The sequence below is a fragment of the Diplotaxodon limnothrissa genome, linkage group LG13 (genome assembly GCF_057381915.1).
Source record: "Diplotaxodon limnothrissa isolate DT_005_m linkage group LG13, D_limnothrissa_male_GT1.1, whole genome shotgun sequence".
In the NCBI taxonomy this organism is placed as follows: domain Eukaryota; kingdom Metazoa; phylum Chordata; class Actinopteri; order Cichliformes; family Cichlidae; genus Diplotaxodon; species Diplotaxodon limnothrissa.
In genome coordinates this window covers 3,029,327-3,100,046 of record NC_140608.1, presented here as the reverse complement: position 1 = coordinate 3,100,046, position 70,720 = coordinate 3,029,327, and the positions used below count along the sequence as shown (strand labels likewise).

The 70,720-nt window shown below is 37.4% G+C and overlaps 3 protein-coding genes across 6 annotated transcripts; 1 reads left to right on the top strand and 2 right to left on the bottom strand.

Annotated features, from left to right (window-relative positions):
- Positions 1-17,253: 17,253 nt before the first annotated feature.
- On the bottom strand, positions 17,254-19,361 carry LOC146619674 (homeobox protein Hox-D9b-like). The gene is made up of 2 exons (XM_085369189.1): positions 18,680-19,361; positions 17,254-17,498 (listed from the first exon to the last, which is right to left on the bottom strand). The coding sequence occupies exons 1-2, from the start codon at positions 19,359-19,361 to the stop codon at positions 17,254-17,256; spliced, it is 927 nt and encodes a 308-aa protein (XP_085225315.1).
- A 13,230-nt stretch (positions 19,362-32,591) lies between these two features.
- On the top strand, positions 32,592-45,535 carry lnpk (lunapark, ER junction formation factor). 3 transcript variants are annotated; one of them, XM_085369636.1, is made up of 16 exons: positions 32,592-32,711; positions 33,680-33,750; positions 35,197-35,238; positions 35,434-35,484; positions 35,577-35,713; positions 35,928-35,986; positions 36,541-36,581; positions 37,692-37,775; positions 37,869-37,920; positions 38,084-38,200; positions 38,445-38,549; positions 38,830-38,935; positions 39,588-39,658; positions 39,981-40,151; positions 41,326-41,406; positions 42,696-45,535. In XM_085369636.1, exons 2-16 carry the CDS (start codon positions 33,724-33,726, stop codon positions 42,893-42,895), a joined length of 1,344 nt encoding a protein of 447 aa, XP_085225762.1. In that variant the 5' UTR covers positions 32,592-32,711; positions 33,680-33,723; the 3' UTR covers positions 42,896-45,535. The 3 variants fall into 3 exon arrangements, with proteins under 3 accessions (XP_085225762.1, XP_085225764.1, XP_085225763.1); XM_085369638.1 differs by lacking the exon at positions 41,326-41,406 and having other exon boundaries at positions 38,463-38,549; XM_085369637.1 differs by lacking the exon at positions 41,326-41,406.
- Positions 45,536-45,801: 266 nt separating this feature from the next.
- On the bottom strand, positions 45,802-67,270 carry LOC146619672 (acetylcholine receptor subunit alpha). 2 transcript variants are annotated; one of them, XM_085369634.1, is made up of 12 exons: positions 67,026-67,270; positions 58,902-59,042; positions 58,220-58,351; positions 55,599-55,735; positions 50,060-50,104; positions 49,585-49,694; positions 49,245-49,440; positions 48,909-49,146; positions 48,582-48,805; positions 48,362-48,476; positions 48,136-48,260; positions 45,804-47,489 (listed from the first exon to the last, which is right to left on the bottom strand). In XM_085369634.1, the coding sequence occupies exons 1-12, from the start codon at positions 67,078-67,080 to the stop codon at positions 47,361-47,363; spliced, it is 1,647 nt and encodes a 548-aa protein (XP_085225760.1). In that variant the 5' UTR covers positions 67,081-67,270; the 3' UTR covers positions 45,804-47,360. The 2 variants fall into 2 exon arrangements, with proteins under 2 accessions (XP_085225761.1, XP_085225760.1); XM_085369635.1 differs by lacking the exon at positions 58,902-59,042 and having other exon boundaries at positions 45,802-47,489.
- Between the last annotated feature and the right edge of the window lie 3,450 nt (positions 67,271-70,720).

Here is a 70,720-nt window from a genome sequence, read left to right as displayed (position 1 = left end):
ATCCAGCGGCATGATCACAATTCATGCCGTGAAACTCAGTATGAGCAAACCATCCTGCCCGATTTGCCAATCCATTTGTATGCAGCAAAGCACAGCATCACTTCACGGACACTTTTCTGTGCTTGACACCGCACAAATGTCAAACAATCCTTCTAATCTATGAAAGTGTGGAACTGTAGGGCTGAAGAAGGACACGTTCCTTTAGCAAAGCTAGAGCACAGTAAAGAGTCATCCCTTTTTCCTCCCCTGTCGTGGATTTTGATGGATGGTTAGTCATCGCCCATAGACTCCCCAAGAACCCAATCTGTGACTGAGGCAGCTCCACACACATTCGGTTCTACAGGGTATATATAGGCGAAGGTTCACTTCATGGCTGGCTGCTGATGACTTCTTTTTGTTGTTGACAGAGATTTACACTCCTGTGCCCTCATTCTGACTTTTTTCATAGAGGCCATTGTGTTGACTAATGCTCTGCGTAAGAGTAATTACAATGCCCAAAATCACTATTCAGCCAGTCCCTTCTTTGTAAAGATGTGCGTGTACCTGTTGTTAAGTGTCATTGTATAATTTATTGAAACCATTAATGGTGCTTCAGCATGTACCTTCTGACATCAATAATTCGTTATAAGGCATAACACATTAATTCTGATACATGTGTGCAATTACTGTAAACTGGTGAGGCCATCATCCAGAAGACTAGCAAGCTCAACAAGAACATCCTGAGACTTCAGACTTCTCCTCGGGTTAAATAATCATAATGCTCTCCACATAGGCATGAATTGATTCCCTGGATCCAGAAGGTTATCTGGAACTGGATTAGTTTATGATATTTTCTTGAAAACTGCAAGGCAGTGTCTTCTAATTATTCGTATATCATTTTAATGTGTACATTTTAAAGATATGCTGCAAAATGTTTCATTTTGTCCTACCTAATATTGGTAAATGTCCTTGAAGTTAATTACTTCTAAATTGGCTCTACAGTTTAACATAAAACCATAAATTCTAGGCAGGTCAGCAATAATTCGCACAAGGTGAATTTCAGGTTTATGAAATTGGTCTTGCTGCATGAAAAATAGCTCACCTTCCACTGGAAAGAGGGCAAACAGTTGCCCATAAGATAACTGCAGCAGAGTATAGTTAATGTGAAACTGAGATGGTCACCTTGTCCTAGCCACATTCTCATTTGTTAATTATTATACAAAGTGTCGGAGTTACTCTGATATCAATTTTATCGTTTGAACACAATTCATTGAAGTTCTGCAAGTGTGACTGTGAGTCTGACCCCGCTTTCTCTTCCATGTCTTTACTGAGGCATACTATTTTGGCTTTCTGAGGTAAAAGCTAGCTTATCAGAAAGACTTTGTTACAGTAGAGAAGTTTGTTACTGATGACCTCACTTTGTTAAACAAGTATGCCACATTTCTTTACGTTAAACATTAGAAATCAAGGAGGAGGCGATCTGTGCTGTTGCCCACCAGCAGTTAAAAGTTGCATGTCTTTCATAATTTAGCCGGCCAAGCTTTGATTGTAGTGTAACTGCCAAATTGCAGTTGGTCTCCTGCCAAGTTTGCTGGTAAACAAACTACCAGCTGCAGTGAAACTAATCCACATTAAAATAGTGGCTGGGGGTAATTTCCAAACTTGGCCTCGACCTCAGATTTATTGGACTGAACTGAAAATTGCAGAGAACTTGGCCCTGAAACTGAATCTAAATTTCTCATTAGTTCCTGCTGAAATACATTTATGGTGGTCCACAGCGCCTCTAAATGTTTACAGCTGAACATCTGCCGTCAGCTGCCAGTGAAGGCACCACAGTTTATACCCAACTGTATTTGAATTCAAGTTGTGCACTTGCAATTGACAGCATTAGTCATCATGTTGACTCTTTTTGCTTGTATATTAAATTTTGGGTAAGATGTATGTGTTACATATGTATTGATTTGTCTCACGTGTCAATGCTCATGCTCCACTGAGGGCAACATTATCCACGCCTTTTTTTTTCCATTCCCACACACTTCACCTCTTTATACAGTAATGTATCATTATGAATATTGCTGACGTCTGCATTGTTTTTCGAGTTGTATTGCAAATTTGGTCAAGATGCCACATAGAGTTTCTGTTTCCATTTCTTCCCCTAGGCGATTTTCTGTGCTCTGGCAGACGCTCATTCCTTGTGTTTACATGTTCTAAATTCCCATGGCTGGTTGAATGAGTGCTTGATGACAACTCCGGTCAGAACCATTTGTTGCGAAAGCAAAAAGCTCGCGTTGCATGGAGTGAGAAGAACAGCAAAACTTTATGTAGAGCATGATTGGTTTCACGTTAAACAGTGGGAAAGCTAAACAAAAATAAAAGAGCGAAGCAAACACTGATCCATAACAATTCTGATTGATTTTGGGTGAAAAATGAAACTGCAGAGTTTAGGGCACCTTTCTGCTGATGTGGAAAATACAAATGGTCAAAAAAAGAGAGTTCATTCACGTTGAACTATTAATCCTGAGTTTTTTGTTTTGTTTTTTGACTTTCATTTTTCACAATTATTCTTGCCCTCGGACACTGGCGTCATTAGCTTACACCTTTGAATGGTGTTCCCTAGCTCTGAACTTTGGTGGATTTCTTTTACAGACAACAACAACGGAGCGATGCTTCGGTTTCTCAAAGAGCATTCTTCTTTAAGAATGTAGCCTAGCTGCCGTCAGGTCGCCAGAGGGTCAATCAGAATCGTTGACCGCTGGTTCACCGTTTCATTAGTCCCCGCGCTGGACAGGCCAACGCAGGGGCTCGAGGTGGGGACCACGCAGAGTTCACGCGGCCTGCGGGAGTCGCGAGCCTATTGTTCCGTGGGTTTCTCCCTCCCTCTCTCCCTCTCTTTCTCTCTCTCTCGCTCGCTCGTTGGATAGTCTCCTCCGATATTAGGGGTTAAAGTGGGAGGATGCGTGCGTGACCGTTATTTGAATATGATCCACTGATCTAAAAGGGATTCTCTACCACATGTATGACTTATTGCTACTTTGGAAGCGGTTTAATCAACCTTCTCGTATCGTTTTTCCATTGTAGGTTGATTATTGATTAACGCTGTAAATCTGGTAGTATAATTAGACGTCTTTAATGTCCCTCTTCACTCCGGTTGTAGATTTAATTCAGTCCAAGATGATCGTCTTGGATACTCTCGCTGCAGACTTGGTGTTCATGTGATACTCCGACTACGTAATTTTTCACCAGGCTGTCTTTGCAGATCTGAATCCAACACTCGGGTCTGCAGATGATATAACCACAAGCAGCAGTAACATAAGCACTTATCCGTATAAACAGCCTATTGCCTTTTAGAAGATCGCATAAATAAATTTTCCTCTCATCCCGAGTTTGACATGAAGCCATTCAGTTGTGGCTTTTCTTTCTGGGGTCGTTTCACTTTTTCATCTTAGACAGGCTGACCGCGGGCTCACCCCTCCACCCCCGGCCCTGTGCCGGGTCAAAGCCGAGCTGAGAGCTGCTTTAACCCGGTTTAGACATTAACTGCGAACTCCAGCCCCGCATGGGAACCCAGGCACCGTCTCGAACTGACCAGTGCGATCGAGCAAAACCCGGAAAATCTGGCTGTAAATTAGTAAAACTAACTGTAAAATTAAATGCTGAGGGCAGTTTAAATGAGCAAGCACTTATGGCAAGACTGCAAAAATATTTTTGGAATTAATGTATTATCTATAACGCCGGAAACGATCCTTTTACATTTAACAAGATACACTTTATTAACTGTGAGACTAAAATGATTTACTTTGAAATTGTTTCAAATATGGTCATTTTTCACTAAGAGGGAATAAATCAACTTTCAGTACAAAAACAACAATATTGACCTCATAATTCTAATTAAAAAAATTTATAAGCTTCTTTTTTAATTGATTTTTTAAGTTTTTCCACAAACGCATGCGTAAAACTACAATTATATCAAACTACATCAAAATAAGACACCCCTAGTTTTAAATCCTCAAAAATCACACGGGTTGTGAACATAGCTCCCATAAATATCTGTGAACTGCACCAGTTCGAAATGGTTGCCGGTATGTAAACAATTAAATTCTTTAATTTTACGGAAAAAATAAAATGACATATTAAAAAATATATACAGTTAAGCCAAAATAAGAATAAGTAACACACACACACACACACACTGCTTTTGTTTCCAACAATCCGTCTTCAGAAGACTGAACTCACTTTTAAGTTAAAATGTGAAAAAAGATGCCTCAATTGCAAAATTTGTTGTTGCAGCTTAGTGAGGCTCCCCTCTCCGCAGTCGTAACCATTATTTAGTTATTTAAAAGATTAATGTCCCTGCTGCCATGTATTTTTTAAATTGTCATGCCTCTCTTGAACGGAGTGCCCAGCTGTGAGTATAATCAAAATTTTCCCCTTGCCATAAACCACTGGTTTATAGTTCTCTTCTGGCTTCTGTTTATAGCCTATAGGGAGCGGGGCTTGGCGTTAGAGAGATAGCTGTAAAATTTAACATCTCAACAAAGACGCCATAACTCCTGTTATCTGATTGCGTTTACATATCCATACAAACATGAGCCGAGCAACGACAATAGTAAAATCATTTTGAATGCGCCAAACAGAAGTGTAGTTCCCAAGCAAGCGACTGGTTAGTTTTGCATTATTGCACTTCTCCAGCCTGATTAAATTATTCCACAGGATATTCATATTAATATTATTATGATTTGTTTTATTATTGATAATAATAATAATCTAAATGGGAGGTTATATTTTCGAAATGTACACAAGCAAGATAATCCTCAACATATGGAATAAAGCCGCCTCAGAAAGGATGCAGGCTACCGTTTTCCGATTTAGGAACACACACATATGCCACATGGAAATCGTAAACCCACACACCCACACACACACACACGAGCACGGATATAGAGTTTCATGTTAAGGACTTCCTACAGAGCACGTTAAAAATTCTGACTACTGTTATCTTTCTTCCAGAATCAGAGGAACAGCTTTTCGGCATCAATCATCTGTCCGCAATGAGCTGAATGCAGACAGCAACATTAAACCTGTGATCCTAAACAGTCCCCCACTGAAAGAGGGTTTTTTCTCCTTGAAAGAGGTGTAAGTGGATAATTTTGTTTTTGAAGAAAATCATATATATTGAGTACTGGAGTATATACCGGCAGTTTCAATATTAGATCTGAGACAATATAAAGCAAACAAATATTTCTTCAGATTTCTTTCTACTAAAACACGCCTTAAATCGAACTAAATGGGACAGTCAACATTTTTCTCACAAATTCGATGTAAGTTTACTTTCAGTCCAAACGTATTTATTGCTTCAGTTAATTCGATTATATATTGGACTACAGGTGGCTCTCTGAACCGCTCTCTCACTCTACCAAGGGCCCTCGGGGGTCTCCCGACCACCGCTTTCATTCGGAGATCACTTCCCCCACCCATGTTCTTCCTGCCCCCCTTGCCCCATAGTCATAACTTCATATCTGCGCCAAATATGAAAAACGAAACACACTTACTTGCTCTGTCCTGCTCTCGCGTTAAAACGCGATCGTTCGTTAGTGTAGTGTAAAATCCCGTTAGAGCGGATCGAAGCTGAGCGTGGAGACCGTCTCGGTTGTTTCTCTCAGCAATACAAAGCGCATTCTGTTGATTTCGGACAAATATCGGCTACCAGTCCCATCTGGCCGCCTGTCGGCTATTCTCTCTGAGTTATATTTTGGGGCTTGTCAAAGCTCCGGCAATAAAACACACTTTATTACCGTCACGTGCTCAGCTTTTTTTTCTTGCAACTCCCACAAGGGTTCATAAATTATTAGGCCCTGCACCAGAACCACTTTATTCGATAATGGCGCCAAAGGAAAAAAAGGGGAGCTTTAATCTCTGGGGGTTGTGCTGTTGGAGATTTAAAAATTAACCGTTTTGTGGTCTTTTTTAAATATAAATATATATATATGCGTTTTCCTTCTCACTTAAATGTTCTTTGAATACGGGTTTCTCAATTTATTGAAGCTTCAAATCCTTTTTATCTTTCATTTCTAAAATATATTGATTTTTCCCCCATTTTCAATCTAACGCCTTTTTTTACCATTAAAATTTTCTTTTAACAGATACATTTTCGTGCATAAAATACTTTGTGTGCGTAAAATGGGGAGTCTGCATGCTGTCACTCCCATGAGACTCATGTGGTTTGCACTGCAGTGCTTTCCTCTAAAACAAGCAGAGACTGAACGCCTTTTGCATTTTCCGGATGTGTCTGGAATGCTGTTTGGAGCATTTGTTTCCTGCTTTGATTTCCGTAAATGGGGAGCAATAAAGCCATAAAAGTTGCTCTGTGAAAACAGACTGGACATAGGTATGCTTGCTTTAGCAGCTTTGCGGCTGCTGGGCACAAACAAGACATTTAACCAAATGTTACACAAGAATCTCTCTAATGAAGTAGCAATGCTTCAAAAACCTAATAACCGAACTTACTGCTACTAATAATAAGAAGGAAAAATATGAATAACAAAAACAATGGTAACAATTGAGCCTAATTCAAACACACAGGCTACTGGTGCGTACAAGCCAATAACACTTCAATAAAACGCATTTCATCGGTTCTTTTAAACATATCGTTATTCCTAGTATGGCAGATTTTATTGATTTTAGTTTTGGCTTATTCCTTCCTTGAAAAGATGATGCACAATACCCTCAAATATTCAACATTTGGCTAATTAATAATTATGAATCATATTAGGCCAAACTTTCACTGATCAACAGCGTTCGTGCGCGTTTTGTATAAATCTTTCCATCACTGAAGCTTTAGTGGTGCTTTTAAAACCACAAGCCACTTGACTCCCTGATTTATAGCACCTTGGCTTGGCGTCTTGCCTAATGACTCCCCCTAGCAGCTGTAACATAAAATCCCATCCAGACCAAACAAAATGATCCCGGGACACTAAGCGGGAGAAAATCCCCCTGCTCCAGGTGCATTCAATGTAAGTGGGAGAAAAGAACGTCATAACGGGGCTGGACCGTGAGGAGGATGAAGATGGTGTTGCTACCCCAGTCTGAACAGCGGCTGTTAAAAATCCATAGAGCTTCAATTTGTGCAGCTAGCTGAGGCCATTGTTTAAAAATGTCATCCTTGGGTCTCTAACGCCATCTAGTGGTCAAACGACACCGAATAGCGCCAGCTCACATGTATTCGAAGTCTGAAAAGTACATATATATATATATATATATATATATATATATATATATATATATATATATATATATATATATATATATATATATATATATATATATATATATATATATATATATATATATATATATATATATATATATATATATATATATATATATATATATATATATATATATATATATATATATATATATATATATATGCATATGCATATATATATGCAGCTGGATAGCGTAGTGGTTAGACTACACGCCTTTGGAACAGAGGATCGCAAGTTCGATTCCTGCCTGGGGCGTCTGTATCCAGTAAGGGTCCTAAGGCTAGACCCCCTATGCTAAGCAAGCCTACCGCAGACATGAGCGAGACAGATAAATATGAAGGCATGCCGGCTCGGACGTCGCCCGGATCAACAAGGTCCGCGTCAGGTGTTGAGGAACCAGGGCACCCTGACGAAAAGTGGGCTACTGGAACAAGAAGGCATCGGTGGGCAAGGGACCCGGTGGTCCCCGTGGTAATCGGAGCACTAGGTGCGGTGACTCCCAAGCTAGGCGAGTGGCTCCAGCAGATCCCGGGAACAACATCGGAGATCTCTGTCCAGAAGAGCGCAGTCCTGGGAACAGCTAAGATACTGCGCAGGACCCTCAAGCTCCCAGGCCTCTGGTAGAGGACCCGAGCTTGAAGGATTAACCGCCCGCAGGGGCGTGCTGGGTGTTTTTTTTTTTTTTATATATATATATATATTTTTTTTTTTTTTTTTTTTAATTTTTTTTTTTTTTTTTTTAAATGTGCTACAAATTTGATAATGCTCTTGGGCTTTGTGTTACTGGCTTTTAAAAGCCGTTCCCTTTTCTGTCTTGAATGAAGTGGGATTAAACTGTCTCCTGTATTTTTCTATCTATGTGTTTGTTAGCACTGTGATAAAGGTGGATGGATATTTTGCAGTATCTGCAGTGTGCGCTGCAGTGTGCATTGCCAATTTCCTGGCAAATAGCACCCTCTGCTGGTTAATAATAACATTAGCACTCCAGGCCTAGCAGTTCCCCCAAATTGGTCTATGTTTTTGTCTAAGTTAAGAAAGTTAGATGACAGGATCAATAAGGCAATCACTGCTTGTAAATAAGTATTTGCATTCAGTGATAATGGCTAATTTAGCCGAACTGTGTGAATGCTGGGAAATAAGGACATTTTATAAAGAAACACATTGTTATTTAAATGCTCAAGCATGAGCTGAACTGTGCCGAACACCAAATACGAGCCATGACAGAAGGACTATTAAAACAGAAATAAACAGCAGCCTGCATGATCAAGCCTGAAATTTGATAGTGTTTAAGCAACTTAAACCTCGATGTCTGCCGAGGAAAACTGTGAAATGAAGCCCCCTGGACAAACCTGCGGTCTGTTTTTGTCTTCAAAAACATCCAGTTGAAACTTGGGTTTTTGCACTGCACTGCAAAGAGAGAGAAACAGGCATGTTTTATACTTCACACACACAAACTCATCTCACACATCTTTGTCATTATTTCTCAGGCTTTCTTTCTGTCTGTCACAGGCTTTAATTTAATGTCTGCCTCGTTCTCTGCGTCACTATCTCCTATTGTCTCTTTGTTTCTGTCTTATACGCATTGACCGCACACACACACACACACACACACACACACACACACACACACGCACGCACGCACGCACGCACGCACGCACGCACACACACACACACACAGAGTCTTTGCCGCATTGCAGTAGGTTGTAAATACTCAGTGCCAGCTGAGCTTGAGTGAGCAGCACCAGTGAAATACTGTCTTTGTTTCTCTGTATCTCTCACACCCCGCCTGCTGCCCTTGTGGGGGAAAAAAAATGTAAAATTCAAAAGAGGGAGAAAACACTGTCTTTCTGTCTCTTTGTCTCTCTGACACTTGCCCTCATAAAAAGGGACATCAGCAAAAACAAAAACATGGGGGAAAGCATTCCTTCTGTATGATTCTGCCCATCTGATTAAGTACACTTACAGGGGAAAGAAGGAGAAATTGAATTTCTGACATAAAGACCTTGAAAAGTATCAGCACTGAGACAGATGGCAGAACAAGCACTAAAGATAACATGTAAGGAGATGATATTTTGTGATAATACTGCCAGATAATCCCCTGAGAATGAAAAAAAAAAAAAGCTTTCTGGGGCTATTTTTGCAGTTTGCCTCACAAGAGCCACCAGGTGTCCTGTTAGTGTTGCACCCCAATGGTTCATGGAGCCATTTACAGATAAACATTGCATTGATGGCTGAAACAGACAAATATGTATGAATATTGGGCTAGCATATGCATGTGCACATTGTCATGTGATCTTAAATGTATGTTAAAGACTCAGAGGAATCAGGCCTTATCTCACCGTCATGTACATCATGTATATTTACAATTATATTATTGTTTTACAATATAAATTTTAAATGTATAGTATTTATATAGATTCAAATGATGCATTTTTCATATTTGATTTAGGGTAATTAACCCAATTCAGTTATATGCAAATATGAAGGATGCTGCTTCTCTCTTTTTCCCTTATTTGTTTTTTTATTTTATTTTATTTTTTTTACAATAGTATTAATATTTGGTTTCATCATTTGGATAAAAAGAGTTAAAGAGGAGTCTGTTTCAGTCTGTTTCTTGTGTGTACAGACAGACCCTGAAGCATTAATACCATCATTACAAATTCAGTTATTTAGTAAGGGTGCACGGTTTTGCACACAGTGCACAAAGTTAAAAATTTCTGCAGCATAACATGAGAGCTTATTGAACCTTGGATATTAGTCGGCAGAAAAACACAACTACTGTGAGGACTCAATTACATTGCTGAATTACATTCTGGATAGTTCTAGATAGTAAAGAATTAGTCAGAAGTAGTACCTGACATCATCAGTCTACTGGACTCCATTTTCTTCCACAGCATTCTGAAATAAGCAGGAAAAAAAAAGGAGAAAAAGAAAGGATGATTAAATCAGTCAGAAATCAGCGCAAATAGCACGAGGCTTGTAAAAGGCCTACACATAATGAAAAGAGTCTAAAAATACGTCTCATTTTCAGCACTGCTTTCTTGACAGCCTGTTGGTTAGAAACTTGTCTTATATGTGTAAACAAGTAAAGTAAACCGTACATATGACGTCTTAACGTTCAAACGAAAAATGTAACGAGTTATTTAAAAAAAAAAAACAAGACCTTAGGGTGAGAACAGTAGAGAGACAAAAATAAAAAGTGAGAAATTGTTTACCGTCCATGGAGGCGCGCGGATGCCGAGAAACACTTCTGTGGTGTCAGAGCGCGCGAGGCAAAGCTGTCGGCACACTGCACGCGCACACATGACAGTGAGCGGCCAATGGCGAACAGGGTCAGGTCGTAAAACGCTTTTACGACCTGTGAGTTGTGCAAAGAGAAAATTGGAATTTGTGGCAGCTGGGTGCAAAAGAGAGCCGCATTTCCAAACAAACAAACACGCGCAGGCAGGGCTCCAGATAAATCTAAGAAGCAGTTTTAAGAAGGTTTAATCATTATTTATTTAGACCACCATCATCCGATGACCACCTCTGATACTAGCTGTTATTTAACCCTTAAAAATATAAATGTTGTAAGAAAAAACAAGTCAGCTCCTTTAGGCTACATTACACTTACAGAACAAAACGGAAGGCCCCAGAACCTTCAAATATAGGCATCTTGTAACTAGAATTTTAGCTATGACGGCAACAACCTGTCTGGATACACAGTTTATAGTTATGTATTGATGTCGGGTTCGCCGCAACAGGAATATCAGTGTATTTTATTGGAAGATTGGAGTAATTAATAACTACCACAATTTCGGCCCACATGCAGCCCAAACGTCGTAATATTAATAATAATAATTTTGCCTTAATTAAATTTGTTGATTAAATCATTAAACTGGCTTTTTTTTTTTTTTTTACCCTTCTTCGGAGACGACTACACAAGTGTCTATATATTAGTATTACTGCCCTTCAAAATACTTTGAACTCTGGCTGGACTTCAACCTAATAAATAAAAATAGTTTTAATAGCAACTATAAACTTTTTTGGCGTCAGTTTACACGTGTGAAGACAGCTTAACTTCTCTACTGAAATATTCATATTCCTGGCTGATATCGAATAGCCCCAAAATATGAGTGGTGCATTAACTTTAAGTAATTGTAATAACAGAGCTGCTGAATGCATCACGTGTACTTTTTTATTTTTATTTTTTTGTTAAACAACACTAATTTTATTTTTTTAACAAGACAAAACAAACAAAAGTAAAACACTAATTACATTCATGGGAGATCTCCAGACCTCCTTGTGTTGGTGAAAAGTACAATATTAATAGTGTAACATTAATATTTTAGGCTAATATTGATAGTATAATAGTAATATTATAGCCTACAACGCTTTGTTGCAGAACAGCTCTCATATTTACCCTGATTTTCTGGTTATTTCCTGAAATAAAATAAAGTACATTTTATTAAAAAGTCTATATTGGTATCTAGGGGCTGGCCTTATAGGATGGATACATTTTATATTTGGTTAATGTAATAAATACTGAATTATTGCAGCCTAATTATTTATAAAGTTCAGCGACATCCTCTGTCTGTCCACAGAGAGCTTATAGCAAGGGATAGAAAACATCCCGTCACACTAATCTAGTCATAACGCTCTAGTACATTCATTTTTGGTATGTAATAGTTAGTATTTTACAGAATGAATAAACATAGCTTGTGCAGTGCGTTTTATTTCTATTTTATTACACTGGAAGTCATCATGGCTAGCACCTGTATATTGTGTGTGTGTGTGTGTGTGTGTGTGTGTGTGTGTGTGTGTGTGTGTGTGTGTGTGTGCGCGCACCCCCCCCCCCCACACACACACACACACACACTCACACACACTAATAAACTTAATAAATTCTGATTTTAGATTCCACAATTTCTCCTTTTTTATCTTAACCCTCACACATTCATCTCTTGATTCAGAATTCTGTACATGCGCCTTTATTTCAAATTTTATGTCTAAAACTGGTTGAAATGGTTTTAGACATAAGATGGACAAAGCTGAACACTGCCTGTTGGTAAGGAGTAATGTCGATATTTCTTTTCTAAATGTGTATTTTGTAGGCATTTTGTTTTCCCTCTCATTTTTTTCTCCTGCTTTAAAATAAATAGCGTCAGATCATTTGGAGCACGTTTCAGTAAAAATAAACCTTTTTTTATTCTATGGACTTTAAGGCTTTGATCATAAACTGCAGGTCGAAAGGAGTTCAGAGGCTTCAATTATTGCTTCACCTTTTATTTTGAAGAGGAAACAGAGCGGAAGTAGCGTTACTATCCCTTTTGACTATTAAATAAGAAACATAACAGGATTAGAAGAGGATTAATTTATTTAATAGGGTGGATGAAATTGATTAGAAACTCGGATCACGGAGTAGCTGTTTGAATATTACTGAGCTGCTTTTTTCCTTCATTGTCTTCCTCCCAAATGAAATGTTCCATTATTATTATTATTATTATAAATTCTTCCAGAGGTCGAGAAAAGGTTATTGCCTGAACAGTTACAGCTTTTAACATGTCACCAGTTGAATACTACAGGTTGGACGTTTACAGCTAGTTTCCCAGACATGGATTAAGTTGTCTCAGACTAAAAGGAAATTTCAGTGACGATGTCCTCTGAAAAAAAGGTTCTGTGTCTAAGACTTAACTCATGTCAGGGAAACTACACGTTAATGTAGTAAAATGCTGTGGGGCAAGCATCTGAATGAGATTTTGCCTGTGAAGAAAGCTGACGTCAGAATCTGAGATTTGGACTCAGGTCCACAGTAATAAATATCACGCCATAGAATTACTGCTCGAGTGCAAATAGCTCATGAAAGACAACACCTCCGCCCAGTGGACATAATGAGTAATTACACATGAAGAAGCAGCCCTGTTTTTTGATTTTTTTTTTTGTTTATGAGGAATTTAAATCAGCTCGTGTCTTGAAGTTACCTAATTCAAAAATGTTACTTTAACTTATCGAGACCACCTTGATTAATAAAACTTATTTTTTAAATTTATCTATGTTAGTATAAAACAGAATATTCATGTCAGGCCGCAGTAGGCTTACGTGCTTTACCGTCTATATTTTTTCTTCATAACATAATAAATGCAAGTGCACATCACTTTTCTACATCAATTGTTTGCATGCAGCTCAGCTGGTGAGGCCCTGGACTCTGTTAATGGATCATTATGAATCTATTTTTACCATACTGAAGAAATGTGGTGGGGAGCATGCAGCACTTAGACAGTTGTAATGGTTTTAACGTTTCTACGTGAAATCCTATCATCCTAATACATCCGAATTTCTGCAGCACTTTAAATATTATTCTTTTGGAGGCTAATTACATGTAAATGCAGATGGAAGAGTTTCGTTTGTGATAGTTTTATTAAAAGTGCACATTAAATCAGAACTTTGGAGGCATTTACTTAAAAATGTTTTCAGGTTATTAGTATTATTATTATCTTTTTTTATATATGTTATCTACATTCAGTGCTATTTTCGGCTACAATAATTCTAATGCATTTGTCCGTGTGCTCTGAGTGAAGTTTTGAGATTTAAATGGTTATAATACTTTTTATTCTTGTCCATCAGCTATTAAAATGGATGCATATATTCGTTCTTTTGTCACTCGTCTGTGCTCCAATACAGGACCAAATTATTTTAATACTAGTCCATAGAAACCAATACCTGTGCCCAGTCAGCACAAAAGGCCTGAATGGTGTTTGCAACTCAGACGGCCATTTCTTAACTTTAAAAATAAGAAGAAGGTTCTGCTCTAGCTGAAAAAAATCAAACTACTGCTGATGTTAAAGCTTCCTGTTTTTACCAGTACCGCTACACCGAGGTTGTAGATAACCTAGCCTAAATTGAACGATTACTTCTGAAACAGGAAAAATACACCTCATCAAGACTCACATGCTTTTTGGCAAATCCGTTTTAATTCCCTCCATAATGAAATTTCCCGTGTTTTGTGCTCTCGCTGTCTGTAAAAGACGTGACTGGAGCTGTCTAGTCTCATCTGCAGACAATGACTTTAACATTTAGAAGGACAGTTGAGGCTCTAAGGCAGGAAAGGGTGTCCAATAAAACCATATAGTCACGATGACTGTCTGGGCGAAATTACTTTATGGCACCTCTCTCTGCGTGTCTCTCTGTCTTGAGTTGGGGCGGAAAGTCACGTTTATTCTCCAAATGCATGCTGTTGGTTTATGACCCTGCAGTAGGATGAGCCCTGAGAAGATTATATAGCCGCAATAAATGAAGGAAGCTACGAGGCGCTGCACTGACTTTGACAAAACAAGGAGGCAGAAATGTCTCTCCGTGGGCTGAAACTCCGAACACATACCTGAGAGCAGTGAAACACCTTGACGGTGGAATATAATCATAATGACAAACATAATAAATCGAGTTATTGGCCTATAATCCTGTTTAATGTCAACCATGAATTACTGCCTTTGTTTCCCCCCCTGTAGAATCAGCCGCAGGATAATAATATAGGATAATGCTGTATGTAAGCCTTTTTATTGGGTTGTATTGCGCTATTTAATAAACGACAGCGCAATTTTAACCTTTATGAGTTTTAGGCTACATTGATCAGGGGCTACAAAATATTTTTGCAGTAGTTCTATAGCAGGATATTTTTTATGTCTACAATGTTGCCATGTGATGCTATAAATATTATTAATATGCCTTTAATATCAAGTTAAAAACAAACAAAAAGAAAAAAAAACTGATTTGTGCGGACTAATCCGTGCGTAAAATTACCAAGTCGCCAAAAAGAAGGCGCAAATGAACACCGACGCTGTAATCCATCTTTTATTTTATTTAGAAAAATCACCATGAGCAGCATATTGAACTTATAACCTAAATGACAGGATGAAGGCCTTATTTTATCACACTTCGTCTCACAGCACAGCACAGGCCTGTCGCTGTAGGCTAACATAGCCTGTTGTTCTTCCTCTTCTCTCAAGGAGAATGTGGACAAAAACGAAAAGCACCAAAATACCTTTAAAATCCTCACAATGTTCCCGTTGCTGCGGATGTTATACCAACTTACATTGGAAAATGGAAATCGATTGTGCGTTGTTGTAAAACGTCTTAATAGGACAGTAGCTGGTTACTGGGAGGAAACAGCGAAACAGAAAATCTAACAATCAAACTGCAGTCACACCATAGCTTAGCCATGACTGGTGTGTGTGTGTGTGTGTGTGTGTGTGTGTGTGTGTGTGTGTGTGTGTGTGTGTGTGTGTGTGTGTGTGTGTGTGTGTGTGTGTGTGTGTGTGTGTGTGTGTAGGCATGACCATATCTGCATTTCAAACCCACAGTAACAACAAATATACACAGCAACAATGACAACAACAGCAAGGACAACAATACCAACAAATATGCCCCTATAAGGCTACATGCAGAGTTTATAAAAACAAAACAAAGAAGCTTTATTCTGTCTTCTGGAGCAAATTCCTTAAAAGCTCCTTTCTGATTAATAAGGGAGACCAGGATTGGTTGTAACACAGAGAACTTCTCCACTAGGAGCAAAGTGAAACAAGTTTCTGTACAGACCTGTCAGGCACCTGAAATACAGCAAGAAGAAGAAGTGGTGTTTTGCTTCCTTTTTTATGTTGCTTATTGTAAATATATAAAATCTCGTAAATTTAGCAAATGCACTGTGGTTACAAGTGCATGACATGTAAAAGGTTGTGATTATACAAAACCTACATCAGTATTTTTAACTATTATGACCCACGCATTTGTGCAGAAACTTCAATGGAGGACCAGGAAAAGACAAGAGCGCCTTTTAAACCCAAACAAGAGGTGGTCCTATTTAAAATGCAGTAGACTCATTTTATTTACAGCCAATAAACCAAAGCCTCAAGTCACAGATAATGTGTTAGACAGAAAATATTCATCTTTAGTCGCTTATTAGCCAGTTAGACAAAGTACAGCTGACCCTGGTCTGAAAAAGCCACTGAAGTGGGACAGAAGTGAAAGTATCACATTTAAAACACATTATTACTTTAGCATGATCAATTCACCTTTTAAGTACTTGTGATTTTTAGATTTTTCACATGTGTAATCTTGGTGTTCTCGAAGATACATTTGGTTTTGGTTTGTTTTCTAAGGGTAATCGCATTGTTAAAAGAGCATAAAGAGAATAACTCCAGCCTTAGCGAATGTGTCTTTTATCTTTTGGTAGTGCCAACCCAACAGTATTAACATCTTTCACGTAAATATGTTAATACTTACATGCATCAGATACAGTCCACTAGCCTGAATCCTGTTTGCTCCCAAAAATATTTCATTTTAATCCCATACAAATATTCTGCAGCTATTTTTCAGGCTATAACAAGCAGGTATTCAGCCATGAGATTACTCATGCGGTTTATCTTTGATAGTTTTCCCTTGTACTTCAGTCCGAGCTTGCACATTAAACATAGTTTTCATGAGGGCGATAGTTTTAGCCTTAAATCATAAAACACCATTCCCATTTTTTTTGTTGAGAGCACAGACAGTTTAAGTATTACGTCTGGAATGTTTCAAGCATTGCCATTTCTGAACATGAGAGATGTGCATCCATATTAAAAACAGATGTGTTTTAAAATGAGTAGTCTTTGATATGAGCTGGTATGTTTGTGATCGGGTTTATTGACCTCCCTGTAAATGTTAACACTTCATTATTTACAACTACCCCGGGTTTCAGATGAGCTGTTTTCTTTTTAAAACATGCAGATGGAAGAATTGTGCGCCAAAGTACAGATTACCTAACTTTTTTTAAGACATTAATGTGTGTGTTACAGCACATCCCGGTCTCCCCTGCAGAGTTTATCACTGCAGTTTTCAAAAGCAGCAATGTTAGCTCTACAATCCTTTGCTTAGTCACAGCTGATCTTGCCAGTTCATGTTAGAGATGTTGGCCATCTCTGAGCACTGTGTTTCTTTTATCACCACCACCTCTTCACCTATCACAGGAAGAAAACAAAAGCCCCAGCCTCTAAATTCATCATTCATTCATACTCCTCCTCTCCCGAATCATCAACTTCTTCATCTTCATCCGTCTGTTTTGGAACCAGATTTTGACCTGTCTCTCTGTCAGATTTAAGAGTCCTGCCACCTCCAGGCGCCGATCTCTGGTCAGATACATGTTGTAGAGGAATTCCTTCTCCAGCTCCAGGGTCTGGTGTTTGGTGTAAGGACATCTCTTTTTCCGGGTCGATTTGGCATGGATCCAGCTAGCTGATGGATTTTCTGCAGGAAAAGAGACGAGAGTTGCATAGGTTTTTACTCACACCAAACACCATGTATATTTACTTTCCTCTGGTTTTAAGCATGTCTTTCTGTGTGTGTTGTGAGGAGTTCAAAGGCTGGCATAAGATTCAAAGAAAACATTTTGTGGAGCAAATTTTATGAGCCCACAGTTTTTGGCTCATTAGAAAAAGAAACACATCTACACCTTTTTTCACATACTCCTCCTGTAATTTATGACAAACCCGTAATTTAACATAATGTGACATAATTGAAAATGTGGCCACATTTGAGGTTTCTGTCCTTTTCGATTTGGAAGGACAGTGAGCTGCTATAAATACAGGAAAGTATACCCAATAAAGATGAGCCTAAATCTCAGTACGAGAGGAGACAGGGCTGAAAAACAACCACAGCCACACTCATGCTCATTTTTTCTGTTTTTTAATCAGCTGAGTAAGGATATTTTTTAAACATTTAATAGTTTGATAGTCATGCTCTCACAATGCTATTTTGCATTAAAAAAAATTAAAGCACTTAGGATTCTTACATCATTAAATTAACTTTAGATTAGCTAAAATCTCTCATTTTACAAAAAGTAGATATTTTAATGAAACCCAGATAATTGTTTTGTTTATCCCAAGATAAAATATATTAATGTATCTCTACTACTACTACTACTACTACTACTAATAATAATAATAATAATAATAATAATAATAATAAAGCTATGAGTCTGCACTCTGGAGTAAGGGTCCAATAATGTGTTTTAAATGGCATGGCATGCTTTTAGAGCATAGCATGACTATACTGACTATTTTAGGCAAAACTAGCTTGGAGTAGTATTTGCAAAAACGGGCTCGCTAACTCTCCTACTATCAGAAAAACCTTCATGTGCAAGTCAACCTGGGTTTTCATATAGCTATTGACAAATTGTTAAATAACAATATCACCTTAATTATTTTAATGGACAATAAGGTTTTATATTTTACAGTTTACAAGACATTTATAGGCCCATAAAAGTCACACTCCCCTCTCTAACACTAACACACACACACACACACACACACACACACACACACACACACACACACACACACACACACACACACACACACACACACACCTGTGTATCGCCACTTCTTAAAGCTAATAAACATTCCTGAGTTTAGTGTATCTGTGTTTACCCGGGTCAAGCTGCTGCTGCTGCTGTGTTTTTCTGTCGTCGTCCTCTTTCTTTGGCTCAGGCTTCCTCCCCAGCTCCTCTACAGTCCCAAGCCGCTCCAGGACCACCTCCGCCGGACTGGCGAAGCTGGAATCTTCAGGACTGTCGTGTGACGGGGGTGAACTCTCGGGCTTAATTGTCTCATACCTCGGGCTCGGATTGGAGAGGTCACTCTGTGCTGGGAGACACGCGGGGAAAGTGGCCGAAACTTGCGACAGAGCGGTCTCCGAGGTGGGGCTCGCCCCTTCCCAGCAGCGTACAAACCTGCTGTCCGACGCGGATGCAAGGTGTTCGGCGTGTGTCTGAGTCTGCGGGCCGTAGTAGGGGTGGTGGCTCAGGAGGTGATGTGGATGAAAAAGGCCGGGGATGGACGCACCGGGGGCGGATTGCCGCTGCGGAGAAGAAGACGTAGAAGAAGTGGAAGTGTTTGTCCAAGGAGAAAAGCCATTTAAACTCGACTGTTTGTTGGAAAAATGAGAGAAATCCGGGATGTGTGAGCCGGGGGTCCCCTCCTCCTCCTCTGCTCCCCGGCCTGGCTTTGCGCAGCCAGCCGTCGAACCCTGCAAGCCTCCCGGGATGAAATGTGCACCGTAAGGCTCCTCGGTCTGGAGACCCATCATGGAATAATAATTCGTTAGCGACATGTTTATTTTATTATTTCAATAAAAAGACACTTAAATGCGACTGTAAAACGTTAGATGGGCTGGTATAGTGGCTTACATCCTCCCCTAAAATGGTAGTAATTTTTTCCTGCCCTTACTTTCTCCTCGGCTGCCCATTGGTTACTCTGCGGATCACATGGTTAGACTGTATTTAGCCAGTATAGAAGATAAATCAATTCATTCTTTTGTTTTCAGAAATGTGATAGCACGCCTACTGCGGATGGACCTGAATGTAACATATATATATATATATTAAAAAACAAAAAAACAAAAAAACTTGGACTCTTTTTAGAGGCTGAATAAAAAGTAGCATTGGGCCGTTCGTATGCCCGTTTGAAGAGAGCGTAGGTGCTTCTGCCTTTTGCACTTATTTAATGCAAAAATATGACTTACACTTTATTAGTAATTATGTCATCACAGCCTCAGATTGTCACAGGACTGATTAAAACGGGAGGGGATGGGCTTCGGCTTTCCTTTGTGTGAATCGTGACTCATTTCGAGCTTAGAGTGATTCTCCCTTGAAGTTCATGTTGAATTGCGTGCAGCTTTATTTTGCTGGAACTATTACCCAAGATCAGAAATTGATTTGTATCAGTTCACAAGTTCTGTGCTCAAATTAGTTACTTTTTTCTAATTTTAAAGTGTCGAGTGTTTTGTTGTTGCTGTGCTTTTGTTGTTCTCTTACTAAATAAACCAAATCTAAGAAGATCATTTGATTTATCCGTCATTTTAAGCAGTGGAAGGAAAACAGTGTCATAATCTATATATATATAGCAGTGCTTGTGCATAAAAGTGAAATTCCAAGTGCTTTTCTTTGTGGCTCTTATATGCTAGGTTAGGCCAGGAACGGTAAACAGTAAGGATTCATTTTGGCCCACTGACTTTTGAGTTCGGAAAAAGTGTGAAAAGCGTGAAAACTGCAAGAACATTTTTAATATATTGCACTGCTATTTCCAGGGTAATACTGGTGGCGTTACACAGGAGTGAAAATAGATGGAAATTTTAAATTATCTCTAGATTTAGTCAAGTTGTTGGAATAATAAATAATAATAGTAAATAATACTGTTGGTTAAATACAAAAACTGTACACATAAAGGTTTGTGTCTTTATAAATCCACAGTGATCAGCAAATGTTATTGTGCATCTAATGACTGCAGGCTCAAGGAATATAAGTAAAAGTTCCTATTGTCTGACAGATTTTGTGGGGGAGGGGTTGTGGTATCTTAATTGTTTCAGCTTTTCAAAAATCATAAGAGCCACGTGAATGTTTTCATCGTGATATTTTAGTTTTATTCATTAATTTTTAAATAAAAACTGTTTTGTAAAGGTTTTACTTTCTCGCCCTACTTCAGATCTAACTGCTCTTTATGTGGCCCATTCGCTAAAATGAGTTTGACACCCTTGGGCTACACCTTGATCGTGCACAGCTAGCGCCATCTTCTGGCTGAATGAGACAAATCTGATTGAAAGCACTGCAAGGACTCCAAACTTTGCAATTAAAGAAGGTCCAAAGGCTTTCAGTAAATTAATTAATTACTACAGCTAATAATATTCAGATAAAATGAGATTATATGCTTGGAATATAACGTCTTGAAAATAAATAGACACTTTGAGAGTCACTTCCAGCAGGATGAAGAGAGGTATGTGAGCAAAACAGTCCTCTATGTTATACAAAATATCCCAGCAATCATTTATAAATCACTGCAGAAGTGATTTTAAGATCTGAAAATCTTGTTTCTTAAGTGGTTTTATGAAAATACTGACATGGAGAAACACATGAATCAGAATTTATGATTTAATGACTTCAAACCTCATTCGGACCAGAGAGACTTCTCAATGCCTGAATGAAATTCAGGGTATCTTACTCTAGATGGCAGTGTTTTAACGGCTCCTCTGCTAATGGGCGGGGGTGGGGTGGGGGGTCTGAGGATGCTGTAAAAGAATGGAGAGTGTTTGCTGTGTAAAAATTAAAAGTCACTCAAGCTGCTCTTTAAATTTATATGACAGATTGTAAGATATGATGGGACAATGTTGGCACCATTTCCCACGATGCATTTCCCTAAACTGATGCCAAGACGTTTTAGAGATGAGTATTAAGAAAAACAATTAGTGAAGTGTTGTTATTACTATCAGGCCATATTTTACATGATTACTGCCCTGGTTTGTCATTCATCATCTTTTTATTTACTTGTGTTCCCCGTATTGGTAACACTTTGCTTGTGCTTCTGCAAACAACTATATGTTGTGTCTTATAAACATTATAATGGACACTAAATGCAAAATACCTCATTCAAGTGTCCCTGTTAGTAGATTCGGAGTAATTGCTAATGTATTTCTACACACACTCTTTTTATTATCATGGTTTTAATTCTTTGAATAAAACAGAATTGTACATTTTAGTCAGTGTTAGAATATTACTATATTAAAAATAATTTGACACGGGACAACTACAACTAAAAGATGAGCCTGGTACCAAAATGTATCTTCATATGATCTTTCATATGCTATAACTTGTTTCACCAGCCATATATCTCAAATGCATCTTTTCAAGTTTCCTCCATCAGATAAAACATCCTAGGCACCAATACCTATTTCTATATCTTGCTCATAGACATTAAATTTTTTATTTTTCCTGTTGGAGCTATGATATATTCCATGATAACGATGCTCAAAATTGCTTAAAAACATAAAAAATGAAATTTTGGCTTTTGATTCGGACACTTGGTGAGTAGGTTAAACTGACTTGTTTAAAGGTAATATACTGCATGGGTTGATTAAATACGCACCAACTTCATTCCACATTGTAAAAAAATTGAAATGTTGATTTTGAAGGTTTCCAGTTGGAACTTTTTTCAGAATTGTTTGATTATTTCTTTAATGAAATGACTGACTATTAAAGCCCCTGCAAGTCTACTTCTACACTCCTTTAATTTTCAATATTATGTAACTAAAAGTTTGCAACAACTACTAGTACGACAGCATCAAGTTCTTGCAAAGGTAAAACACCCCAAAAATAGTTTTATTGGGGGTAGCTAGCTTTGATGTCTTTATTTCCAGCCAGAAACACAATCTCTCCTTTGTCTTTCTTTAGACATCACTCACAAATACACACCCGTTTGCAGTCCCACTCACACACAGATGAGGTGAATGTTTGAGACAAACAAAGCGAGAGGCAGCAGACTGTCTGTATTGCCCCAATAAAAGTCACGAGTTGAGGAAATGGTGGTTTGTGGCCGTGTGGTTTGTTGGGATTTGTTTGCGGTTCAAGGTTCATTAGCAGCCTTGGACTCACTGGGTGTTTCTGCTGTCTGGTCCCATGTTGTTCAGACTCAGCACACCAAGGTGTAAAAGAACAAAGAACAGAAGTCTGAGAAGTTCTTCTTTCCAGATTTTCTTTAATGCAGTACTTCTTCTCTTTGCTGTCGAATGTTAAATAGTATAGTATATAGTATAGTATTTTAGATTGCCTTACATTTCAGTTACAACAGGCGTTTTTAAAATTCAATTAAATCCATTGTCCAGTATGGTTGTCGAGCTCCTTTTTCTGAGTACCCAGGGTTTTTTCAGAGCTTGGTAGAACATCATCCTCTTCTATTACTCCTTAGCCATAGAATAACCTTCAGGAAATACTAACACTAAATAATTTTGGTTTCTCTGGAGTTCAAATCTCAAACTTCTGTGACTGAACAATGACATTTGCATTCCTAAGTTAGATGTTGTGTTACTTGCCTTGATGTTATTTATTTCTGTTCACTGCTTTTGTTATACACTGAGAAATTCAATTTTTAATGAAGTAATTTTCTGTAATATCTTTAACCAGTGATTCTTTTAATTTTAACATTTACAGAATATTTAAATATACTTAAAACTGTTTTACACATTTTGTAACCTTGTAATATTGTTCATCCTTTTCCAGGTCTCCCATAAACAACAGATGTTGGAAACTTTAAAGCTATAAAATTAAGTCATTAAACTGTCACAAATCAACATCTAGGTTGTCACAACTCCCACTAAACCCATTTCAAAAGAAACAAGTCTGTGTTACTATAAACAGTCCTGTCACAAGGGTATTTAATATTATTTCATTACTTTTTACATTTAAGAATATATATGCGACATTAAACGAGACAAAAAAGAGGAATTAGACATTAGACAATGTGTCAGTGGTAATGATAATCTTTTTAATGTTTGATCAACAACAGTTTCCTCATAGTCCTCATATTCATCATCCTTAAACGAGTACATAAAGGAAATCCAGGAATATAACTGCACTTCTGTTGATTTTGCTGATTAGAGGAGAAATAGCAAAGAGGCAAACATCAAACGTTATGCAAAGATGATTGTTTAGACTCATATTCATTTGGTTTTATATTCAGCTTCAGTATACTGAGGTACTGACTACTAAACTGAAGTTATTAGCATTAAGCAGGACATTTTTTATGAATGCATACACATTAACATCATGATAAACACCAACTTAAAGAAAATAACATCAAAATCCAATATACATATTTTTTAAAAGATATTAACAGAAAACTCAAAACATATATTTTGTTTTGCTTGTTTCAAATGAAAATGGTAAATGGCCTGCATTTGTATAGCGCTTTTCTAGTCCATAGGACCCCAAAGCGCTTTACACTACATTCAGTCATTCACCCATTCACACACACATTCACACACTGGCGATGGCAAGCTACATTGTAGCCACAGCTGCCCTGGGGCGCACTGACAGAGGCGAGGCTGCCGGACACAGGCGCCACCGGGCCCTCTGACCACCACCAGTAGGCAAACACGGGGTTAGTATCTTGCCCAAGGATATTTGGCATGCAGCCAGGATGCAGCCTGGGATCGAACCACCGACCTTCTGATTAGTGGCTGACCTGCTCTGCCACCTGAGCTACAGCCACCCCTATGGATAAAACTTCATGCTTGCTCACATGGCCTTGTGTTCAAAGGACATGGCCTGAGGCAGAGAGAGCATTAATGGCTTTGCAGTGAAACCACATGACTTGAAGCTGGAGTTAAGAGAAGCATTCCAAAAGGTTTTCTCAATGGCAAACATAATAAAATCTGTGTTGGTACAAGGGAAAAACACCATGAGCTCTGGGTCTTCCTTTAGCTGGGTTTGTGTATTACCCTCTTATATGTCTCTTACCACCTGCTCATAGGTGTCCAAAGGTTGCAGATGATTGTCTTTTAGTTCTTCTTCCTCACCAGTTCAGAACAGGTAGTCACAGTCTCCTGATTCTTCTCTTCATTCTGCTGTTCTTTAACCAGATTTTCACCTGAAAACAAAAAGATAGCACACTGTTTCCTTGTTTTAAAATGATGTTTTCTTCACAATGTACTGAAATAGAATTAATTTAAAAACATGAGCATACTGAGACATATTTCAATATGTCACCATTCCACATACACACACATCTAACAAAGATTCCCTATTTTATCTGCACAATTTTCATTGCTTTTGTCCTTTTAATTCCTGGAATATCAATACATTTCAAATATATATATATTGATTTGGCTAATTTCAACTCTGGATATATTGGTTATCATTAGTTTCTCATTGTGAAGACTACACAATATTCCCTGCAGCTGAACGTTTAATAGTAACAGGACAGCCCATTATTGGTAATCATGAAGTCACATAGCTTTTTGCACTTTGCAAAGTTGGTAATTACAAGATCAACAATTAGAATAGGTGTCTTTTTGTTTTCATTTAGTACATTAACTGATTAATCATCATATTGGATAATATTCCATTGTATTTGAGATATACTGATATGAGTCTTAATAACATCCAGATCGGATGGTTAATAAAGGTCAGTCTTTTAGCAGGTACTCCGCAGATTTAAAATCTATCTTTAAAAGATAAAAACAGTAAAAAAAATATTATACGTTTATAGTGACGTAGCGCTTTACTCGTGTGCGTCACGTATAGTTGTGTTTTGTTTGTATCTAACAGAATCCTGAACACATATTAAAAGTAAAAAATTCCAAGTTAAATTTCACAAGTTGAACAAAACCTCATGGGTGGAGAGCGTTCATCATCACGCCACTCTTAACACAAATCTTTGCCAAGATGTGTAATCACATGCAGCTGCACAGCATATACGAGTCCTTCAGCCAGAACAGTGTACAGAAAAGACTTCACAATAACGAAGCAATACACATCATATAGTACTCGAGTAGTTGCAGTCCAGTAAGCTGCTGACAAAGATGGAATATTTGCGCCTAAAGTCATTGTTGGAATTTATTTTAATTTTGCAATGAAAATTGGGAAAAGCGAAGAGTAGAAATGCCATTCAATTGCATTGAAATAAACTATCAAATCCAGTCATGTGACCGCTAATCTAGAAACCCTTGTCTGATGTGGAGATCGTTTTATACATTCTCGTACTATAATTACGCCGTGACTTCAACTTACTCAACTTCAACTGCCGTTTACACTGTGGCCTACTCTCTCTGATATGGCTCTGACTGCACCGGCCTCCTCTCGTATCTCCAATGCAGTGACAACTCCTGCACTCGGGCTGTTTCATTTCTTTCTCGTGTTGGTTCCCAGGTGTAAATTCCCTTCTAGGAATCAGTCCTCGATGTGCCTACATCCGTCTGATCGAAACCATCTTCTGTTGGATTAGCGAGGAAAAATTTCGGAACATCATGTGTCCTTTGGAGAAATCCTTGGATCTAACGCCTTTGCTTAAAAATGGGTTTAACGCGGGCACTGTAAACCAAGATACTCGTGATAAGCAGCTTCCCCGGCAGCTTGAAGAGAGGGTGGGAACAGATCCTCCTCCTAAAGGGTCAGTTTGGGCCACATACAGCCCAATTTGATGTAGAGTGAGCTGGACCAGTAAATGCTTAATACTGTACTGGAGACAATACACTTGTTTTGCACTAAAAAGTTGAACAAAGAGGTCCAAAGAAAGACATTCCTTACCGCACTCCCTTGAAAAAAATCATGTCACGGAGCACTTAAATTAAATTAACCTTCTTGTTTAATGTGTAAAGCATTTACTGAGACATCTTTTAAAAAGTTAGGGTGATTTTAAAAATATAACTTTGCAGATTCACATTCTCCGTTTGTTTTGTTATAATTTATGTAATTTACAGATTGTAATGGCTCTACAGAGACACAAATCCTTCACACATAGTTTTTGTAAGCAAAAACAATATTATTTTACCTCTTTATGAGCAAAAATATAGAAATAGAAGGCATAATTTTGGAAATTCATCTATTAGGCCAAAATGGACAAATGGCGCCTGCTCCCAGTGTTTGACACCTTTGCAGTTGCTTCTTACACAGGAGTTACAATTAAAATGAACTTGTAGTTTGAGTCTCTCTAGGATGTTAAAACACCTTCAAAGATAAAACTATGAAATAAAACAGAATAAAAAGATCGTGTTTGCATGTGCTCATTACCCTCAAGACAACAGTCAATGGCCCTCAGAAAGGAAAAGCTAGCATTTGACCTTGAGTCTCTTTAAACTTGGTCTTCTGAGTATAATTAAGTAATCCTACAGGATGGGCTGGATGTTTTTACACTGAAGCCACATCAAATAAGGCCTAATAAACACCGTGTAAGTGAATGTCATAAGAAAAATAAGGAATTCTAAACTTTTAATTCCACACCTGATGTCCAAAACAAATTTGGATTTTCCATGGAAAAGAACGAAATAACAAATCTTACTAACACAGATGAGAATATATAGTGGAAGAAAAAAAACTGACTGTAGGTCTTTGATCTACCTGCAATAAGTTCCAGCCCTCTTTTGGACCCTAAAAGAACAATCAAGAATGGTTTATTAGATTGTTTTTAATGGATGAAAAAATTATCAATTACCAATAATCAGTGGTAGTAATAATATTAGCAGTAGGAGCAGTCTCATAGTATAGTCACACAGTGGAAGTAGCAACTTATGAAATATGCTTTTTTTTCCAACTGATGGATGTCTTTTTAAATAGTGAGGAGTAATTTCAACCCATTCTGCTACTATATTTTAAAAACAGTATGAGGTGACAAGTTATTGTCTAATAAATATACAGAATGTGTCTAATCACTTTCATTGAGCATTCACTTATTATGAGAACATCTCACTATGTGCCTTCAGTGAAAACATGACCAGATTTTTCTTTTTAATGGTCTCACTGTAGTAACTTAAAATGTATCCAATTTTGACATTTAGATTAGCCAACAGGCATTGATTAGAAAAGCCTTGTTTAAGGAAAGTGACAATAATGCATGGTTCACATCTTCAAAATACTTTACATTGTGAGCATTTGTGTTGCTTTCACATGATAAAAGTATAGCAAATATCCCTTATATTTCCTGAATACTTTCCTAACTAAAGCATACACTGTCAAAAAATTTAGATCTGTAAGTCATTTTGCAAAAGCATACATATTCATATCAAAATAAGCAACTTATGATGCCCCCACTTCATTGCCTCAAACAATATTGAAATTCACAAGGACAAAAGCTGGTCCTTCTGTAGAAGCATGGGAAAATCCCTGGACTAAACAACAGCCAAATCATGAAAGTATCGCACAAACAAATCCACCACCACTCTCTTGTTTCTAACCTTGGCCTGCTGCCTTAATCAGCTGAGGTTCAATACATCTGCAGCTGTTGTAGGAGAAGACAGAAGGCATTATAGGCAGCAAGTGAGGAAACTGCACCAGAGGTGTGGTTTACTGATTGGCTGATCTTTTTGTGAAAGCTGTTCTTCAAAAGGATCTGTAGCCTCTTATATGAGGCATAAATCTCGACTAGCTTTGCAATGCAATAGTACAGTCCCGAGAAATAGCTATATTATAAATATAAGATGTGTAAATGTAGTTACCATTATGTTGACAGGCCTGCTTTGAAAAAACTATTCTGATCAGTTTTGGATGGTTTGTGATTATGATGTGTACAGATCAGTTACTTAGCTGGTGAATTGACCAGGTTCAGTGGTAACCAAACTAAATTTGCATGAAGTACTTTTGTGCAAAACAAATGTAGAGCAAGCTGATGCAAGTCTTTGGGGTCCTTAGGGACTAGAAAAGCGCTATATAAATACAGGCCATTTACCATTTACCATTTAAATGAGGCAAAACATCCTTGATGGCAGAAACCACAAAGGACTGGTGTATTTTAATTAATGTATCAAATAAATATATCCAGTGAAAATGATGCCCACTGCTCACCATTTAACCATATGGAACACAATATGCTTTGAGATTTTTTACTTTGTACAATGTGTGTATATTAAACGGTAGTTACTGTAGCCCCTGTGGACGTCTAGGACACACGTGATAATGTCTGGCATGCAGAATAGGCTTCTATAACACCTTCTCATCGCAGAGTGCCAAATACCGATGTTCGTTCTAAACGGCAGCTTACAGTGGTCATGGTCGTTACCTTTGGTAGTGCGTATGTTTTAGTAAAATTAATATAAGGCTGTGTATTTTTAGTAATCTTGTTCGAAAAATGTAGTTACTCTAAACTGCGGTAAGAAAAAAAATAGAAAAAATAATGTTAGGGTGTGAAACGGCAGTTGTAAAAGCAAAAAAACAAACAAAAAAAACAAACAAAAAAACCCCCACAGATAATGAATGAAACTTATAGTTCACTAAAAGCATGTGTTGTTTGTCCTCCATCGATTAACTAACCAGATTTTCATTTACAGGAAATCCACCCACGCCAGGAAAATAATATCTTGTAAATTCTGTATCGCCTAAATATCCGCAAATGTATTATTATTAGTAGTAGTAGTAGCAGTAGTATTGTGAAATTTCGCGCAATTAATATGTTGTAATATGTGTATAAGTGTTTAGGACAGTGTGTTTAGGACAGTGTAGTTAATATTTTGTGTTTTGATATATTGCGACACAAAGCACTGAACATTTTGGCCTCGCACCTCATTCAGTGAAACAGATGCCCAAAACTAAACCAATAAATAAATAAACATAGGCTATATTAAAATAAAATAAAAATGATGCGGGTAGATACATTATTAAGGCAGTTTAGTGAGGGTCAAACAGTCGAAACACTAAATGTAAATAAAACCAGAAAAAGTATAAGAGGCGAAATTATTAACATGTTGCCTAATGCCCTAATCAGTAAAGTATGAAATCCTACAGTTAGAAAGGTAGGCGGAGTGGCGTCATCCAGAACAAATATACGGGCTCTGCGTTGGACATTGTCCATAAAGCAGGTCTTTATTTTTTTAATTACACACACTGACTACGGAGTCCAAAGAACGATCTATCGCCACCACACTCACTTCGAAATATTCGTCTTCTTCTTGTCACGTTTCGCTAATTGAGTGCAAAGTGCAGGGGGCCCCTCATCCCTGACGTGCACCCGAATCAACGTCGCCTGTTCAAAGTCGATTGTAGCGCAGCTTTTAATGCAAATAAGGACTTTAAATGAATGAAGTTGGAGAGGAAGCTGCAAATATCGTGGAAATCATAAAAGATCTGATAACAACATTTAAAAAATTTCTCGTTTTTTAAATTGTTTTTGTGGAGTTATACTTTTTTGTTACATTGTTTCTGTATTTTTAGATACGTATGCAGAATCTGACGTTATCAACAATTACCCAGGCGATGAAATCCCTGTTAAAAAAGCTGTTTCACACATTTTTTTCTAATTCTCTTTAACATAAAAACATCTCTTCTCTACTTTCATCTAAATAGAGGAAAGAAAGATTAGTCTAATTAAAAACTCAATTAAATGCGCGTTTTATTGTACTTTGTCTAAAATTGTCAAACACCAGTGATTATTGTTTAGTGACATCCAGCTGTCCCGCGTAAATTAGCGTGTGTGTACTCTATGCAAGTAGAGCACTGGAGAGTTGGAAAAGTCCCTGTTGCTCATTTTCATTCAGTGTTTAATTTATTACAGGTTAATGAAACGGAAATAACATCAGCATCAGGATTACTCATCAGCTATATATACAGCATAGGCCTATCTTTGTGTGTGTGTGTGTGTGTGTGTGTGTGTGTGTGTGTGTGTGTGTGTGATTGTGTGTGTGTGTGTGTGTGTGTGTGTGTGTGTGTGTGTGTGTGTGTGTGTGTGTGTGTAGGAGTGATTGTGTGTGAGAGAGAAAAGAGGCAGAATTTTATTAGGCCCATAACTCTTAAGACTCCAGAGGAAGCTGGAAGCATAAAAGTTGAAGGCCAAATCTCTGCATACTGCAGCCAAATCTGAAACAGCTCGGCTGAGAGCTGAGAAATAAATATTGGTGAGATATCACAACTTCACATTTCCTGCGATGGGATAACAGTGAGACACCACGGGAACTTGTGATTAAGATGCTGAGCTGGAACCCAAATGGTTTTTTCTTTTTCCTTTCTTTCTTTCAAGCCACTTTCATGTACTAAAGGTTTATATCAAAAAGAAGGAAAAAAACATAATTTAGACCTATAATGGAGGCTAAATGTACACATATGCGATTTGTTCAGTTGTTTAGTTTAACACCTAGGCATATACATATTCTCAGTCCTACTGGTGGGTTTAAAGTCCACATCATACAGTAAAACTGCGACATCTAATGGCAAGAGTTGGAATTACAATTTAAAGTTAGCCTGCAGCTTTGTCGGCCTTCAGGGTACAGATGTTGACAACAAACTGGGGAACTACAAGAAAAAGGCTTGACTGGCACTGAGTTGAATGTTTTCATCTGTAGTGTTGTTATGGAAGAAAGTAATGTCTTATTACACAGCTGAAATAACTGTTCAGTTTTATGCTTTTGGAAACATGGCATGATGCAAGAATTTCAATAGAAAATACTCTCCAGTGCTTTAGTATTATTATTATTTAGCTTAGATGGTTCTCCTAATTTGACAAAGACGAGAGAAAAGGCTATTAAAGCTGTAGCTGTTACTTAAAAATGGAGACAAAGCACCTTATTATTATTATTATTATTATTATTATCATTATTATATACAACTCCAGTTTTTTTCTGATGTTCTTGGTTACACTACTAAATTGACCTCCAAGTTACAGCAGTGAAGATGCCCCAAGGGGCCCATGTATATGTCATCCTCTCATAAGCAGCCAGCTGAGCCACTGTTTTAGCCCATTCATCCTATTTCTCCAGCGAGTAGTATCCGTAAAAGCCCAAACAATCCATCTTCTTTCAAAGAAGAAATCAAAGTCCAAAAGAAAAAAAAGAGCGAGCTTTGTAGAAATCTGAAACCTCTTTTTGAAGACTCCAAACATAATCTTTCAGGTACCATTAGACCAACATCTGAGTGTGTACAATACATTCCCCTGGTTCTGGTTCCCATTATAAAATTGTGTAGTCCATCTCCTTATATTATGATTATTACCTCTCAAAATAATTTACACATATGCATATATTTGTATTGTACTATATGTTGATGATACCCACATAAAGGCAACCTGCAGATATTTGTGCTGATCCTATAAGTCCTCTGGTTTTTCCGCTGAGTTATCAGTTAGTTAACAGAGCAGACTTCTAAAGCGAGAATGGTTCCTTTGATTCACATTGATTTATTTATTTATTCACCTATTCATTCATTTGTTTTGCAGTAGCATCAAATTCATTAATAGATATGTATGTTTTTCTCTGACAAATCAAATTATATGTTAACCTTTAAATGCACAAGTGGGTCAGAAAAAACCCCGCAGCCTTACCATATAGTTGTATATGTCAGAAAGAAAGCTGCTGTACATCTGAGCGCAATGTATCACAACAAAATGGTGGATGAAAATACCAGAAAGGAGAAAAAACACAATTAATCACATTCTACAACAAGACCAAAGGAGGTGTAGATACTATGGACCAGATGGCTGGAAGCTACACCTGCATGTATGGAAATGGTCTGGAAGGAAAGCCAGTGTTAAGTGAAAAGCAATAGATGCTACTTTGAAACACTAGCAGCGCAGAAAACTATCAAGAAAGTGTTCACATCCATGACTTCATGAAAGTACACCAGCATATCCTATACAAGCCATATACATGTTAAACTTGTGTTTTTAATGTAATTTTCAATTATTGTGGACCAATCTGCCTTTCTTGTTTTCATTAGTCCTGTTTTTTTTTAATTTTTTTAAAGATTGTTTAATAACGTTAGATAAAAAAATAAATTTCACAAAATGAAACGAAAAAGACTACACCGCACAGGACTCTGGGAAATGGGTCAGCCCAGCCACGTCACATACGTTCCGTTACGTCTCAACACCGCGCCAAACTCTCTTTCTGGTTGGCAGTTGAAATGTCAGTTTAGGTAGCATTAGCAGACAAGATGTTCTTGTTTCTGCGTGAACTTTACTGAATGGTCAGTGAACAGAAACACCCAGACATCGAGTAAATGTAAGTTTCCTCTGCGAATACGTATTAATTTGAAAAGACCACGTAAAGATGAATATTATTATCACAGCGTGCCTGCTGCTGATGTCGGCACCAGTATGTTGTTATTATAGAAGCTAGCTTAGTACATCAGTTTACGTACTTTCTTGATCAGAGTTCTGTATATGCCCCAAAAAGTAGTGGTCATGCTAAAGCTTAGTTTTCTAAGGCTCTTCTTTCTTCTGAGTATTTAGGTTACCGTGGCTGATTTGCAGCAGTGTAAAATGAGCAGCTAATACTAGCCATAACTACCTTACGTTAGCAGGAATACAGCAAGTTATATCATTGTTTGCTGCTGCTGTCAATAGGAAATATCTTCTTTAAATAGCTAGGAAATACCAGTTATAAATCTTGGCAGCATCATTAGCGGTTATGTCTTGTGACCGCCCAGGGACTTGACTTCCAACTCTTAAAGCTAGGTCAGCTAGCAAGCTAGGTACTCAGCGGAAATACAGCACAGTTGGGGCTTTATTCATGTTGCTGTGCATGTTTGGAAACTACAAACTGTTTCCAGTTTCAGAAATATTTGTAGCTGGAATGACAGCGGTGACATTAGCCGCGGCTAGACTCATCTCATTATAGGGTCTGGCCATTTTAAAGTGAAGAGGATGGAACTTGAATCAACTGCTATGCATTGCATTTAACCAGTGAGATTCTGAAAATTTAAATAAGAAAGTGAAAAGTGATATATTTAGCCACCTTGTTGCATGTATAAGGAGCCATAGGGAGAGATTATGTTCGTAGATCCATTGCAACAAGAGTTGCCATTGTCTGTGATTTTGTAGGCAGCTTCCTAAATACTGTTATGATGTAAGTGCATAAATGTCTAGGTCAGGCTCAAACGTGGAGTTTAACATCAAAAGTTGTGTAACTGTTGCAGCAAAGACCGTGTGCTTTGTTTACCTGTAACGTGTTGTTTGTGTGTTTCTTAGTGAACCAAAGAAATCAAAGCAGAGACTTGTGTAGTTTCAAAAACATGGGGGCCCTAATATCTCGATGGAAGGTAAGTGACTGACAGAAAACATGTTTGAATACAAGAAAATGAAACAGAGAAAAATTCAAAATGAAAACTGCATTTTGAATAAAAACATGATGAGAAATTTTCTTGGTTATGATAAATCACAGAGTGACTGGCATTTAAAAAGTTGATTGTATTGGATTGAATCCAAGTGATTATTTTGAAATGAACCACATGCACTGAATTTCCAGTCAAATGTCTAACCCCAATCCACAAAAAAACCCAAAAAACACTTAAAAAGCTTGTCAACTTTGTCCAAAATATGGTTTAAAAGATTTTTTTTTAGCTCACCAGTCATACTCCAACTATGCATGCACAGCGTTATAAGTGACTTGTTGTTAACCTTACATTCAAAATAACTTAACTGACTCATTTCTTAACACACACACACACACACACACACACATATATATATATATATATATATATATATATATATATATATATATATATATATATATATATATATATATATTTATTTATTTATATATATTTATTTATTTATATATATTTATTTATTTATATATTTATTTATTTATATATATTTATTTATTTATATATATTTATTTATTTATATATTTATATAAATAAATAAATATTTATTTATTTATTTATTTATTTATATATATATATAAAATTTTTTTTTTAAATATTTGCCAAACTCGTTATTTTTACTTCACAAGCCTTGAATAATTAAATAGAATGCTAACTCTGGATGCTGATTCTCAGTAAAGTTTTGCCTTGTGTGACTCTACTGTGAGACAGTTTGATAACTATGAACAGATTGAGCTTAGCACCCAAGCTAGGTGAATTCATACACTATATTTAGACATACTAACCAAGTCAAAGGGAAAGAAAGAGGAGCAGACAGGCAGCATGAGAGACTTGGCAACAATGAAGGTATTGATTGTTGTTCTCACTCAGAAAATCAAACATCCCATTTGCTTTAAGTTTCCTTTGACTAAAATATTTAGTTAATCAGAAGGGTATACTATGAAGGAAGTTTAGCAAAGCTGGGATTTTTTTGCTGGCTTCTCAAAACCTAAAACCACAGTCAAAGGTAAGGGATATCACAATGGGACTTATCAACTTTTTTAAGTGGGCTTTCTGGGTTCTGCTTTACATATAAACCATATTACCCAAGCAGAAAATCTACATTGCTCTTAAAACATGTTGTTCTAGTCATAACCTATAACCTGGCTCCAGTCAGGTTATGTGTTAAGCATAAGTTGCTACAGTGATTTAGCAAAACAAGAGACACTATTGTGAGACAGAAAACTCAAAGCTCAAAATAGCATGATAAAACCATTAATCTCGCTTTTTTTGCAGACCCCTCTGTAGATGAACTCTTGATAAATCAAAATTGAGTCTTTATTGGCAAATCAGTTGATTACGCTAATGGTGATTTTCTGACTTTTATCTGCAATCCAGGCAAAGCTAACAACAGTTGAACAGCTGGAGAACCTGGACAAGGTACTGACTGTGTATATTTTTTACCTGATTTTATGGATTTGCACAATGTTTCAATTCCATTTTAGGTTTACTAAAAATATGATGTAGTATGCCACCTGGAAACACCAACATACAACAAATACAACTACAAACCTGAGTACATTCCATAGTAGTTCTTTTAGTGTATACATAACCTTTACCATGTTTCTCTTGTAGGAGATTAAAGAGCTGGAAGAGTTTAAAACTAAAAACCAGCGTCTGCAAAAGGTAATGTCAGCAAAACATTAAAGATCTATAGTTGTATTCTTGAGCTGTCCTTTCTTTTTCTCGTTGATATATTTGTATGTATCTGTCTGCAGCTATGGGTTGGCCGTTTACTACTTTACTCATCTGCCCTTTACCTGTTGATCTCCCTGATCGTCTACTGTCTTTACCTCCCCGAGCATTGGTTGCAGAGAATAGCCATGGCCCTGCCTTTCTTCATATACCCTGTGCTGTGAGTGCCATTGTTGCTTTTCACAATAATTCACAGCGTTGTCTTTGTTTTTATCTGGTACAGATAACTTTCAATGTGTCAAAGTAAAAAATACACTTCATATTAGGTCTTATTATTTTCCATAAGTTGTGAGGAGAGAAAAGGGTTTCTGAATGTGACGAAGATGATGAAGACAATATTCTTCTCTCTGCATTTCTTTCTGGCTCTTCAACAGGGTGTGGTTCATCAGAAAGTTATTGATTTTTCTCTTCTCCAAACGCACTGAGAGAAACAGTAAGTGATCTATCAGTCTTCCTTTGCTTGTCTGTCCATTAAACTCAAAAGCACATATATTATTTTCAGGCTTCTATTAAGCTAGAAGTTGTCTCGCATAAGATACAATTCGGTTGGATCAAATCTGTCTACCTACTGCTCGCGCTGTGCCTCCTTCTATAATTAATTAGGTCATACTCATAGTTGAGCACAAGGAGGCTCAGGCAAAGTGGCCTGCTGAGCAGTGGCCTATTGAAAAATGGCTTGAGGAGTAATGGTTGTTGACTATATGATTTGAAGCATTTCATTTTGATTGTCCTTGCTTACAAATGTGTTTTCTTACAACCTAACTTTGCGACTCGAGTCACACTCTTATTGTTGACAGTACATACTGCTTATGCTACAAAGACAAAGTAGCATAATTTGTTCCTGAGATATGTTAAGATACTAGCAGAATCACAAATTGAGCATATAATAATTTAAACTGTGTTTTATTTCCACAGCATGGGTCGATGGAAAAAGGAGCTTATTGGAAATGATGCCAGTTGACTAAAGTTATTCATTCTTCTTTTTAGGTGAAAAACTCGAAGATTTAAAGGCTGCCAAAAAAAAGATTGTAAGTATTCAGTCTTTCACTGTAAAGGCCATTACACACTGAATGCACTGCAAAATAACAGTTTGAAATTACAAACTTTTCACATTTGAACTTGTAGTGTAACACATATGAATGCATTGCGCTTTTGCTGGAAATTCGTCCTCAAAATATGCACTGTGAAAAAAATACAGTTAGTATTAAGTGACGATGAGCTGGTCCTGATGCTTCTAAAGAAGAAAAGGAATAAACAGATTTTGGGTTCAACTCTCAATTCTCATAAGAAGGCAGCAGCAGAGGGAATTTCATTTTTTAATCCAGGAGTTGAAGCTGTATCACAGTCGCTTTCGCGGCCTGTTTTTGTTGATGGCAGAGTTAGGACTGAAGAGGCAGAGAGATAATTTGAGAGAGCCGATGGACCTGAAGCAGCTTTTAGCCGCGTGTCTTAGATAAAATAGTTATTTTATAATTTGTATATTCATTACAGGTTTGTATTTTGAGCTACAGTCTGCTTATTGCCAAATACAGTGGTCTGATTGGTCAGATCTCGTTATTTGGATCTGAAAAATTGTGTGTTACACGTCCAGTTTTATTATTTTATTTAACTGTGATTGAAAAATTGTAAGTTTTCCCCCAGTTTTGTCTGTTTGTTTTTTTTTTAGTTATTTTTTATTTCTCTTCAGGATTGCAGTGGTATGTCAGATTAAAATTTCCACTCAATCTCCGAACCCTCTGTGGTATCAGAGCTGGGTCTGTTCTTTTATTTTGTATGTTATTTAGTTTCACGCCTTGAGAAGCAGAAAGCATCTTCAAGAAGAAAATCATTCTGGCCTTTTTTTTCTTTTTTTTTTACCCCTAAGGCTTAATATGTGTATCTGCTAAAATCTCAGATGAATTTGAATCTCAGTGACTTCAGCCTCAAGCTCAAGTTTTCTGAAAATCTTGTGAATGCAATAACTCGAGAACAAAGCAACATAGTGTTTTGAAATTGATACCATAAGTGTATTTACTAGGAGGTTGAGGGGTATCACTGGCCCCATCAGTATTTTTTTTATTCCTCGAGTTACTTCAACATTTCTTATCCTGTTGAGCCTGGATGTTATAGCTTAGATTTCCCTTTTTTTGTCTTTCCAGCTTGAGGAGGTGATGGAGACAGAAACGTACAAAAATGCCAAGCTCATCCTGGAACGTTTTGATCCTGAGGCTAAGAAGAAAGCTGTGAGAGCTTTTCACTTGATGTTTATTTTATCTGTTTATTTTTGTATTGTATTTTTATTTTGTTTCACATTGCTCCGCTTTGTTTTGCTGCAGGAACTTGAGTCAACTCCAGTGCGTTCTCCGATGACTCCCAGGCCAGGACAAGGTACCCCATAATTCTGTACAGTGTTACTTAGATTTACTTGGAAAGTTTCTGATCAGAAGAGTGGAGCTCTTCAAAAGAGAGAGAGAGATTTCTGTGATGACATAAACAAATCCTATGTTTGGAAAGGACCAAATGCTTCAATTAATTTCTTCCCCCTGGGCAGAGATTCGGCAGAGAGGGGTGGTAATGAGACCGATGCCAATGGGCACCCCGCATGCAATGGTCATGACTCCTCCACCGGGAGCACGTCCCTTGCTGGGACCAGCAGGCACACCTGTGGGTAAGCAGACAAAATGAGACACTTTAAGTATAATAAACGATCCTAATATTTCTTAAATCTCATGCCGTGCCCATTTGTGATGCATGTAAAAAGAATATTCAGCATCAAAATCTATATGAAGGTTTAGGTCAAAGGCACAGAACTAAGTCAAAGGCAGCTGTAGTAAACAGCAATGCCAGCTGCCTTTGACTTAGTTCTCTTAGATGCCAGTTTGTGTCCATCTCTTGTGTCGCTCTTCCAACAGAACGTGTTCCTCTCTCAGCTCCAGGAGGTCCACCAGACAGATCTGCTCTGTCTGCTTCGGTCCTACAGGGCGCAGTACCGAGGACTCCCTCCTCCCCAATGCTAGGTAATGTCATTAAGAGCATCTTAGCTTGAAATCAGGCATCTATGCATGGCAAACAAGAACTTCTGCAGTGCCTGATTTCTCCTAACTTTTCAAGGTAGTAATTTGGACATCACCACTCTTAGTGTTTATACCGTTTATATTGTTTTGAGGCTGGCAAAAAGCCCACAATCTGTTTTTTTTTGTTTTTTTGTTTTTAACCCAATCTGTTTTTTTAAACTTACAAAACAGTGTATTTGTAATGTGAGTCTGTATTAATTTCCATGTGTGGACTTATTTACAGGTATGCACCCTCCAGGTCCTCCGTTAGCTAGACCCATCTTGCCCAAAGACAGGGGAGCTCTGGACAGAGTCATTGAGTATCTGGTAGGGGATGGACCACAGAACAGGTGACGATCCTTTTTTGAATTTACAGCCCTTTGTAGAATTGTCTTATTTCAAACTGATGGATTAGGCTCTACAGGAAGTGTTGGGCAGTCAATGTCAGCCCAACACTGCCATGTATTGAACTGTACTATAATATAGAATCAAAATAAATGCATTCACTCATGGTAAAGGCAACATTACATTATTCTTTGAGCTCTGCAGCTTGTACCTGAATGATCTGCATGGAAATGAACACCATAGCAAAAAATTACACAAGGGTGAAAAGCTAGGCTGCTCATTTTATCTATTATTTGTATGGTAAATGTGTTTTTAAAAAATGTAGTTACAACAGAAACTATAAAACATAAATAAAACCAGGTGGTGCATGCCAGGTTAGCTGCTTCTCCAGATAGAGTGCTGTGGGAAGTTATCCCGCCTGAAATAGTTTATAATGAACTCACACCTGTTTGCTCTTCAGCTGCACTTATAGTATTCACTATGTTTGTCTGTTGGAGTTATACCATTTGGAGAAAAAACATCATGGGAAATCATGAACTGAAAAAGATGAGGCAGGTTTTTGAGGTGTATTTTTTTTCATTGAATAGCTCCTGGAATGCTGCGATCATTATTCTCTTTGCCTCTATATTTTTCTCTGTCCTGTCTTGTTTCTTATAGATACGCGCTGATCTGCCAGCAGTGTTTTTCTCATAATGGCATGGCTCTGAAAGAAGAGTTTGAATATCTAGGTAAGCTCAGAAATGCACTACTGCATTTTTGAAGATGTTTTTTAGGTAAGACAGAAGTGATTGGAAGATTAGCAACGTAAACAATAAAACTGTCTTGACTTCTCAACAGCTCACTGAAAGCTCAGATTCCTGGATAAAGTGTTTCCATGATAAATAGGTTTTCATGGTTCTGAAACCATCTTTATATGTACAACACGTAAATGGTACAGTCCACAAATTGATGAAAATCTGGACATTCACGGATATGTGTACAGAATTTAAGCAATCTAATCGCCAATTCTTTTTTGTGTGTGTTTTCCTTTCTCTCTCCTCCTCCCTGCAGCATTTCGTTGCGCGTATTGCTACTTTATGAATCCAGCCAGGAAGACTCGTCCTCAGGCCCCCCGACTTCCAGAGTTCAACTTTGAAAAGAAGCTGCGGGCTGAGTCACGTTCACCTGGGCCATCACCACGTTCTGGGACAGATACAGAGGAGAGCGCGCCACCTTCTGGAGGTACCGGAACACTCATCACACAAATGACACAGTTGTGTCGCTCTCACCTAACATGCTAAACTCTAACCAAGCAAAAACTAAATGTTATGACCAGTGCCAAGACTGTTCTAGTTCACTTATCAGAACAGAAATCATTGTTTGTTTGTTTTTAATGAATACCTAAGTTTAAAAAAAAAAAAGAAAATTTAGTCTGAATGTAACCATAGGTTGGTTTGTATTTAAATCTAAGAGAATGGGCACACAGTTATGAGGTTCCATTTATGCCAAAAGTGTGTTTAGCTGTGAATGTTGTTGAACTGTAGTTGGTGACAACATGATTTTGACAACCACACATTTGTGTTATAGTTTGGATTTGTTGCATTTTCTTTGAAAATTGACACTGAAATTTGTGATCCTGATCTCAAATTTCAATGAGTTTTTTTTTCTAGAGCATTGAGCAAAGTCAGTGTCAGATTTTTAACCATTTAAAGTTTTAATACAAGGCCACAGTCCAACTGAACAAGACTTAATCGAACTTTTTTTAACAAAAGTATAGATAGGAGATGTTCCACCTTTTCTGGTGGGGCAATGAATGACATGACAGAGAGAACACACACTCCTAACTACACAGTGTCAATAATTTTGGTACAAATGGCACCCCGTATGCAGTCTTACACTTAGACTCTCCTGTACATCTTGGCTATTTCTTCCATGTCCTAACACCTGTTTTAAATGCTTCGCTGCAATGTGCCGGTTGACCTTCTTCATTTTTTTTATCTTTGATTTTTTTCAACCTTAATCCTTTTTAAAGCTTTTTAGTGAGCAACAAGTCAGATGAGGCAGCACACGGGCACACTTCGATTGTCACCACTTTTTATTTAAGGGGAATACACCGTGATTGTAAAATCAAGAAATATAATTCCAATGAGCAAGATGGAATGAGTTTCCTGTAACCGCTTTCTTGCTCAGTGCTCATGAAACTGCACAGTCGAACTAATTGAACAGAATTTCTAGGCTACATGTTTTGCAGTTTCTGTTCATGAGGTAGTTGGGCAAGAAACTTCTCTGCACCAAGTAGAAGCAGAAGCAGTTCAGCATGTATTTCAGTCAACAGTTGATCAAAAGCTGCATTCGTGCAAGTTTCACAGTACATTTCCTGTGATCGGTGGGTTTAATGGTATGATTTTGCTTCTAGCAAAAGCTCCAGCTCCGTGGAATTTGGTCCACAGTTTCAAGATCCAACAGAGACCAGAGACTCGACCTCTGCGGAGTCCAGGTTTCCCTGCCCCTTCTCTCCCTGCGCTGTGCGAACTGGCATAATTTGAACTGATTTGATTATCGCCAGATGGGTCCATCTTTCTTTGCTGTAGAATTCATAACACTGTAGAATGCAGCCAATCCCAAACTGCTACCAGTAATCAGACTAAAGCAATGATGGGTGTTAGCTGGTGATGGATGTCACCAGACCTGGGCCCGATAAGAGTCATAAATGGATTTTATCCTGCCTTAAAGAAATTTTAAAGCCAGACTGCAAAACAAAATAAATAGATAAATAAAAAATATAATGTGACATTTTTATGCTTCTGCTGATCCACTGATCCTGTATTTCTTGAGCTGAAATTATCCTTCTTGAGCTGAAATTATCCTTATAGATTATACATTTAAACAACATGACTTTGATCTGACTTATTTGACCCAGGTTTGGTATTCATTGAGTGTGTAAAATATTTAGACCTTCTTCTTAACTAAGTAATTTTTGCTTTGGAGTCCATGTAGAAACGTGAAAATGATCGAAAAAAAAAACCCCATGCCATTGTTCCTGATTTAATTCCCATTCAGCTCGAATAACATTAATATACATTTTTGGGGCAATTTTAAATTGCTCAAATATCCAAGGACTGGTAGGTGCTTTCAGTCACCCCATTGGAAAATGTGACCTAAATTTATTTACTCTGCACTTATGTCAGGAGATGTGCTGTATCATGTAATCATTGCCAATCTCCACATGAACTATAAATCCTCCACAAACAGGAATCAAATCTTCCTTTTGCCACAGTCTAGTTCTACAATACATTTCTGTGTAATTGACAGAATTTACACCATCAGATTTCTTTCTTCTTCTTTTTTTCTAGAACTCAAGTGGATTTGCCCATCACTAAATGAATCATTATACATCACAGCGTTTTTCATTTTCATCCCTAAAATGTAATAACATGTACTTGAGATGTAGATTCGTATACCATAGCCTCTGATGTTGATCTTCCTGGCCCTTTAATTTATGGAAGAGGAGAGGTTTCTGGGTGTGTTAGTAAAGCTCCTTACATTGCTTGCTACTTCCAAAATCTGTTTGTAGAACTCTTGTAAACTCTTGTAAGCTTACAGAATGTTAACCTTAACAACAGGAATGCTGCTAATTTCCTTTACCACTTGATCCAAGAAACCAATCATTCGTTGTACTGCAAACTCTTCACGTTACCCCAAAGCTTGCTCTTTCTCACGCCTCCCTTCTGTTATCTTTTTGCTTCGTGGTTATATACCTTTCTTCCTTGCATGTTTTCTCCTCAGATGAGAAGGAGATGGGAGATTGTGAAGGAATCACTAAAGAAGTAGACAGCGAGTGCCCATTAGAGGAGCAGGATCAGCTGCAGCAGAAGGAGGAAGAGAAAGAAGAAGAAGAAGAAGAAATTGTTCAGGAAGAGGTGGCCGAGGATAAACCAGAGCAGAGTCGCAGCAGCCCCTGTGAGACAGGAGCTCAGCCATTGTAGTTTCTAAGAGGCCAGAAAAGGTCCACAAGGATGTGATTGTTCTGTCCAGGCAGAAGGTGATGGTAATAGCCAGGATAGTTATTGATATTTAAAAGCAGCATTGATGGACAAGGATTACCATCATCATTATTTATATTTATTAGTGAAATTGTCCAACAATATTGCCAAAAATGATGCCAACATATCTTGGTCATGAGTTTGATCCGATGACTGGGAAGGAGTCAGATTGAGGGTTGTAGTTTGAATTTTAAGGCTATTTCTCTGTTGTGTAGTTGGTTGATTGGTGATATTGCTCTGTAGGTGCACTGACTAACTTAAAGTAACGATTTACACTCTAAGGTCCTTTTAGGGTTAATGTAGTTGGATGCTGTATGGTTTTGATAAGAAAAAGTGTTTTAGATAGAACTGCTGGTTCACACATTGTTTTTCCTCAGATGAAATGACGTTAAAAAGAGGATTACTGCTGATTAAAATGACTTCCTGAAGTGGGTGAGAATGTCAGATAGTTGTAGCGAAAGGTCAACACAAACACTCCTTATCCAGTGTGGGAAACACTGGATTTTCCTACACTATCCAAACACTGACATGCATAACACATGAAGTCCATCTCAGGATAAACCTGTTGTGAATCAGAACAGCTTCTGTTGTGTTTACAGTATGTGCATACAAGTATGCTGTTAGGTTTCAGGCTGCTGCTGCTGTGGCTTTTTCATCTTCCATTTTAAGTCCCTGATCCTATATTTCAGGCTGACAATAAAAAAACATTTATCTCTTTGGATACCGTCTGTTATAGTGATGTTTAGCCAATGCTGATGCATGTATGCTTTTATTCCCATACATTGTAATGCTTTTTGTTTCTCTTTTGTTTTCATTATATTACTGGATCTTTGTCCCAGACTGCCAATAATGAGATATGAGCAGTTAGTTGCATTTAAATCTATTGGAAGCAAAAGTACTGAAACTGAATGCTGAATGAGGGGAGTAAACCAGAGTGTGGCTAATATTGCATCAAGGAAAGGAAGGATGCTTATTACAGAAACAATTAGCTGTAGTATGTTCACTGAAAGTGGGGGGAAAAAGACTCATTCTCACTTTTTTTTTTTTTTTTTTTTTTTAAAGAGGCTGAGAGAATGAATTTAAATAATGTTTAACTTCAACTGTTACGCTAAAGAATCTGTGCTCTACCAATTGGTATGGTATTCACCACTTTTCTGATGCTGATGGAAACGGGTAACATGACTCTCATTACTCTTATTTCCTTTATAATCTGCGTGTGTGTGTGTGTGTGTGTGTGTGTGTGTGTGTGTGTGTGTGTGTGTGTGTGTGTGTTCTCTTATTTTGTGGCTGGATTGAAACAAACTGGCCATCAAATCTGGAAAATTAGATTAACCAGAGGAAACATGTTGACTCTATTTTTCCTTGCCATCTTTGTGCAGAATACATTTAAACTAAGCTCTTACTTTTAATCAATGTCTGCAAGATATTGCCTGTCAAAAACTGTTATTAGCTTAGTTATAACATTAATATTTATTAGCTGATAACAATGAAAAAATTGCTGAATAAACTTCTGTATAGCAAGCAGAAGAAACAAACGACTTTGAGCTTAAGCTGCCAGTTTATCTGTATGTTTTCATTGCCAATGGTTTTACTCAGTTAGGATTATAATTTGCCAAATCCATTGCTTTGCTTCGTCTCTACTTCACGTCGTCATTTGCACTGAGTTATATTTTTATTTTATTTATTTGGCTATACAGTGTTTTTATTAGTAAATCAGACATTTTTTTTTAAAAATGTACTCACTTAACCTTTTATTGCCATTGTGTTCACAGCTATTTAAGTGTATTCCTTGATTCTGTTTCGGTAAACATTAGATCATAAAATATTGAAAGAGTTTATGTCTCGGTGTTTACGTTCATTCTAAATGTTCACAGTAGGTACCTGGTGCCATTATTCTAAGTCCTAGCTGTATAGCTTAAGGGATGGGAATTAATTCTTCTTTTGGCTTGTTGTGTTATTAGGTGGAACCAGGAGAAATGGTGAGTGTCTATGCAAATGTAAATGTCCTGCATCACCTGTGTTGCACAGGTTGGGTCCCAGAGACACACCCTGATGACGTGGGGAAAATAGTTTTGCCAAAAGTTGGCTGGTAGGATTGGGACAGCCCAAAGAATCCAGAGGCAAGAATATTTTTGGCTAAACCTTGGTCAAATGTTAAGGAGAGAACACTTTGTGAATTTCAAGTCTCCTGTCATGACACGTAGAGTATCACTTGAATTTAAAAAAAAATTTTAATCCCGTTATTTCCCTTCATCTGATTGTTTTACAAAGTTGGGGAAAAAACTGGTAGCTGCAGCATCTTACTGACTTGTGGTTAGCTTAATGCTTCCAATATCAACAAACCGTTTTTGGTATTTTTACATGCTGGTGAAATATGTGTATAACTTCAAAATATGAGGCTGCCTGTTAAATATTTAAAGAATGTCCCAGATCCTCAACATGGTGTCTCGCATCCTGATGTGTAATACTTGTTTCTTTTCCGTTTGTAGTTTTGTTTTTGCCTTCCTAAATTTATCAAATGGATTTCTACCCATGCTTTTTGTCATTAAATTTGCACTTGGAACGCCCAATAAAGAGTTTTTCAACAACAAAGGACTGCCGTGGTTGTGTTTTGTTAATTGTTTTGATCCTAAATATTATGATCCTTCTCTTAGATTACCGTAAATCACTTTTCAGTTCACTGTCAGACACCACTTGTGATTTTTAGTGGACTTATTAATTATTCAGTCACAGGTTGTGTACTCTAAATGGGTTTTGTGAACAACCAAATTTACTTTGACCATCTTTCACTCACTGCCAGGCACACCTGTTCAAGTGCGTGTTAATGCGTGTAATTAACACGTGTAATCAGCCAGTCACATTATTTTTCCATTTAATCAGGTGCACACGGCAATGATGACCTGCAGAAGTTCAAACCAACCACCAAACTGGGGAAGGCAGGTGATTTAAGTGACTTTGAAGGTGGTGTAATTGTTGGTGCTGTTGTAAATGCTGATCTATTGGGATTATCCTCCATAATCATTTTTGGGGATTACAGAGAATAGTCAGAAAATGAGAAAATATCTAGTCAAATAATGAGTCGTTACAACTAACGAATGTAGAAGAGCATCTTTGAATGCAAAACACATGGAACCTTGAACCAGATGGGCTACAGCAGCAAACCCACCAGGTGCCACTCCTGCCAGCTCAGAACAGGAAACTGGGGCTACAGTTCACACATGCTCATCAAAATCAGACAATGGATGACTGGAAAAATATTGGGTGGTCAAATAAGTCTCGCTTTCTCCTGCAAATTAAGACAGTATGGTCAGAATTTGACAAAAACAACATCCTGCCTTAAATCAGCAGTTCAGGTAATATCTGGTGGTGGTGTAATGACACACTGACTATTGTTGACCCTGGCTGTCCTTTTGTGACCACCATATACCTTTCTTCCAAGTAAGAAAACAACACAAAAACAAATTAAACTGGATTCTTGAACATGACAAGAAATGAAAACATCCAGTGATTTGTCAGTGTAGTCTGAACTTCATAACACTAAAACAAAATGTTATTTTTCACTTTATTCCACATCTAGAAAACTACAAATTAAAACAAAAAAACAAACAAATGATTAACACAGACAGCAGGACTGAACCATATCATTATACTAAAATAAATGGTCTGTCGCAGCTGCATACATACATCAAGCTGTCTTTAGCTTGTTAAAGCACATTGGCCAATACTGCAGCTGTGGTATTTCCATTGTTTTTCACTTAATGGAATCAAAGCTGACTAACCAATCTTAATTATTTGAACCACTTTTACTTGCTATAGGGTAACTAAAGATCCGCTTGACTTTAACATATTTTGGAAAAATTTGCTTGATAAAACCTTGCTATTATCTTGTGAGTATAGTAGAAAAAAACCCTTAAGATATTGTCAAACTGAATGTCTGGCAAAACCAATCAATAAAAGTTCTAAGGGGAAAATAATCCAAGACAACATCTGACAATAACATTTAAGAGAACCAATCACACAAACCTTAAATCAAGCTGCCAAATATGACAACGTAACAACTACTGTTCGTGATTTTACATGTAAAATAACAGTCTGCGCAATTGTGAGGGCAGCAATCACCAACTGTAGAAATACAAGAGAAACAATAGAAAAATGCTGGATTGTTAATAACAAGAACAGCTTTGTGTGACCCAGTATAACCCATCAAGATATTTGTGTATCATCATACCTGTGAGATGCCTGGAGTTTTTACTGCAGACTCCTCAATAAAAGTAAAAAATATCTGCACATTCAAAGTCAACACAATTAAAGGCCCTGAACAGAATTTTGAAATTAGCTCGACCTTTGACTGCCTATCTGTGCGTGAGGGACAGTGGGATAAATGCATTCTCCTCCATCATGAAGGCCTCTACAGTGTGTTGAGCTCAATGAGTCTCCCAGCAAAGACAGCAAGAGTCCCGATGATGCACACAGCCATGAACACACAGAGCAGGATGTGATCCAAAACCATGGCAACGAACTTCCACTCCTCTGCTGCCTGCAATAAGACGGTATGGAAGAAACTTTAACTTTGAGCATTCACATATTTGGAATTTACTGATCAGTTGCTAGGACACAAAAAGAGATAAGCTTTTCAATTGAATCAATAACATTACTAAAAGATGTGGAAAACCAGATTACCTAATGTTGCCCAGTTATCTGTCAGATATGATTTTGTGGACTACATTTATTGGCAGAAGATAAGAAAGACTCCTGTCATTCTCTTCGGTGTAGAAATGATTAATCGAGAATGTAGAAGCCAGTAAGCTTATACATTCAAAACATTATATTAGTTTTATTAATATGAAATAACAAGTAGTTGTTTTTTGGAGAACTGTGGATTAGACGGAGTTTCCCCAGATGGGGTGACTTCCTGGGGCCACACTGTTTGGCACACTTACTGTCATTCTAACCTTCCATTTAATTAATTAAACCATTAAATCATTGTCTTTTTGGCCATTTCATTTAGATCCAGATTCAGAGCAGAAATGTAAAAAGTTTTGATTACTGTGCCTACACTTGTAGATTCGTTTAAGTTTTAGAGAAGCACAAGAATGGCTGGGGAGTTGAATGCAAGGCTCTGAACTTCTAAGAAATTTTATGGATTGATACACTATCAATAATTCATGCAGATTTTCTCTTACATTGTTAAATTCTTCATCTGACTTCATAGTCTCTGCGATGTACTTCACCCCCTCGATTGCGCTACGAACATCAGGGTTTTTAACAATGGGGGACTGATAGGTGACAGCCGTCGGGGTAGGATTACCTACAGAGGAGAGAGGAAGGTCAACAATTTTAGGACAGACTTAAACTAAAACTGTTCACTAGCATGCAATAATGGTAATGGGAGTTGCAGTTTAGCCTCACCTGAGATGTCGGAAATGTCCATGTCAGTAGGGAACAGCCTCTTCTGCCGGATCTCCTGACTGGGACGCTTCATTGTTGAGAAGAACATCATGTTGGGAATGGTTTCAATGAAGACCTGAGATGCAGGGAGATAAAATTATGATATTACTAGTCTTATAAAACAGCAACAATATTTCCCATTTATTACAAGTGGAGAGAGAAAAAATACCCCCATACAAACCTTACGGATCCACCCCGGCATGGTGTGCGTACTTGGTGAGCGATGATGTGTGTTGATGACGATAACAGTGATGATGATGGAGGCAATGACCATTACCATTGTGAAGAGCATGTATTTCCCTATGAGGGGAACAGCACTCGAAGTGGAGGGGATCAGCTCCACAATAACCAGCAAGAAGACAGTCAGAGACAGCAGGACAGAGATGGAGAGAGTCATCTTTTCACCTGCAGAGAAAGTGAATCACCTCTAAGTTCAAAATAATCTGAAAAAAAAAAAATCACTGACAATTGTTTTCTGTTACCTATCAAGCTTGCAGAATGAACATACCAGAGTCAGTAGGCAAGTAGAAGACCAATCCCGTGAGAAAAGAGAACAGCATGCAGGGAGTTATGACGTTAACGATAAAATAGAGAGGCAGTCGCAGCATCAGGAAATGGTAGGTAATGTCCAGGTATGGTGTGTCAGGACAGCAAGTGTAGTACACCCAGTGCTTCCACCCTCTGTAGTCCTTTAGCACCCATTCACCTGACTCCATGAAGTTACTGAGGTCAGGTCGATCACTCTCCTAAAAGACAGTGGTTCACAAACATTTTAGCGTCCCCACGTTCAGCTGTTTTGCACACAGTCTAAATTCCCAGATTTAAAAAAAGCATTTACGCTCACCGGGTTGATTACGACCAGCAGGCCATCGTATGTCCAGGTTCCCAATTTCATAGTACAGTTCTGTAGGTCAAATGGGAAGTGAAGGACAACAATCTCGCAGTAACTCTTAAAGATGGCTGGAGGGTTCCATATGATCTTGCCAGTGTGCTCTAGCAGGACTTTAGTTTCATGGATGATGGCAAAATCACCATCAGCACTGCAGATAAAAAGGAGGGTAGAGGACAGAGGCAAAGGAAAACCAAGCATGTAAGTGGAGCAGCAAGTCATTAATCCCCCCCACCACCACCACCAAATATAGGTTTGTTTGCTTTTTTTTAACACAAAGAGAAATGAAAATTACTTGTTGTATAACACAAGGTCAGGTTTCCATATGTCAGATGAAGGAACTCTGATCTTTCTGATTCCTCCATAGTCTTCAGGATTCCACCGTAAGTTAACGTCTACCCATTGCTGTAAAGTGAGTAAAAATTTTAGATCATTATTTCACTTCTAAGGTTGTATTTAGCTATGTGATGCCGATTAGAGGATTAAATGGGATGACCAGATCCCAGTAAAGTAACTGTGGGACAAACACAGTGCTTGTGTGGGACATAGTGGAATGCTGGGAGGAAATCAATTACATTATATTTTAATTTATTTTTTATGACTTATTTTCTTCATTGCTTTGCATCATATTCATCAAAAGCTGCGAAGCTTGTGATTTTCTGGTAACTTGTAACTTTCACTGATGTCCATAGCATTAGGCCAACCTTCAAATGGTGTGTAGTCCCACTTAAAGTTATAATGCATGGCCAGCTGTAGTCACACAGACTTACCTGTCGGAGACGGACATTACTGGTCACAATTTGGTTAACTTCATCCTGGGAACAGACAAAAAGGTCAAGAACAGGTGAAAACATTTTTATGACAATTTATTTTGTGATGTCTACCCCACATACATGTTTACATGACCTGTATTAAAAAGTAAAAAGTAAAAACAAAACAAAATGATGGTAACATCTTTTTTCTTGTTTAATTTCTTGCTGGCATCACCCCATATTTTAGTTATCTATCACAATAAAAATAATCCAAATTTAACATCTTGAACCCCAAAGGTGCCAGCTTGATGACATGCCCAAAATGAATAGAGTATTTCTCTGCAATTACAAACTCTGTGTAAACAATCAAAATAAACCTAATACTAATGAGACTTCATCATAGGTGTAAATATTACAGCAGATGCTACTGCGTCATAGTAACTGAGGATGGAACACAGGTAAGAAGATTGTTTTCCTGCTTATTTTTTTTGTGAATGTTACAGCATATAACCCCTTTGATATTATCCTGTGGTAGACAATAAATTCCAGAAATCCAGGAATCAACATATAGACATTATTTGTGCAAAGGCTGATGCTGCTGACCAAAGTTACAGATGGTTCTGCAATTTGGCACATTTTGGCTCATCTTGGCAGAATCTGTGACAGCTGAAATTTCTTAGGAATTAAACTGCAAAAATGATCTAAGTTTATTGCATGCCTAAAAATGCTTAGTGGTTTTTTCTATATATATATTGAAGGATTACCCACGCACAGGTATAATGGGCCTTGTTTTTGCACTGCGTCTTTGAGACTTTAAATTCTGTGGAGCAGGCACTTCGGTTTCTATTGGCCAATTTGCATGATTGACCCCGCCATTTAAGCCAATAGGATCACGGATAGCGTCACCACGTTTACGTCACTCCCAACAAAACGCAAATTGCAAAGCCAAAAACTTACGCGCAGCAAACGCATGACACTTGCCATTGTCCAATCTCTGTCATCGGGCTGACTTTGGCGATTTGTTTTTTGACAGAAATGGCTCTGAGGCATTATGGGAGATGCAGTTATTCAGTTAATGTAGCTGGCAGCTGTGGAAACTTGTTTTCGATGCAAGAAAGACAGCACAGGTAAGACATAATTCACTGTTTTCTAAAAATGAATCATAGTTTTGGTCTTCTTTTGCTGCTGGTCCAGTGAATTTCGGTCGCAGTGTGACGAAACTTGCTGTTTTGGAATCTGCGAGATGTCGGCTTTGAGTCCAGGTGTTAATTGTCCGTGTACCTGCTATCAGGTGAATCGAACATTCGTGCTTTGTGTTTACAACATTTTGCAGAATGTGCTGTAATGCGCTTTTAATTGTTTGTCGTCTTAGTGGTCGTAGCAATGTTTTGTATGCCGTTTCTGTGAATACCACAGGAGGAGCGTTTCTCAATTATTCTAGTAGACTTTGTAGTAGACTTTGTAAGTTCACACAGGAGTCCGAGAACGCAGCGCGATCATTCTACAATTGGAACGCTAGTGTACTTGATGACATCTCCATTCAGGAGTTTTTCCTGCCATTCCCTCTTAATTTAACTGTGATTCATATTTGCAATGGAAATTGCACATGACATGAAAGCAATTACATATAATGTAGTAGTTTTTTTTTCTTTTAAAGAATTTTTTTTAAAATCTTAAGCAATTTTGCAAAATTCGCTTTTACGTGTCATCTGTTTCATAATGTCTAATAAACTTCATACAGTTAAGCACAATCATAGAAACACAAGCTTTTCTCTCTATTAATAAAAATAGGATAGGTGTGTGTGAATAATAACAAACAGGTGAGATGGTAGAACGGTTTTATTTTCATTTTAGTAGACACTCAAAACTTACAAGCTGCTGAGGTTTGGAAAAGAATTAAACAAATATTTAAAATATAATCTGATCATGTTTGGAGCAGGCTTCAGGATCTCCATGTATTAACATGCTGTTTTTGCTCCCAGTGAAAATGTTTCCTCCTGAATTTAAATATTTTTAATGTTAGATTTAATTCCCCCAGCTTTTTAAATAAGAACAGAACATTTTACTTCAGGTGGTGTGACTGGTGAAATTTAAAATACACTGACAGCTCTCCAAGTAAGACTTAAGTATTAAATAAAACAGTACAGTTATGAAGCTTAACTTTAATCTCAGCCAAACTGATTCACTCAGGAACAAATAAAACACCAAAATAAACCAAACCTTAACTTTTTAGAAGCTAAGTGACCTCATCATGTTTAACCTGTGGTGCAAAAGACCGCTGGGGGGTTAAAAACGATGTACCGGGAGTCCGCTGTTCTCGCCGGTTCCAGTGAGCCTTGACCACCCTGTCACTATTGCAGCGGTCCCCACCCTTTTTCGCGCCACGGCCCAGTAATAATATTTTCACAGCGTCCTCTAAGGTGTCGCTGTAAATACAACAAAATAAAACCAGTACCGGTACCAAAAAAAGGAAAATTTAGTCATAACACATGGGAAAAGACCCAGGGAAACAGAGTTAAAGATAAAAACCATAGAAAAATAACAATAGAAAAATAATAAAATCCCTGAAAACCATAAATTTCACACCCGAGCCTCAACTCTCGTGGCCTGGTACCAAACAACTCACGGACCGGTACCGGTCTGTGGCCCTGGGTTTGAGGACCGCTGAGCTATTGAGCTGGTGGGGTAACAGATGTCTCCGAAAACGTCAGAGCAATTTTGCAAATATGCGATGTCTTTATAAATCGAGCAGATATTTGAAGTTTACACAGGTACATTCTCACCTGGAAATATCTTAAAAGTTTAGCTCCCCTCCTCCACCATTGCCGCGTTTGAGTTTTGGACAAAATGCATTCTGGGATATTTGGCTGTACCAAGTTCACCCAAGCCACCACCGATGCTTGATAAAATGGAAGGAGCGAGAACACATCCAGGAATTCTGAGCATACTTGATGCGTACTTTGCTTTGGAAGCATATTTGGTCTGCGACTGATGACATATCACAAGTCCACGTGAACGCAGGTACACACAAGTATGTATATTGAGAAACGGTCCATGAAACCAGATGTTCCCCCTCTTGCCCCCGGCTTTGGGGGCATTGGGGTTTAACAGGTGGCATTGCTCATGTCTTGAAAAATTTTTTTTCCTTGGTTTTGTGGTTAACAGGGAAATTAGCCAACTGTGAACTAGCATTCATGTTTGAGGCTAAAATGGATTTAAATTAACTAAAATTTTAACAAACACTTTCTCGTGTTTTTGTATTTTACATTTTTTAGTTAACACGAGATACAAACATTTTTATGATTATTTTATTTTGGTTTGGCATACAAAGCAGTACCCTCTTGACGTTATCAACTTTTCATCTTTTTTGTCAGCACTGGTAATACTAATTTGTTGTCCACTATAAACTGCTTGGAGTAAAACTGAAGTGAGAAGAAGAAACGAGAAGACTTTTTCCATCTCTTAACTCATTCACTGCCATTGACGTCTATAGCCGTCAATTGCAGTGAATGAGTCAATGGGTTTAACTCATTCACTGCCAATGGCTGGCAGTGAATGAGTTAAGAGGAATAAAATGGATGAAGGGACTGTCCCAGAGACTGTCAAACCTAGTCATCTTCATGGACTTAATAAGCATAGAAGGACACACAATGACAGTTGCTCATTTTGTTTTATTTATACCTGTATCGCTTCTTTGAGGCTGCTGTGCCATCCTATATGTTTGTTGTTATCCTGGTTCTTGTGTCTTAAATTCAGTTGTTAATCAAGATTAACAGGATGTCTGTGGAACATGTCTGAGTTCAAGTCTTGGTCTTAACAGGGTGTCTACACCCCCAAAACACCTTGGTTGTTTGGTTGGCTTGTCATCTCCTGGTATAAATGAGATTTGGGTATGTATGTGGTAGATTAAGTAACTGCTTGTGGCGTGATATCTCTTATCATATGTGTTATTTGACTCTCTTGGTTTCTTGGTTTCTTCATGTGTTATCTAGGTTTTCAGAACTGATTTGGTGTGTTCAGTACCAACCAAAGTGATATTGCTGCATGACTTGATATGAATTATTCTAATTTTATATAATGGAAAATGTCCACTCTTTGGAGTTCCAGTTTTATACAGGGCACTACAAAAACATAACTGGTCCTCCAAATCAGCACATGGCAGTCCTCATCTTTTAAAGACTTCATTACGTATGTTCTTTTGTTTGTCTTATCCAGTTCATAACATTTGGTATAATAATTTCTTTCCAGAATAATGGTATTATCTCTGTGGCACTGACTGAGATTTAATTATGTATGGTCCTTTTTATTATTTTGCTTTGCTGTTGAATACAGTCAAAAAAGAAAAGCTTGGGATCATATTGACACATGACTCCTCTCTAAATACTTTATTTTTCAGTCAAAGACAGTGTTCCTTTAACCTCTGTCAATTTTGTGCACTTATTTGGCAGGAGTTACATATGTTTGCATTAATTACTTTTTGGGGCCACATGAGAAGCTGAGAAAGTTGTGGGGCAATGCAGCAATAAGCTCAACTCAGTTCTGCTCAATATTATTTTGATCTCTTTATAAATGTTACTGTTAAGTGTAGATCCCACAGTAAGGCAATGAAAATGTAAAACAGGGATAATAAAGGCACTTAGTTTATCATTATTGATTCAACATTACCCAAAACAAATTTAAAGACCTAACTCTGTGCTAATGCTATTTTACTTTCAGTTTTATGATCTAATCTGCAGTTTTAAGGTTTTTTTTTTTTTTTTTCCTTTTTTTCCCCCTGTTCATTGCGAGAAATCTGGTCTGTTTGGGCTTGAACACGTACACTGCAGTCATGTCCAACGTTTGAGGTTGTAATATGAAGGACAGCAGGCAGGTGATCATGACCACGAGAGGATCTGGATTAGCTTGAACTTCACCACAGAGAATGTTTGTTCATATATGAAGGCAGATCCAAAGAGAACCAATATCGTCTAAGCATATTTCCTTTTCCATGCGTAAAGTTCTTCTCTTTGAGAAAATAAATAATAAATAAAGACAGACCACTGCTTGATTTTTTTTTTCTTTCTTTTTTTCCCCTAAGTGGTCTAACCATAGTGAATCAAAAGTGCAACAATGTCTGTGATTCAGTGCCTTTGCCCAGTTTTTAGTCCTAACATCAACAACAAGTAAGTTCTGGGTTCATTTCAGTTACTGTGTCTTGCAGCATTTTTCCCTGTCTGATTTAGACAGTCATCATCTGTAACACTTTCCAGTTTGTCCAATTTCAGCCTAAGACTATGAAGGTGCATTTACCTTTGTGAACAAATCATTCCCTGTCACCATAGTCCTTTTCATTGAACACCTTAAGGCCAGCTCCTCCATAATCAAAAATCTTTGGTTATTGTAATTTCATTATATTGGTTAGTATTTGAAATTTAAGCCAACAATTGTTGATTGATTGTTTGTCCTTTTAGAGAAACTGCAATTACAGTCAAAAGGTCAAAGTCAAGAAACAACACAGTGGTGACAGCTGGTCATATCTTTCTTCATGTAAAATGCAGACAAAGAGTTACAGACTTACCACACTTATAAGCTGTATTAACTGTAATCCCACAGTAACCACTACAGCTTCACTGAAGTGGTTAACAGGACGAACCACTTTGTTGTAACCAGTGAACAGTCGTTTCACCAGCGTCGTCTCATCGTTTGAGCAACATTCTACATTTAGAACAAACAAAAATAAAGTTTGGGCAGTCAGGAGGATTGAAACCGACAGCATAATGGTGTCAGACTTTAGCAGACTGATCGATAAAGAAGCTGAAGACAGTCTGGGTTGTCGAATTATTAATTTAAAAAGTGTCAGATTTATTGGAAGGAATTTTACTTATGATGTATTGATTTTTGCACACTAACTCTTCACCACACAGCCATTACTAATTATATTTTGAAGTCACTTTGACAGCATTACATGATAAGTAGAACATCTTGCCACCCAAGTATCCCTAAATGTATTTTCTCTGAAGTGACAGGGAAGGGAGTAAATTACATTTTCTGTGATTTACACTCCATTTTCCTGATGTAGGGACCAAAATGTGTATTTTTGAGTATTGCGGATGTAGTTCCTTTGGATTATTGCTTTGTCTCACATTTGTTACCATGGTGATATTACTTTCTGGTAAATGTTTCAATGTGTGTGGTTTCCCCTTACTTACCTGGTCTCTTCTCAAGTTTCAGACGAAGTGAGAGGGTGAGAAGGACTCAGATATTTTCTGTTGACTGTCTCATCTGCTCCTGTTCTTATCACTTATACATCAATGTAATATTTCAATGTTTCAAAATTCAGCATCCGTAAAAGGCAAGTGGTTTTCAGAATGGACTTTGTTGAAGTGTACAATGACAATAAAGGGCTATTCTATTATATTCTAGTCTCTATTCTAATTTAGCTTCTCAATATTATTTTCAAAGGTATTTGTTGCTACGCCTGACTTACCACATGTAATCTGAAACATTGCGTTTATCTCAGAGAAAGCTAGAGTGCATATAGAAGAGAGAAGGACAGAGGCGGGGATGGACAGATGCAAAAAGATCAACAGCAACAAATGGTGGTCATTTTATACTGGTGAAAAGCCTCTGCACTGAATGTCCTATGAACACTGTAATCAAATCTGCTTCTATAAGTCTGCAAGTCCTATGAGTCCTTAGTGAACTTTTGGGGTCTTAGGATGTTTGGGAATACCAACCCTGGCTAATCCTTTGACATTAAGTTTAGATCAGCTTGGGTTCCGAAGCACCATGGAGAGCACCATGCCCTGCAATTTTTATTTTTATTTTTATTTTTTTGGCCTTTATTGCCCATGCTTGTCCTCTCCACTAGGTCTGATGAAATTCAGCCTGGTAGTGTTTTTTTTTTTTTTTGTTTTTTTTTTTTGTCTGATAAATAAACCAAGACAGCAAACAACCATCAAGCCAACAACAGGAGTTTTAATAGTCTAGCATTTTCCATTAGCTTCACATTTTTGTCCTAAATTTAGTTTGCTTTCAGTTCTGTTTACAGAGTGGGTCTACTCATTTCTAATGGTACTGGGAGTTTTAACTTTTAATATATTATTGGCATTTGTCAGTTTGTGAGATATAAAGTACATGAATACTTCTGTCACATATAAACTGCTTTAAAAATGTGTACCAATGCACCATTACTTTACTGAAGAAACTATTTACTTTAGTTACTTTAGTTACAAGGCCCTAAAAAAATGAATGAATAAATAAATAATAAAAACAAAGTAAATAAATATTTTATTTACTTGTATTTATTATAAGGACCCAAAAAGCAAAAGAGGCAGTGTATTGGTAATCTTACTGAGTATCATAGCAAAGACATCATGTAATTTTGTCTAACGTGACCAAGCAAACAGCCCTGTGAGCAGGTGACAGCTTTTGCATATTATTTTGGGAATCTGTTGGCTGGCTACATTGAGCTGTGTGAGCTCGGATCTGGTTTCATTTAGCCACCATGAGCAAATTCTCTCTCTCTCTCAGAGGAGCACTCTGTCTGGGCCGCTGATTCACCCAGGCACTCTGGTCCATAAGGAGGCTCTTAGGCTGCGGTTAATACTGATCTACTTTGTGGTTTTATTTGGAAAATTTAGTTTTTGAATCTTACCAATGTCATGCCCTTTAATTGTTTTTGAGGTCATTTAACATCGAATTGCATCCTCCAACAATTGTAATTAATTTACATATTAAAAATAAATTACTTTAGATGACAGCTGATGAGATGAGAGCTGGCTAACTAAACAGAAAACATTTATACCAGCTCATGTTGGGCTTTCATAAAACATAATTATTTTTTCCTGCTGATAAATAGTTTGATTCACTAAGCATTAGATGGATGCAAAGTTGCATCCACTTTAAAGAAATTTTCCCTAATGCCATGAACAGTCCCTTTTTAAAGGATAACGATAGCTGACAGTGGCAAAAATGACATGTCAAAAATGAATGGGGTATTTCTCTGCAATTACAAAGTCTGTGCAAACAATATTGGTATCAAAATAAAGCTAACGCTTGTGACATTTCATCGGAGGTGTAAAAATTTCAGCAGATGTTACTGTGTCAAAGTTACTGAGGCTGGAACACAGATAAAATAAGTAGAAAATCCATCCATCCATCCATCCCTTTTAAAATATGCTTTAGTTCAGATTTTACCTCCTTTGGGCCCTTGCACTAATGGCATGGGGGGCTGTAGGATATCCTGTCTTTGTGGAACATCAGAATGAACATTTGAGGTGTAGGGAAGATCCAAGCTGGTCTTGCTCAACAAATGTTGTTTCACGTGCTCTGCAGGCACACACAGACCCATAAGGTCAAAACAGGAGAGACGCACAAAGACATACAACAAAATAAAGAAAAACATAAGCAGACCATTTGCTACATTGTTTCTGCTAGTTGCCTTTTCCTTAATCAGATTTTTCTGTACAGAGAAAATCTTAAATTAACAAAACAAAAACAATGCTCATAGCTTTTCACCCCAACCGGTCGCGGCAGATGGCCGCTCCTCCCTGAGCCTGGTTCTGCTGGAGGTTTCTTCCTGTTAAAAGGGAGTTTTTCCTTCCCATTGTTGCCAAAGTGCTTGCTCATAGGGGGTCATATGATTATTGTCTCTGTATGTATTATCAGTCTACCTTACAAAATAAAGCGCCTTGACTGTTGTTGTGGTATGTTGCTGCATTTAAAAAAAAAAGAAAAAAGAAAAAAAAAGACATTTAAATTCAACATTTAAAATACATAAAAATGTTAATTATTCCTACAGGGGATGGGTTTTTCTTGCATAGAAGATTCAAGAAAAGCTAGATGCATATAAAATCTAGAAAATCTCCTCATCACTGACCAGGGAGTCTGTTCAATATGGTTTTGAACTCCTCCAAATCTACGTCTGATTCCATGTCCAAGTTCAATTCTTTGAGGAGCTGCGGGTTGTCCTTGACAAAGTTTAACATCACCTGGATAGTATTCAGGGAGAGTTTTTCTCCTGCAGAGAAAGTGAAGAGGAGCGGACAATGGTATTTCATGTTTTTCACAATGTTCGTTAACTCTGAGCAACACACAAACAACAAAATAATAAATCCACTTGATGATTCTCCTAATCAGATGTAACAATACATTGGATCTCTTTTTCATTGACAAATCAGTGAGTTAAATGTACCATCTTGCACTTGGGTAGAAATTAAGACTGTACTATTATTGGCTGCTTTATGGTTTTTCAGGCTGCAGTATACATTTGTCTGATAAACGTAGTGAAGACATTAACAGATGTGCATCAAAATTCTAAACTTAGTGTCTGATCAAATGGGAAATATGGGCACATCCAACCATCAACATCCATGGCAAGAAAAAAAAAAAAAGGAAACTGTGAAGGGTCAAACCCTGCAGTTCCTCCAATGTCCACTTGAGATTGGCTTCAAAAGTAGGTCAATCTCCCAACCCCACAGTGAAGCCATTCTTTCAGCTTTTAGGTATGAACTATAAACACTTCATGATTTTATGTTATTGGATTTTTTTTTTTCAAAATTACTATGTGAATTCTTAAGTTATACAGAAACATGTTTGCTAAATTTAAAAAATAAAAGGAAAATCCCATTAATAAACTAGCATCTGAGTGTTATTTGTTTATTTTACTGTATTTGTACTTTTATAGGATGTTTTTCAACATTCTGTGTCTAACATGAAGCTACAGTTTCACTGAAGTCTTATGCAAATACAGGATATCAGGACAGAAAGTCAGATTACTACAGATTATTAATGGGAGCATGCCACTAAACATGTCCTTTGTGTTTGCATGTTCTCTCTGTGCTGAGTTGCAGACAAGAAAGCTCAGATGGTGATTACTGTGAAGGTGGACAGAGAATTTATTTATTTTTTGTCAACAGGACAAAAACTGCATTTAAACGTGGAAATACAAAGCAAAATCCTTTATCTAATGGAAATAGCATCTGGCCATCCATCATTCCTCATGGAGTCAATGTTAAATGGAGGTAATGCCTTTGAGTTCATACGCAGATGTTCTCATTCACTTTGTTCAGCCCTCCAGTTGTAATGGCAGGCAGGTTTGTTTACTTTTGCTGAGAGAGACAGGCTTTTATTTTGAAATGGCTTTGGTAGTAGGAGACACTTAATCAGTTTATCTGCAGTTTGTGTGAATTCAGTTCAGTTTTATAGTCATTTTAATGTCAAAGTATCACCAAAAAGGAAAATCTCAAAAACAGTCAGTGCGTCAAACTTGATAAGTTTTTATCAAACATTTCTGGATGGACACCACCTGTGTTGAAGTTTGTGTGTTAGCTGAACTTTAAAAGCCGGAGAGTAAAAACATTCAGAAAGTGTTTCATTTTGCTGTAATTATTGTTGTAAACCCTCATTAATGGGAACAATGGTCACATCTCTTTGGCTCACTCCTGACTGATGAGTTTTTAATGATGCTGCTGCCCAGTTATTTATCTCTCCTAATAAAATCATCTCCTTTCTGCAGCAGTTAGTTTGTTAAATAGTGACATGTGTTTCTGATGAGGGTTTTGATCCATGAGTAGTGAAGTAAAATCCACAGTTTAGCATTTTTGGGGAATTTGGCTACTTTTTTTTTTCTTCCCTGTAGAGGAGTGGGCAATCATTACTACAAGAAAAGACAATCAATCTGTATGTAGGCACAAAATATATTTTACTGCAAAAGTAAACAAAGAGTCCTGTTGTAAAGCATATGATTAAATTTGATTGATGTGAAGTGTGTGTGTGTGTGTGTGTGTGTGTGTGTGTGTGTGTGTGTAAATAAATAAAAAGGGTCAGAGAAAGAATAGATGCTTCATTTAAAGTTTAGTGTCCTAGAGTGCTTTATACATCTGTATTCACCAAACTCTGATGCTGTCATGTAGTTTGAAGAACTGAGGCACACATTTAATCTGAATAGAAAACGAAGCCACCTGGTACATGTGAAGGGGCATAATATATTTAATGGGAGAAATTACCAAACTGACACACTAATGTCAAACTTAAAGCTTCAACATAGTCTTTTGCTGCTAGTCCACCAGGGTAACATCCCTCAGACACATTATACTCCCCACCACCAGATTATCAAAACGAATAGATACAGGTTTTGAAAAAGTGAGTGTTATCTTACAATTGAGTGTTATTCTATATTTAAACTGCTTCTCTACAGCTGAAATTTCTCCAAGGACTAGCAACCTTGGGAGTGAGTACCACTTTTAGTCTTTATTAGGTTTTTGAGAACTTAATTTAACCCCTTAGTTGGAGAGGAGGCATTTCTGAAAGTAAGCAAAAAACAAACACTTAGTTGTTGTGAACTCTGACTTGGAGGGGTACTCTACTATAAAATAACTACCAGCTACAGGTACATGGAGCAGTTTATGTTTGTCAAATCACTGCCACTTTCCTAAAGAGTTTATGGTCTCACTTATTGAACACAATATGAGGTTTATGATCCCATTAGTGTAACCAAAAAAGGGCAATCATTTTAGCTCACTGGTTGAGCAGGTGCCCATATGCTGAAATGCAGCAGCCCAGGTTGAAGGTTAACCGTCAGCTCTTTGCCCTTCCCCTGCTCTCTCCATCTCCTTCATGTCTATTCTTCACTGCTCAACTGTTAAAGGCAAAAAGCCACAAAATTGATCTTTAAAAAAATATGTAAGATAAATTTGGATAAAAGCAATAACACAGGGTGTGCTTCAGGACAGGCAACCTATGCAATTTACAAGTTGTAGTCATATAAGTAAGTAGACTCTCAGATTTACAGACACGCTAAATCTAAGCATGTTATGTTTGTGTGTACAATCTGAGCAATAAGTCTGAGCAGGACTTTATGGTTCAGGTTTACAACTTTTGCTATTTCCCTGGTAAGACTCAACCACCTGATAACGCATCAGGATTTTGCTTGTTTTAGGCATTATTGATGTGTTGTGGTGGGCACCAACAAGGTTTTAGACTCCAGACTGAGAGTGTCTTCTTGAGTTTTAACATGCCAAAGAAAACAAAGTTGGATTCACAACACATAATACATGATGTCTGTGATGTTGCTACTGAATGTTAATACTGAAACTGGTTCCTCACATGTGTTACAAGAACATGCACAGTGCCCAGCCCATATCTAGCTGAATGTAAATAAACATCATATACACATTAATACTACAAGACACACAATTTGTGGTGCACAAAGCAGAACTTGGAGAGCAGTCAGATTGAGTTAAGATGCCAAAGTGTGTGTATGTATGTATAATAGTATAAGCCACTACCATGTACACACACATGCACACAAAAGCATGTTTTGGTTTCCTTTCAAAGTTTCATTTGGGATCTTTATCGAAGATCTGTATAATGAGTGTGGTGTCGTTGTCTGCAATGTTGATATTCATTTCCTTGGCTGTCTGCCATTAGCTGTGCCTGTTGCTGTGTGCATGTCATCTGTCTGTTGCACTGAGAAGCTTTGATCTGACCACATACAAAAATAGAGAAGAGGCGGGACATGGGAGCCACTTGGAGCTGTCAGTCATTGCCCACACTCTGCATTTTCACATGATGCTGCTGCAAAATAAAAATCTTTTTGTCTAATGCAGTTTCATATGGGCTCTTGAAACGTTTGAAAAGAGATCACTAGTTTGAGTGTCAGCACACAGAAGGTGCAGACAAACGCTTCTGGGGAAAATAATTAGTTGTTACTGTGACTGTATTTGAGCAAGTTTTTTTTTTTTTTAAGATATTCAAGTAACCAGTTACGCTTTAAACTAGCTCATCTGTCTGCCTGGCTTTGCTTTGAATTTTTTGCCTTCCATATAGTGGACTTTAATTGGAGCATCCTGTTAAATATGGTTGAACTGGTATGTTTGTGTCTATGATAACAGTTACGTGTGTCCATAACAGGAACTGGGATTCACTTTCTCTTCTCTTCATGTGTCTTACTGGAATGGGCCAAATTTATTGGGGTAGTTGAGTTGGGGTGTGGATGACACACCAATACTTTATTAACTTAATTATTCAAAAAAGCCTCTAAAAGGTTATTTTCTGCAAATATTCTAACTACCTTGTAACAAATGGAAAAAAATCTAGTAGTATGTTTCATTTCCTCTCCAAAAATTCCTTCTCCTATGGACATAATCCAACATGAAAACTCTACCATCTCAGATTCAGTTAGCTGTGGACCAGCAGGACCATACGCAGCTGGTGTCTAAGATCACAGATTTTCCATTTGATATTTGTAAATTTTTTGCAGTCATGATATTCTGCTTTTATTTACAATTTACAGATTGTTAGAACTTTTTGGCAAACAAGAGCCTTTAAAAAACACATATTTCAACTTATCTCTGGTACCTTGTGAATTCTTAAGCCCAATCTAAAAAGATGGTTTTTGCTCAAAGGGTTAGGGTTATATATTAAAACATGATATGCCATTGTAGAATATAGTTGTTTTTTTTTTTTATCTGAATATCTAATTCTTACTATATTTAAGTAGAGTTTTGACATGCTGAAATGTCGATATAAGACCCTAGTAAATGTGTTTCGAGGAACACTCATAACATCTTGAAATAAAAACCTTTTCAAATTCTTTATGAGCATCCATTTTTGTTTCACGTCTGCAGTGATGCAGATAATATCCAACTGGTGGCTTACATGCTACACCCATTCATCCTGACATACCACCTCCATCTTACATCAATTTATCATCAATGTGTTTCATGAAATCTATCAGTATGAGTCACTGAATTGAAATAGAAAAATATGTTATTCCCGGATTAGTGGTGGACACCAACAGTGTGGACAAGTAACAAACTACTGGCTGCCAGTGGTTGTGTGTTTTCAGCACTTTAATTTATTTATAATATATTAATTATAATTCTATTTAATTATATATAATATAATTATATTTCTGGCAATATTGAAAAAGCAAAGCAAAAAAGTACAATTTGATTGATGCTCGCAAGTAAATGAAAGGCATTTTCCATTCTTTTCTAGTGAGCTACTGTCATTGATGACACACTACCTAATTTGAAGTAGGAATGCATTGAAACAAGGTGCCAGCAGTAGCAGCAGTGCAATAGTTGCGATTCGGCAATATGTGTTTGGAACCTGTGCAATATTGTCACATAATAAAAGTATTTTCTGACTTGGATATTGTGTCCCAGCTGCTTAAAGCCCTACTTTTCCTGCATATAACCACATCAGTAATTTCCATCCACCATTTGCTTTTCCTGTTTTCCAAGTTTCTTCCATATTTTGCAAAGTACAGTGCTTTGTTGGAGGTTGTTGAAGTAGCTTTTTTTTTTTTTTTTTGGAATCTAATAAATTGTCCTAGCTGTTGCCCTCTCATATCTGGGCTTGTCCCCTGTTTGTACACACCAAGGAACATAAAAACATGGCATTTCTCTAGCAATGATATTGCAATACAAAACCTTTACATAGTGTAGAAATTGCTATTAGTGATATGGTGGATGATCTTGCACAGCCCTATTTTCAAGAGAGTGAAAGAAACTTCAGAATAAATTAATTTTATTTATTCCAGTTGCACATACACTAGCCTTATGTTCTAGTCTTGGATACATTTGTACATATTATCTGCTAAATATTAAATCCTTAGGTTTTTTTTTATTTTTATTTTTATTTTTTAAACAAACTCTGAAGTGCTATTTTTATGTATCATCAATACAGAGGACATGTTTGTGTTTGTTCTCCTTGACTGATTTCATGTACAGTTAATCTTATTATAGGTTCTTTGAGATAAAAGTGGCTGAGGTAATTTGATACTAAATAGAACCAGAGCATCTTTCATCTTCCTTTCAAAACAGTATATGACATGAGTAAATGATATGTGTACTGTGCATTCATTTGTATGGGATGAGGTGATGAAAAGTACCATACTCCATGGGAAAAATAGTAGCATAAACCTCATGAACCTTGCAGGAATTTATTCGAAAATGCAGAGAATATAAGACTCTGAGGTTTTTGGTATTCTGGTACTGAAGTTGTGGTTATTTAACTATCTAGTACTTGAAAGGTCACAGTTTTAAGTACACCAAGAAATAGGGCTGCTCAATTAATCGAATTTTAATCACGATTACGATCTGGGCTTTCAACGATCATTAAAAATGACTGAGCCGATTATTAGCCCCTCCCTCATTTATCTGCGACACCTTAAAGGCCGGTCCGTGAAAATATTGTCGGGCATAAACCGGTCCGTGGCGCAAAAAAGGTTGGAGACCGCTGATTAAGAGGACCCGAGGGAAGCTCGGAAAGCTAAGCAGAAGTTATTTGGAGAGTGACTGCCGTTGGTTGAAAAGAGAGTTTAAAAAAAAAAAAACTTCAGTGGTGTTGCACACTATTTTATATTATTTTTTTAAAGTCATTGTTAACCCTTTAAAGCCGGTCAGAGCAGTAAGCTCTGTTTTGCGTAACTATTGTTAAATCCCTGTAGAACCTGAACTGTGTAAGCTAGCGCAATAATTTGTTTTGCATATGAAACCGGAGGAGTTGTACTTACATCTGATGCCATCAGCTTGTCCTCGGTCACGGTTTCGTTCCACATAAAGCTTTGCAAAAATTGCATAAAAAGCGCTTGCAGGAACAAAAACATAATATTCCAGAAACACGCTTTGCCGTTCCTATCAGCTGTTCGTAACACTTCCCACAGTGAAATGATGCACATGCTGTTTTCTTTGCAAATTTGCATCATAGGATTGTTTTTTGTTTTTCCTGCAGTATATAAAAATTGCTGTATCTCCAAAATAAAACTATGAAGACACTCAAAATAAATTCCCTGTTGTTGTAAACTATTTTTTGCAACTTTATTGTATTTAAAGTTTTGAGGGATAAACCTCTTAAATTTCTCCAAGTAGAAATATATGTAAACAAAACAAAAGCGATTTTCAATTTTTTTGTAGTTTATTGCACTTTTTTGCAATTTATGTAATTACTATGGACTTAATGCATACATATTATTAAAATATGGGCTATAACAGTTGTATTGATGTATAGCAACTTGAAATGCTCCCACAAATGGCACTACAGCATGTAAAAAAATAATATAAGCTCTGGTGGACTTGGTTCTATAGTAGGTCTTAAAGGGTTAAATAAATATCGTCAAATAATCGTGATCTCAATTTCAGTGAAAATAATCGTGATTATCATTTTTGCCATAATCGAGCAGCCCTACCAAGAAACAGTGTGTTGATTAACAACTATGTGTCACAATTAAATGTCCTTGGGCAAAGGCACTAAATGCATACCTGCTCAATGATAAATACACAGTATTGAATGCAAAAGGAATGTTAACAATGCTGGAGAGACTTTTTTTGTGGGTATGGGACATTTCAAGGACCGATGAAACCACAGCGTCATTTTAAAAATGATTTACAAGTAAAACAAAAGACTGAATACCATCACAGTGAAAACACGATACAGCAGCTGTAAACTCTAAAGAGATGGTCTTCACATATACATAAAAAGCACAATTACCAGAGACTTTTTTTTTCTTTCTTTTTAGACATTGCTCCTTTGTAAAGGGTTTTTCAGAAGTAGCAAATGCCTATCTCTCATTGTGCCAGTTGTTTCCCAGGGGATTCAATCTTATGATTATGATGCTTCGAGATTTTTATTTGGATTTATTTTTATGCTTTTCATCGATGTGATGAAGCCCTTTGATTTCAGTATAATGGATTTGCCAAAATCAGCTGCTCCTCTGTGATTGTTTAAAATATTATTAACGTTGCTTAACGTGTTTATTTTTGGTCAGAAAGTGATGTCCTGTTTCCTGAGACTGGTCCTATAGAACATAATTTACAGAAGACTAAAATTTCACAGCATGAGAAGTACTTTGTAATTAACCATTTCTAATATCTGATTTTCTAAATAATATATTTCTTTTTCTTTCTTCTTTATCTGTTTCGAACCAGCACTGTTACAGCAAGCTGAAACATAACTGATAAGATTGAAATATCAACACATACTGAGGACTACTTACCAGAACATACACAGAGGATGCATGTCAGTAAGAGGTGGACCTTTGGAACATTCATATTTCCACCAGATGTTTAAAGAAACAGCTTAGAAATCCACGGCATCCGTTTGGTAATGTGTTGTTGACTCGTTATCAGGTCAGAACCAAATCTAACCTGTATGCTAACTTTACATAGACACAGAAACATGCACTAAAGCTGTAGCAGTCACCTTAAAGCTGAAGTGAGTAGTGGGAAGGGGATCATCCAGTATGTGAGCTCATGTTTCTTATGGTCAACTCTACTTCCCCCACCCAACAACATCCCGACCTCTCAGCGCGTGTCATGCAGAGGAGACAGCTGGGACTCTGTGTGTGTGTGTGTGTGTGTGTGTGTGTGTGTCTGTGAATTGAATATACACAAATCAGCACAATCATCATTTTCTCTCACTGAACCCAACACAGGCTCTGTCAATGAAACGGAGTAGCAAAGAACAGTCAGACATAAAGAAAGCTTGGCTTAAATCAGTGAAGACAAACATGCTAACACTTTAGGAGACAGAGACGGGAAGGCCAACAGGAGGACAGCTGATAGCTGTCACTGGTGGAATGAGAAGCATGTCCACACATGCTGCTAAGCGGTAATACACACTAGCAGACAGACACACACTATACCCACTACACTGCTAGCTTGCATGAAGCAGTGTGCTTCCGATTGACATGTATTAAACGTTACAAAAAAGTTTTCCTCCTTAAGGTGAATTTTATTTTGTTAAAAATGACTCAGAGCAGTTTTATTTTATGACCGAACCACTGACTTTTGACGAGGCAATTTATTTAATTTTTGTGAAGTGATTTTCATTACTGCTTTCTTCCTTTGAAAAACTTTTTAAGTATACATGTGAGTATGCACTTAGAATTTTCAAAATCACACATTAAGTTTTTTGTTACTTTGGGCTTTTCATTGTATTGATTTGCATATTGGTAGAGCAGTCTAGACAGATTAATCGTGATTTTCAGTTGGTCCTTTTCTAGCAGGACTTGTTAAAATTCAACAAAAGGTATGATTAATTTAACCAAAAGTGGAAATTGCATATTGTTTTTTATAACTGGAGACAATATTACAAACCCCTGAACATTATTTTATTTTGTTCTTCAATTTCTTTTCTTTAAGTGTGCTACATTTCCAAGTAAGTGTCTGTAAAATGTGAAGTAACTTAAAAAAAAAAAGAAAAAAAAAAAGAAAAGAAAAAAGTATAAGGGTGGAAAAATAAATTAAATTTAAAAAGGCCCAACTTTAGGGAATGGTATTTTTACAGGTTGGTAAAAAATATGCTTTTGGCCACTATAGTTTCCCCCTTTATTAAAATTCAACAAGGGGTGATTTTTATAATTATTTATTTATTTATTTATTTTCATTAGTTATCCATTTGGTTTTGACTGACAGATCCCCTGACACGGGCAGCTGAAGCTCATCATTGCCTGCTAGGCCTCACTTCTGCGCACTGAACTGGACCTCTCCACTGTGCCTGCATTCTGAAATATTCTTAATAGAACCCTTTAACACTTGCTGTGTAGTATAGGGCATCTAGTAAATTTGTGCTTTAGTTTTAGTTAATGAAATTCTAGTGTTTTATCAAACATTTAACAAAAATATGTTTGACCCACTGTACAGTTTATGAATGCAGTTGCTGTTAGCTGATCATGCCAGCCTCTCTTCTAAATATAGCAACTTCTGGTTACAAATCAAGCCAAAAACAAAGCAAAACAGAAAACACGGTAGTGGCCAAAATGCTAATGTTCAGGCCTCAAAATGCAGAATCCAAAAAGCTGTTCATCCACTAGATGGCAGGATTTGGTTGAGAGCAGAAGCTTAGCGCATCAAACCAGAGAAAAAGCGTGAGAACACGAGCCTGAATGTGAGTAACGTCTTTAACTGGGAGCAGCAGAATATACTGTTGTAACAAAAAACTGCTCAGAAACTTTGCCACAAACTCTGGGCTGCAGTGACAAAAAGCTGGTTTATTTATCTCCTAACATGATATTACTTTGTATGTGATGAAACTGCTCAGATCAGAAGCCTTGTCACAAATCAGTAGGTTTTATGATTAGACTGGGCAGCCATTAGCAGCTGTGAGAATAAAAATTTAATGTAGCTCAACCTCTAAACTCGAATGGACCACAGGGTAAAATATGACACCATTACCATTATATTAATTTATTTTGAAGAAGCAAGTGAACAAAATTTTATGATGATGATCAAAACAACCCAGTGCTACTTCACATTAAAAGTGTACCAAAGACACAAAGTTTCACTCCTAGCACACACAACTTTTACTTCCAGATAATCCCAGTGATGAACAGTAACAGTAATGGGTCTTAAATAGACTGTGTACACTGTATTCTCAGTGCGTTCAAATCAAAACTAAAATCGGACTTTCTCAAAAGCAAATGTAATGCCTTGTTTTTTTTTTCTTTATAAACCTTTGCACTAAATGTGCATCAGAAAAACATTTTATCTAGAAGTCAATGTCATTATGCAGGTAATGATAGTCAAGAGTTTTGTATCTCCAACTAATGTGTAACTTGTTCATTATTAGAGGTGGACTTAAAGGTGGTGGTGTTTAAAGAATCACAGAATTGCATTACACTGACATTATAGCACGCGATTAGTGTGTAGCAAGTCATTTAGTTAATAAATATTCACTGAAATAACTCATTAACCTGAATGAACTGACTGCTGCCCACAGTAGATGGCAGTACAAGACTAAACAACAGGGTTTGATGGCACTGTGGCCTACCCTGGGTGTGTGTCTGTGTGTGTTTGCCTCTATTGCCCTGTCTAAAACTCTGTGCTTCTCTCTGCCACTCTGTACATTTCCTCTAGGCTTTCTCTCTGTCTGGCACACTAGTTTCACATGTCTTTATGTGTTTTGCTTCCTGTCTCAGATTCTGTTCAGGACACACGAGCCCACACACCAAAATCTAGTTTTCGGTCTCTCCTCTTTCTTGTAAAAGCTGATACTGGTCTTTGAAGGGAATATGAAAGAATACTTTGAGATAAGTGGTGATAACCGCCTGCCACTATCTCAAAGAAATCACAGGATCAAATGTCATGGCGAATTTACATTATTTTCAGTTATAAAAAACCATTTCTGCGCTACAATTATTACCCCAAATTTGACTGTTTTACTGGTTGCACAGTTGACAAGGTACTGCCAATCAAGACTTTACATCTGCACACTCTACCATCTCTTTGAAGTGTCAGATCTCATGTTATAAAACTACATTCCTGAAAAGATTGTCATTATTAAAAAGGACTTTTTTTTTTTTTTTTTTTTTTTGGTCTTCTTCTGGTAACTCACAACAAACCAGTAACAACTGTTTTCCCAGAGGGATAAGTGACACATTACATGCACTATGTTGTCTGTGTTCATTTTAGGCTGCTAATTTTATCTGCAAATGAGCAACCATGATTTAATATGACTCAAGGCTTACTGAAGGTTATTTAGTAGACACACAGGCGTGATGCTCTAATTGGGAAAGACACGATTTTAAGTTAGTGAGGAAACAAGCTGTGAAAGAAATTTGGTATTAGTGCATCATGAGAGGTTAATTTAGTTGCAGTGTGAGGGAGTTGCCTAGCTGTTAAAAGGACACTCTTTCCTTTGAAAAAATAACCAGCCTGCTGGACTGAACCAGGTTACAATAGCTCATTTGAG

What these genes read in the sequence shown, in the direction of transcription:
- LOC146619674 (XM_085369189.1), bottom strand. Translation starts at nt 19,361, where the DNA reads ATGTCGCTAACGAATTATTATTCCATGATGGGTCTCCAGACCGAGGAG. An exon ending in GCAGCAGCAGCTTGACCCGG is followed by an intron (nt 17,499 to 18,679) that starts GTAAACACAGAT and finishes CTTTTCCTGCAG; the next exon opens with AAAATCCATCAGCTAGCTGG.
- lnpk (XM_085369636.1), top strand. Translation starts at nt 33,724, where the DNA reads ATGGGGGCCCTAATATCTCGATGGAAG. An exon ending in CAAACGCACTGAGAGAAACA is followed by an intron (nt 35,987 to 36,540) that starts GTAAGTGATCTA and finishes TCTTCTTTTTAG; the next exon opens with GTGAAAAACTCGAAGATTTA. An exon ending in AGAAGAGTTTGAATATCTAG is followed by an intron (nt 39,659 to 39,980) that starts GTAAGCTCAGAA and finishes TCCTCCCTGCAG; the next exon opens with CATTTCGTTGCGCGTATTGC.
- LOC146619672 (XM_085369634.1), bottom strand. Translation starts at nt 67,080, where the DNA reads ATGAATGTTCCAAAGGTCCACCTCTTACTGACATGCATCCTCTGTGTA. An exon ending in GACCTTGTGTTATACAACAA is followed by an intron (nt 49,441 to 49,584) that starts GTAATTTTCATT and finishes TTTTATCTGCAG; the next exon opens with TGCTGATGGTGATTTTGCCA. An exon ending in GGACATTTCCGACATCTCAG is followed by an intron (nt 48,261 to 48,361) that starts GTGAGGCTAAAC and finishes TCTCCTCTGTAG; the next exon opens with GTAATCCTACCCCGACGGCT.